This window comes from Coregonus clupeaformis, unplaced genomic scaffold (assembly GCF_020615455.1).
Source record: "Coregonus clupeaformis isolate EN_2021a unplaced genomic scaffold, ASM2061545v1 scaf0061, whole genome shotgun sequence".
Taxonomy (NCBI): Eukaryota; Metazoa; Chordata; class Actinopteri; order Salmoniformes; family Salmonidae; genus Coregonus; species Coregonus clupeaformis.
Window position 1 is genome coordinate 537,436 of NW_025533516.1, and position 72,089 is coordinate 609,524.

The 72,089-nt window shown below is 43.9% G+C and overlaps 1 protein-coding gene across 1 annotated transcript; it reads left to right on the forward strand.

The window, feature by feature from the left end:
• Positions 1 to 24,470: 24,470 nt before the first annotated feature.
• Positions 24,471 to 39,928, forward strand: acod1 (aconitate decarboxylase 1). Its single transcript, XM_041858092.1, has 5 exons — positions 24,471 to 24,500; positions 24,766 to 24,927; positions 28,306 to 28,395; positions 38,227 to 38,426; positions 38,712 to 39,928. The coding sequence occupies exons 1-5, from the start codon at positions 24,489 to 24,491 to the stop codon at positions 39,673 to 39,675; spliced, it is 1,428 nt and encodes a 475-aa protein (XP_041714026.1). The 5' UTR covers positions 24,471 to 24,488; the 3' UTR covers positions 39,676 to 39,928.
• Positions 39,929 to 72,089: the final 32,161 nt, after the last annotated feature.

The window sequence follows — 72,089 nt, forward strand, 5'->3', positions numbered from 1 at the left end:
ATTAGTCTAGTCATGTTACAAGAAATGTACATCGAATACATTAAATAGGCATTTCGGCTTTTAAATGCAATATTCCCACGTTTGCGGAGATCCCATTCACAATATATATCGTCTCAATCTGAAATTTCCATTAAAAGCAACAATGCCTAGGCTATAACCCGCGATTGAATTGAATCCCGGCCTAAGTCACCATAGAAAATGTTTGGATCACAATATTGATTTTAATCCACAGTCTGACATACATTTGCCCCTGTGGAAAATAACCTAATTGTTTAACAATACAAATATTGTTTGAGGTGCCTAGGTCATGTCATTAAAGAGCTATTTAATTTCAAGTACATAACTATAGAGAACATACAAAAATGATATGGTAATAAGTTTACACACTCCCAGGAATGTCATACATTCACACATCTAGATGGCCGGGCAGTGTGGAGCCAGAGACAGCAAAGGTTGAAACTGTAGAACCCAGTTCCTACATTTGAATATAAAAATTGCTTTTATCAAACAAAACTATACTACATTTTATCTCTGGGACCCTCAGAATGACAAATCAGAGCAAGATTACTGAATGTAAGTACATGATTTACCTTCAGTGGTGAATGCATCAAACCAGTTGGCATGCTACGTTTTTTGTTGTTGTGCACTCTCCTCAAACAATAGCATGGTATTTTTTCACTGTAATAGCTACTGTAAATTGGACAGTGCAGTTAGATTAACAAGAATTTAAGCTTTCTGCCCATATAAGACATGTCGATGTCCTGGAAAGTTTGCTGTTAGTTACAACAGTCATGCTAATCACATTAGCGCACGTTAGCTCAACCGTCCCGTATAGGGGACACCGATCCCGTCGAGGTTAAAAGAGCAGGGACACATTGCACAGCCTTTGTTTTTCCCCAAAATAAATATTTGAAAGTATAGAATTCCAAAGCTCTTCAACCACATGACTTAGCAACCTCATTTCAACTCTCATTTTTACATACATAGAGAGCTATGTTGCACAGCCTTTGTTTTTTTCATAAAATGATTCCAACAAAAAATCACTTTAAATTCAATAGCTCTTTGATCATGTGACCTAGATACCTCAAACCAATGTTAGAATGTTCACAGGGTAGGGACATACATTGCACATTATTTGCATTTCTGAATTTATTTTTGAATTTATTTTACTTAGAATTTCAATATCTCCTTGATCACATGACCTAGCACCTCAAACCAATAATGTATTGTTCATAGGGGAGGGTAACACATAGCACAGCCTTTGTTTTTAAGAATAAAAAAAAGTATTAGTTACATTTTTGACTTAGAATGTCAATAGCTCCTTGATCACATGACCTAGGCACCTCAAACCTATTTTTCAAAGGGGTGGGACACACATTGCACAGCCTTTGGTTTTCTCAAAAAGCACTTATGCGATTTTATATAAATATTTGACACTTTACAATTTCAATAGCTATTCAACCACATGACCTAACAACCTTATTTTAACTGTCCATTATTTCTTATATAGAGAGGCATGTTGCACACCCTTTAGTTTTTTACATTAAATGATTTATATATATATATATATATATATATATATATATATATATATATATATATATATATATATATACACACACTACCGGTCAAAAGTTTTAGAACACCTACTCATTCAAAGGTTTTTCTTTATTTTGACAATTTTCTACATTGTAGAATAATAGTGAAGACATCAAAACTATGAAATAACACATATGGAATCATGTAGTAACCCAAAAAGTGTTAAACAAATGCAAATATATTTTATATTTGAGATTCTTCAAATAGCCACCCTTTGCCTTGATGACAGCTTTGCACACTCTTGACATTCTCTCAACCAGCTTCACCTGGAATGCTTGAAGGAGTTCCCACATATGCTGAGCACTAGTTGGCTGCTTTTCCTTCACTCTGCGATCTGACTCATCCCAAACCATCTCAATTTGGTTGAGGTCGGGGGATTGTGGAGGCCAGGTCATCATTGTCCTGTTAAAAAACAAATGATAGTCCCACTAAACCCAAACCAGATGGGATGGCGTATCGCTGCAGAATGCTGTGGTAGCCATGCTGGTTAAGTGTGCCTTGAATTCTAAATAAATCACAGACATGGTCACCAGCAAAGCACCCCCACACCATAACACCTCCTCCTCCATGCTTTACGGTGGAAAAACACATGTGGAGATCATCCGTTCACCCACATTGCGTCTCACAAAAACACGGCGGTTGGAACAAAAAATCTAAAATCTGAACTCCAGACCACTTGTCTAATGTCCATTGCTCGTGTTTCTTGGCCCAAGCAAGTCTCTTCTTATTATTGGTGTCCTTTAGTAGTGGTTTCTTTGCAGCAATTCGACCATGAAGGCCTGATTCATACAATCTCCTCTGAACAGTTGATGTTGAGATGTGTCTGTTACTTGAACTCTGTGAAGCATTTATTTGGGCTGCAATTTCTCTAATGAAATTATACTCTGCAGCAGAGGTACAGTGAGGGGAAAAAATATTTGATCCCCTGCTGATTTTGTACGTTTGCCTACTGACAAAGACATGATCAGTCTATAATTTTAATGGTAGGTTTATTTGAACAGTGAGAGACAGAATACCAACAACAAAAATCCAGAAAAACGCATGTAAAAAATGTTATAAATTGATTTGCATTTTAATTAGGGAAATAAGTATTTGACCCCTCTGCAAAACATGACTTAGTACTTGGTGGCAAAACCCTTGTTGGCAATCACAGAGGTCAGACATTTCTTGTAGTTGGCCACCAGGTTTGCACACATCTCAGGAGGGATTTTGTCCCACTCCTCTTTGCAGATCTTCTCCAAGTCATTAAAGTTTAGAGCCTGACGTTTGGCAACTCGAACATTCAGCTCCCTCCACAGATTTTCTATGGGATTAAGGTCTGGAGACTGGCTAGGCCACTCCAGGACCTTAATGTGCTTCTTCTTGAGACACTCCTTTGTTGCCTTGGCCGTGTGTTTTGGGTCATTGTCATGCTGGAATACCCATCCACGACACATTTTCAATGCCATGGCTGAGGGAAGGAGGTTCTCACCCAAGATTTTATGATACATGGCCCCATCCATGGTCCCTTTGATGCGGTGAAGTTGTCCTGTCCCCTTAGCAGAAAAACACCCCCAAAGCATAATGTTTCTACCTCCATGTTTGACGGTGGGGATAGTGTTCTTGGGGTCATAGGCAGCCTTCCTCCTCCTCCAAACACGGCGAGTTGAGTTGATACCAAAGAGCTCGATTTTGGTCTCATCTGATCCAATTGACATTTTAGTCATTTAGTAGACGCTCTTATCCAGAGCAACTAACAATTAGTGAGTGCATACATTTTTCATACTGGCCCCCCGTGGGAAACAAACCCACAACCCTTGCGTTGCAAGCACCATGCTCTTCCAACTGAGCTACAGGAGGGCCAGGAGGGCCAACACCACAACACTTTCACCCAGTTCTCCTCTGACTCATTCAGATGTTCATTGGCAAACTTCAGACGGGCCTGTATATGTGCTTTCTTGAGCAGGGGGACCTTGCGGGCGCTGCAGGATTTCAGTCCTTCACGGCGTAGTGTGTTACCAATTGTTTTCTTGGTGACTATGGTCCCAGCTGCCTTGAGATCATTGACAAGATCATCCCGTGTAGTTCTGGGCTGATTCCTCACCGTTCTCATGATCATTGCAACTCCACAAGGTGAGATCTTGCATGGAGCCCCAGGCCGAGGGAGATTGACAGTTATTTTGTGTTTCTTCCATTTGCGAATAATCGCACCAACTGTTGTCTCCTTCTCACCAAGCTGCTTGGCGATGGTCTTGTAGCCTATTCCAGCCTTGTGGAGGTCTCCAACCTTGTCCCTGACATCCTTGGAGAGCTCTTTGGTCTTGGCCATGGTGGAGAGTTTGGAATCTAATTGATTGATTGCTTCTGTGGACAGGTGTCTTTTATACAGGTAACAAGCTGAGATTAGGAGCACTCCCTTTAAGAGTGTGCTCCTAATCTCAGCTCGTTACCTGTGTAAAAGACACCTGGGAGCTAGAAATCTTTCTGATTGAGAGGGGGTCAAATACTTATTTCCCTCATTAAAATGCAAATCAATTTACAACATTTTTGAGGATTTTTTTGTTGTTATTCTGTCTCTCACTGTTCAAATAAACCTACCATTAAAATTATAGACTGATCATTTTCATGAGAGCCAGTATCATCATAGCGCTTGATGGTTTTTGCGACTGCACTTGAAGAAACTTTCAAAGTTCTTGATAATTGTTTTTCTCTTTGCTTATTTGAGCTGTTCTTGCCATAATATGGACTAGGTCTTTTACCAAATAGGGCTATTTTCTGTATACCTTGTCACAACACAACTGATTGGTTCAAACGCATTAAGAAGGATAGAAATTCCACAAATTAACTTTTAAGAAGGCACACCTGTTAATTTAAAAGCATTCCAGGTGACTACCTCATGAAGATGGTTGAGAGAATGCCAAGTGTGTATAAAGCTGTGATCAAGGCAAAGGGTGGCTATTTGAATAATCTCAAATATAAAATATATTTTGATTTGTTTAACACTTTTTTGGTTACTACGTGATTCCATATGTGTTATTTAATAGTTTTGATGTAGTTACAATGTAGAAAATAGTAAAAATAAAGAAAACCCCTTGAATGAGTTGGTGTTCTAAAACTTTTGACCGGTATTGTATATTTATACAAAATCACTTATTCAATAGCTCCTTCACAATGTGACCTAGACACCTCAAACCAACTTTGGAATGTTCAGAGGGTAGGGACACGCATTAAAGCCCTAATTCTCTGACTCCCTCAGTTTCACACAACAATAAGACTTTCAATGCAAATTGTCTGGGTAGCGATTTGATTAGCTGTTCAGGAGTCTTATGACCCCATCATAGCACTGAGACTGCACTTGTGAAGGTGGTAAATGACCTTTTAATGGCGTCAGACCGAGGCTCTGCATCTGTCCTCGTGCTACTAGACCTTAGTGCTGCCTTTGACACTATCGATCACCACATTCTTTTGGAGAGACTGGAAACCCAAATTGGTCTACACGGACAAGTTCTGGCCTGGTTTAGATCTTACCTGTCGGAAAGATATCAGTTTGTCTCTGTGAATGGTCTGTCCTCCGACAAATCAACTGTACATTTCGGTGTTCCTCAAGGTTCCGTTTTAGGACCACTATTGTTTTCACTATATATTTTACCTCTTGGGGATGTTATTCGAAAACATAATGTTAACTTTCACTGCTATGCGGATGACACACAGCTGTATATTTCAATGAAACATGGTGAAGCCCCAAAATTGCCCTCGCTAGAAGCCTGTGTTTCAGACATAAGGAAGTGGATGGCTGAAAACTTTCTACTTTTAAACTCGGACAAAACAGAGATGCTTGTTCTAGGTCCCAAGAAACAAAGAGATCTTCTGTTAAATCTGACAATTCATCTTGATGGTTGTAAAGTCGTCTCAAATAAAACTGTGAAGGACCTCGGCGTTACTCTTGACCCTGATCTCTCTTTTTGACTAACATATCAAGACTGTTTCAAGGACAGCTTTTTTCCATCTACGTAACATTGCAAAAATCAGAAATTTTCTGTCCAAAAATGATGCAGAAAAATTAATCCATGCATTTGTTACTTCTAGGTTAGACTACTGCAATGCTCTACTTTCCGGCTACCCGGATAAAGCACTAAATAAACTTCAGTTAGTGCTAAATACGGCTGCTAGAATCCTGACTAGAACCAAGAAATTTGATCATATTACTCCAGTGCTAGCTTCCCTACACTGGCTTCCTGTTAAGGCAAGGGCTGATTTCAAGGTTTTACTGTTAACCTATAAAGCGTTACATGGGCTTGCTCCTACCTATCTTTCCGAGTTGGTCCTGCCGTACATACCAATACGTACGCTACGGTCACAAGACGCAGGCCTCCTAATTGTCCCTAGAATTTCTAAGCAAACAGCGGGAGGCAGGGCTTTCTCCTATAGATCTCCATTTTTATGGAACAGTTTGCCTACCCATGTGAGAGACGCAGACTCGGTCTCAACCTTTAAGTCTTTACTGAAGACTTATCTCTTCAGTAGGTCATATGATTGAGTGTAGTCTGGCCCAGGAGTGTGAAGGTGAACGGAAAGGCTCTGGAGCAACGAACAGCCCTTGCTGTCTCTGCCAGGCCGGTTCCCCTCTCTCCACTGGGGTTCTCTGCCTCTAACCCTGTTACAGGGGCTGAGTCACTGGCTTGCTGGTGCTCTTTCATGCCGTCCCTAGGAGGGGTGCGTCACTTGAGTGGGTTGAGTTACTGACGTGATCTTCCTGTCTGGGTTGGCGCCCCCCTTGGTTTGTGCTGTGGTGGAGACCTCTGTGGGCTATACTCGGCCTTGTCTCAGGATTGTAAGTTGGTGGTTGAGGATATCCCTCTGGTGGTGCGGGGGCTGTGCTTTGGCAGAGTGGGTGGGGTTATATCCTTCCTGTTTGGCCCTGTCCGGGGGTTTCTTCGGATGGGGCCACAGTGTCTCGGACCGCTCCTGTCTCAGCCTCCAGTATTTATGCTGCAGTAGTTTATGTGTCGGGGGCTGGGGTTAGTTGGTTATACCTGGAGTACTTCTCCTGTCTTATCCAGTGTCCTGTGTGAATTTAAGTATGCTCTCTCTAATTCTCTCGTTCTCTCTTTCTCTCTGAGAACCTGAGCCCTAGGACCATACGTCAGGACTACCGGGCATGCTGACACCTTGCTGTCCCCAGTCCGCCTGGCCTTGCTGCTATTCCAGTTTCAACTGTTCTGCCTGCGGTTACGAAACCCCCTACCTGTCCCAGACCTGCTGTTTTCAACTCTTAATGATCGGCTATGAAAAGCCAACTGAGAGACCTGAGCCCTAGGACCATACGTCGGGACTACCGGCCGTGGTGACTCCTTGCTGTCCCCAGTCCGCCTGGCCTTGCTGCTATTCCAGTTTCAACTGTTCTGCCTGCGGTTATGGAACCCCTACCTGTCCCAGACCTGCTGTTTTCAACTCTTAATGATCGGCTATGAAAAGCCAACTGAGATTTATTCCTGATTATTATTTGACCATGCTTGTCACTTATGAACATTTTTGAACATCTTGGCATGGTTCTGTTATAATCTCCACCCGGCACAGCCAGAAGAGGACTGGCCACCCCTCATAGCCTGGTTCCTCTCTAGGTTTCTTCCTAGGTTTTGGCCTTTCTAGGGAGTTTTTCCTAGCCACCGTGCTTCTACACCTGCATTACTAGCTGTTTGGGGTTTTAGGCTGGGTTTCTGTAAAGCACTTCGAGATATTAGCTGATGTAAGAAGGGCTATATAAAATAAAATTGATTGATTGATTGATTGATTATGGCTTGGGGGTAGAAGCTGTTAAGAAGCCTTTTGGACCTAGACTTGGAGCTCCGGTACCGCTTGCCATACGGTAGCAGAGAGAACAATCTATGACTAGGGTGGCTGGAGTCTTTGACAATTTTTAGGGCCTTCTTCTGACGCCGCCTGGTATAGAGGTCCTAGATGGCAGGAACCTTGGCCCCAGTGATGTACTGGGCCGTACGCACTACCCTCTGTAGTGCCTTGCGGTCGGAGGCCAGGCAGTTGCCATACCAGGCGGTGATGCAACCAGTCAGGGTTCTCTCAATGGTGCAGCTGTATAACTTTTTGAGGATCTGAGGACCCATGCCAAATATTTTTAGTCTCCTGAGGGGGAATAGGCTTTGTCGTGCCCTCTTCACGACTGTCTTGGTGTGTTTGGACCCAGTCTCCTATTTCTTGTTAGATGTTTTGATTAGAACCAAAACATTTGATCAAAGGAAACAGCTGGAGGCAGGACTTTTATGGAATGATCTGCCGATCCATGTGAGAGAAGCAGACTCGGTCTCAACCTTTAAGTCTTTACTGAAGACTCATCTCTTCAGTTGGTCCTATGATTGATGTGGCTCAGTGGTGCGAAGGTGAACAGCAAGGCACGGGCGAGAGGAACCACCCTTGCTGTGTCTGCCTGGCCAGCTCCCCACTCTCTCCTGGGATTCTCTGCCTCTGACCTTATTACGGGGGCTGAGTCAATGGCTTGCTTGTGCTCTCCATTGCTGTCCTTAGGAGGGAGCATCACATCATGTGAGGCTTTGTTCACTATACTCTACTTCCTTGTGTGGGTTGTGTCACTGATGTTCTCTTCCTGTCCGGTTTTGCGCCCTCTAGGGCTAGTGCGGTGGGGGAGATCTTCCTGCGCTATACTCGACATTGTCTCATGGTAGTGGGTTAGTGGTCTGTTGATTTCCCTTGAGTGGTGTGGGGGCTGTGCTTTGGCAAAGTGTGTGGTGTTTATACTGCCTGATTGGCCCTGTCCGGGAGTCATTTTGGATGGGGCCACAGTGTTGCCCAATCCCCCGTCTCAGTCCCCAGTATCTATGCCGCAATAGCCTATGTGCCGGGGGGCTAGGGTCAGTCTGTCCTCCTCTATCTCTCTGTTTCTCCACACACACACACACACACACACACACACACACACACACACACACACACACACACACACACACACACACACACACACACAACCTGTACACAGTGATTGATTGATCTTATTGTTGTATTGTATGTTTTTGTACATTTCACGTTCTAGGTAGAACCCTCTGTAAAGGTTTCTATCAACTATGTTGTTCCCCTATGAGGACAAGCAGAATAACATATGTTCTTCTTAGCACCTTTTTTCCAAGGAGTGTACAACAATAATCCACTCTCATTTGCCATTCAGTTCCTGTGATGTATTGTGATGTGTTCAGTGTGTTGCTGGAATTATTCAATTTGTCATAGTTTTGTTAAATTAAATAAAATATTTAAATCCAATTTCAAGTGGAATATTTCTCTTTCAGGTCCCTGCAGGGTAGGATGCAATCCAAGAGTGTGCAGAGCCTGAGACGCCCAGCGCTGAGAGGGTGGAGAGGAGGATCAGCTTTGGCAGTGCGGAGATCCTCCGTGACACACAGGAGAGCAGTCTCGGTTGAGTGACCCATCTTGAAGCCTGACTGGTTAGGGTCAAGAAGATCGTTCTGAGAGAGATAGCGAGAGAGTTGGTCAGAGACAGCATGCTCAAGTGTTTTGGAAAGAAAAGAAAGAAGGGTTACCGGTCTGTAGTTTTTGACGTCAGAGGGGTGGAGTGTTGGTTTCTTGAGGAGGTGACATTTTGGAGTCCGAGCGGACACAGACAGTGGTCAAGGATCAGTTGATGAGGGAAGTGACGAATGGGAGAAGTTCTCTAGAGATGGTCTGAAGAAGGGAGGAGGGGATGTGGTTGAGTGGGCAGGCTGTCGTACGGGTCACAGGATTTGATCTGGAGAGAGAGGGGAGAAAGAGGTCAAAGTGTAGGGTAGTTCTGTGTGAGTGGGACCAGTGGACTCATTAGGCTTTTCAAAGTCATTGACAAAGTCGTCTGCAGAGAGGAAGGGGGAGCGGGTGGTGGATTAGTTAAAAGTTTCAAGTTGTACATGCACAAGTACAGGCTGAATACTTATGTAAATGTGATATTTCAGTTTTTTGTTGTTGTTGTTTTTGCAAACATTTCTATAAACCTGTTTTTGCTTTGTCATTATGGGGTATTGTGTGTAGATTGATGAGGGCATTTTAGAATAAGGCTGTAACGTAACAAAATGTGGAAAAAGTCAAGGGGTCTGAATACTTTCCGAATGCACTACAAATACAAATATTAATCATTTTATAAGAATAACATGCTTCTCTATATAAGGAATATTGGACAGTTGAAATTAGGTTTCTAAGTCACATGGTTGGAAGCTATTGAAATTGTACATTTTCAAATATTTACATAAAATCGTGTAAGCGCTTTATAGGAAAACCAAAGGGTGTGTGATGTATGGCCCTACCCTGTAAACGTTCAAAAATTATTTGGAGGTGCCTAGGTTATGTGATCAAGGCACTATTGAAATTCTAAGTCAAAATATGAACTAATAAATGAAGTTAAAATAATAAATAATAAAAAATAAGAACTCCAAAGCGTGTGCGATGTATGTCTCTAACCACATTCCAAAGTTGGTTTGAGGTGTCTAGGTCACATGGTCAAAGAGCGATTGCATTTTAAATTTTTTAAAATATATACAGTATATACAATGCATTCGGAAAGTATTCAGACCCCCTGACTTTTAACACTTGACTTTTATTTTGTTAGGTTACAGCCTTATTCTAAAATGGATTAAATAGATTTTTCCCCCTCAATCTACACACAATATCCCATTATGACGAAGCAAAAACAGGCTTTTCGAAATTTTTTCAATTTTTTTTACATTCAAACATTTAATATCACATTTGCGTATTCAGACCCTTTACTCAGTACTTTGTTGTAGCACCTTTGGCAGCGATTACAGCCTCGAGTCTTCTTGGGGAAAACCAATTGCATATATGTGTCCCTCCCCTTTGAACAATACAGTTGGTTTGAGGTGCCTAGGTCATGTGATCAAGGAAGGAGCCATTGAAATTAAAAGTCAAAAATGTAACTTATAAATTAAGGTAAAATACTTTTTTTTTTCAAATGTTTGAACCAAAGGCTGTGCAATGTGTGTCCCTCCCTTTTGAACACATACAAAGTTGGTTTGAGGTGCCTAGGTCATGCCATCAAAGAGCTATTGAATTGTAAGTGATTTTTATAATAAATTAATATATATATTAATATTTCACAAATATTAATTTTCACAAAGTCTGCTGCCTCAGTTTTTATGATGGCAATTTGCATATACTCCAGAATGTTATGAAGAGTGATCAGATGAATTGCAATTAATTGCAAAGTCCCTCTTTGCCATGAAAATGAACTTAATCCCCCCAAAACATTTCTACTGCATTTCAGCCCTGCCACAAAAGGACCAGTGATTCTCTCGTTAACACAGGTGAGAGTGTTGACGAGGACAAGGCTGGAGATCACTCTGTCATGCTGATTGAGTTAGAATAACAGACTGGAAGCTTTAAAAAGGAGGGTGATGGTTGAAATCATTGTTCTTCCTCTGTTAACCATGGTTACCTGCAAGGAAACACGTGCTGTCATCATTGCTTTGCACAAAAAGGGCTTCACAGGCAAGGATATTGCTGCTAGTAAGATTGTACCTAAATCAACCATTTATTGGATCATCAAGAACTTCAAGGAGAGAGGTTCAATTGTTGTGAAGAAGGCTTCAGGGCGCCCAAGAAAGTCCAGCAAGGGGTTGCTTCTCAGCCAAGGGAGTGGGCTCACTCACAATTTTGCCCAAGAACACAGCCATGAATAAAGAATGGTACCAACACATCCTACGAGAGCAACTTCTCCCAACCATCCAAGAACAGTTTGATGATTAATAATGCCTTTTCCAGCATGATGGAGCACCTTGCCATAAGGCAAAAGTGATAACTAAGTGGATCAGGGAACAAAACATCGAAATTTTGGGTCCATGGCCAGGAAACTCCCCAGACCTTAATCCCATTGAGAACTTGTGGTCAATCCTCAAGAGGCGAGTGGACAAATAAAAACCCACAAGCATTGATTATGCAAGAATGGGCTGCCATCAGTCAGAATGTGACCCAGAAGTTAATTGACAGCATGCCAGGGCGGATTGCAGAGGTCTTGAAAAATAAGGGTCAACACTGCAAATATTGACTCTTTGCATAAACTTAATGTAATTGTCAATAAAAGCCTTTGACACTTATGGAATGCTTGTAATTATACTTCAGTATACAATAGTAACATCTGACAAACATATCTAAAAACACCGAAGCAGCAAACTTTGTGAAGACCAATACTTGTGTCATTCTCAAAACTTTTGACCACGACTGTACACACACACACACACACACACACACACACAAACACACCCACAACACCAGCTTGATATGTCCCTTGTCACCTGTCTTGTTATCCACAGAGTAACAGCCCTGGTGCTTTCTGTCTCTTGTTCTATTCTTTATTTTTCTATGCTTGTCCTAATTAAGGGTGAGAAGAGCTAACTATCAGAACTGAGGAGGATTGTTACAGATCCCCATGAGGAACACCTGATGCTGCACTGACTTCTTTCTCCTGGATGCTCCCCTGACCAAACTGTCCCGTTGTGTGTATTACCTGGCTCTAAATCGCCTTACCTCAAATAGAGTAGCCCCTAATCATAGATCTAGAATTCTACCCAATCCCACCCAATTTTAACTCCATCTCCCTCTGTCTTTTTTACTCTTCTCCCCCACACCCCCCACACACAGGCACACAACATAGTTTTTAGATTAGTGTTGGAATTATGCTCTTCTTTGGTTGCATTTGGTCAATGATGTTGTTCATTTGTTGTTAATGTTGTTACCAATTTATTTACATTTATTTTATACCCAGCGTCATAACACGATATGACACGGTTATAACCATGTCATAATAGGTCATAATAGCTGACATAATATGTCATAATCTGTCATAAAATGGTCATAACACTGTCATGACATATATTTAGACCTGTTGTGACATATATTGCATTATTTTACAGCTGGTTATGACACCAACAAAAGAGTGTCAAAACCCACAAAACCTACCACGGTAGTTATTTTATGGCTGGTTATGACACCTACACAATAATGTCAAAACCCACAAAACCTACCACACAAGGCAAAACATTCCATTACACCATAGCCTACTTGTCAACATAGCCTACTTGTATGTTTATGTTATATAACATTTTCTGAAATTGACCATGTTAAATTATTATTGTAATTGCGCACACTTATCTACAATACAACATCCATGTGCACGTGTGTGTAGAGTGCATGTCTTATCATGTGTATGTGTGCCTGTGTGTGTGTCTCTTCACAGTCCCCGCTGTTCCAGAAGGTGTATTTTTATCTGTTTTTAAATCTGATTCTGCTTGCATCAGTTATCTGATGTGGAATAGAGTTCCATGTAGCAATGGCTCTATGTAGCACTGTGCGCCTCCCAAAGTCTGTCCTTGACTTGGGGATTGGGAAGAGACCTTTGGTGGCATGTCTTGTGGGGTATGCATGGGTGTCCGAGCTGTATTCTAGTAGTTTAAACAGACACCTCGGTGCATTCTTACAAAAACAAGTAGTGATGAAGTCAATCTCTCCTCCACTTTGAGCCATGAAAGATTTACATGCATATTAATGTTAGCTCTGTGTACTTTTAAGGGCCAGCTGTGCTGCCCTGTTCTGAGCTAATTGTAGTTGTAATAATTGTAAAAAAAGATTGGTCGGCTATTTGAGCCAGTAAAGGGGGCTTTACTATTCTTGGGTAGCGGAATTACTTTTGCTTCCCTCCAGGCCTGAGGGCACACAGTTTCTAGTGGGCTTAGATTGAAGATATGACAAATACTAGTGGCAATAATGTTTTCACTTCTTCCTCACTCACTTCAAGGAATTCAAAATTACAATGCTTGTCTTTCATAATTTGATCAGTTATACTTGGATGTGTAGCGTCAGCGTTTGTTGCTGGCATGTCATGCCTAAGTTTGCTAATCTTGCCAATGAAAAAATGATTAAAGTAGCTGGCAATATCATTGGTTTTTGTGATGAATGAGCCATCTGATTCAATGAAAGTTGGAGTTGAGTTTCCTTAATTTGTCACGTCGACGTTGAGACCGGCGCTCGACGTCACCGGTCTACTAACCACCGATCCTGGCAACCCATCCTTACGCACACCTGGTAACCTTCATTACAAACACCTGCGCCTCATTAGGAATAAATGTGTCAAGTGCAGCGTCCTGTTGCTCCTCATTACACACCACAGACCACCAAATATTCTTTATATCAACAACATAGGAATCACTACAAAACGTATTGTATGACCTCATAGACAGTGGCGACCTGTTATTCACCTGTTTTGATCCCAATCCCCACTTGTTTAGCTAAAAAGAAAATATACAGTGGCTTGCAAAAGTATTCATCCCCCTTGGCATTTTTCCTATTTTGTTGCCTTACAACCTGGAATTAAAATAGATTTTTTGGGGGTTTGTATCATTTGATTTAAACAACATGCCTACCACTTTGAAGATGCAAAATATTTTTTATTGTGAAACAAACAGGAAATAAGACAAAAAAACTGAAAACTTGAGCGTGTATAACTATTCACCCCCCCAAAGTCAATACTTTGTAGAGCCAACTTTTGCAGCAATTACAGTTGCAAGTCTCTTGGGGTATGTCTCTATAAGCTTGGCACATCTAGCCACTGGGATTTTTGCCCATTCTTCAAGGCAAAACTGCTCCAGCTCCTTCAAGTTGGATGGGTTCCGCTGGTGTACAGCAATCTTTAAGTCATACCACTGATTCTCAATTGGATTGAGGTCTGGGCTTTGACTAGGCCATTCCAAGACATTTAAATGTTTCCCCTTAAACCACTCGAGTGTTGCTTTAGCAGTAAGTCATTGTCCTGCTGGAAAGGTGAACCTCCATCCCAGTCAGAAATCTTTGGAAGACTGAAACAGGCTTCCCTCAAGAATTTCCCTGTATTTAGCGCCATCCATCAATCCTTCAATTCTGACCAGTTTCCCAGTCCCTGCCGATGAAAAACATCCCCACAGCATGATGCTGCCAGCAACATGCTTCACTATGGGGATGGTGTTCTCGGGGTGATGAGAGGTGTTCGGTTTGCGCCAGACATAGCATTTTCCTTAATTGCCAAAAAGCTAAATTTTAGTCTCATCTGACCAGAGTACCTTCTTCCATATGTTTGGGGAGTCTCCCACAAGCCTTTTGGCGAACACCAAACGTGTTTGCTAATTTTTTTCTTTAAGCAATGCCTTTTTTCTGGGCACTCTTCCGTAAAGCCCAGCTCTGTGGAGTGTACGGCTTAAAGTGGTCCTATGGACAGATACTCCAATCTCTGCTGTGGAGCTTTGCAGCTCTTTCAGGGTTATCTTTGGTCTCTTTATTGCCTCTGATTAATGCCCTCCTTGCCTGGTCCGTGAGTTTTGGTGGGCGGCCCTCTCTTGGCAGGTTTGTTGTGGTCCCATATTCTTTCCATTTTTTAATAATGGATTTAATGGTGCTCCGTGGGAATTTCAGTTTCGGATATTTTTTATAACCCAACCCTGATCTGTACTTCTCCACAACTTTGTCCCTGACCTGTTTGGAGAGCTCCTTGGTCTTCATGGTGCCGCTTGCTTGGTGGTGCCCCTTGCTTAGTGGTGTTGCAGACTCTGGGCCTTTCAGAACAGGTGTATATATACTGAGATCATGTGACAGATCATGTGACACTTAGATTGCACACAGGTGGACTTTATTTAACTAATTATGTGACTTCTGAAGGTAATTGGTTTCACCAGATCTTATTTAGGGGCTTCATAGCAAAGGGGTGAATGCATGCACCACTTTTCCGTTATTTATTTTGTAGAATTGTTTTTAACAAGTTATTTCTTTCATTTCACTTCACCAATTTTGACTATTTTGTGTATGTCCATTACATGAAATCCAAATAAAAATCCATTTAAATTACAGGTTGTAATACAACAAAATAGGAAAAGCGCCAAGGGGGATGAATACTTTTGCAAGGCACAGTGTATTCGGATAGGATTCAGATCCCTTCACTTTTTCCACATTTTGTTACGATACAGCCTCATTCTAAAATGGATTAAGCTGTTTTTTTCCCTCATCAATCTACACACAGTCTCTTTTCCAAGCTTAAAATTATAAACATTCACATGCAACAGAATGGGCCAGAAAAGGTTGAATACGTTGGCCATGCTGTCAATCCAGAATGACTTCTGCCGCGTTCAAAACAACTGGAAACTCGGAACTGGGAAATCTCAGACTTCAGTGAGTTCAAGACAACTGGGAACTTGGAAAAAAGCGAGCTCCGACTGGGAAAATACGTTTTCAACGGTCATCCACTCTGAATTCCAAGTCGGGAACAAGGGCCTCTTTCTAGAAATCCAACCTGAAAATCACTGACGTCATGATTACTTTTTTTCCGAGTTCCCAGTTGTCTTGAAAGCACCATAAATCCAGAGAATACCAGACTTTGATGACAAAGTTTGATGACAACATTTTCCCACAAGAAGGACTGCCGCGCCACCTTCCTGTTCAAGTGAGCACAGCACAACAAGGTTAGTCCAAAAATGTATTGTATGCTGCTGCATAAATTATGTAATATGCCAGGGAGATACATATACTGTAGCTAAGAAAGTAATACTAAGTGTATGTTGTGTAGTAAGCTGTTAGTCAGAGACAACTCAGTAATGAAACCCCACACAGGGGTTCCAAAGGGATATATGCTCTAATCTGGAGTAAGCCCTATTAAACAACCTTATCTCAAAACCTGAATATGAATACCTTTGCTGCAAATGAGCCATACGTCCATGCCTGTACATTTTGCCAGAATTACACAAACCTAAAACACAACAAGGCAATTATCCAGGCAGACCAGTGGTTGCAGGAATAGGCTCAATGCTAGAGCCATTGTCAAACTTCGTAGACCCTATATTACACTTTAGTCATTTAGCAGACGCTCTTATCCAGAGGGACTTACAGTTAGTGAGTGCATACATTTTTCATACTGGCCCCCCGTGGGAATCGAACCCACAACCCTGGCGTTGCAAGCGCCATGTTCTACCATTGTAAAAATAAAGAAAAACACTTGAATGAGTAGGTGTGTCCAAACTTTTGACTGGTACTGTACATATTGCCTCAATTACCTTGACAAACCTCTGCCCCTGCACATTGACTCTGTACTGGTACCCCCTGTATATAGCCTCGTTACTGTTCTTTTATTGTTGCTCTTTATTTATTTGTTATCTTTCTATTTTCTGCTTTTTTTTCATTTTTATTTCTATTTTATTGTTTACTTCAGTTTATTTAGTAAATACTTTCTTAACACTTATTTTTTCTTAAAGCTGCATTGATTTGAATTAATCTAGGAATATAGTGTATAAGCAGTGGCGATTTTAGCATGCCAATCTTCAAAATTCAAAAGGCACATGGTAACAGTTGAAGAAGATGAGAAAAAGAAGAAACCTGCACACTGCTCTTGATAGTATCACTGCTCTTTAATAAGCTTTACATATCGGCCACAGAGCTTTTGTGAGTTTAAATTGTTTTAGCAACCCTTATGTAGACAGAGCTCCACACACATCCGTTCCATGCATCGAATGGGGTTGGAGTCGAGGGAAAATAAGTCAGTGTTACCAAATTTCATAAATATTCTAATAAAGTGTGTACATAAAACGTATTAAACACGTCTGTAAAACCACAATGAGGACATCGACCCACCAAGCAAGTTTTCATAAATCATTGGGTACAGCGCAAGAAAAACGTCAGAGTAATCGGAAGTGTACAACATTTACAATATAACATACAGAGGCATTTCATCATTAAGACCTTTAGGAAATAATGTTTGGAGGGTGAAAAAAAAAAAAAATCTATTTTGCTCAGAATATTATTTATATCACCTCCCTTGTCTGATATCTTAACTTCCTCTATGCCACAAAATCTAAAGGTAGAAATGTGATGTTTTTGGTCATTAATATGTACTGCGACTGGATAATCCCTGTCGTTTCTCCTGATTGAATTTTTATGTTCGTTAATTCTCTGTTTGAGAGAACGAGAGGTTTTACCTACATTACACAGCCCACATGGACATTTAATCATGTAGATAACATGGGTGGTGGAGCACGTAATAATGTAATTTATTTGGAACTGTATTCCTGTATGTGGGTGGCAGAAATATTCACACTTAATCATATTATTGCACTGTGCGCAACCTCTGCATTTATAGCTACCATTCGGAAGAGGGCGGAAACGAACCTGGCTGATTTTCTTTTGTGGCTGGCAGTTGGTATGGACCAATTTATCGCGTAAATTTCGACCTCTCCTATATACAATAAGTGGTGGATTGTTAAATTCAGCTGGCAAAGCTGGGTCTGATGATAAAACATGTTTGTGTTTCTTGACAGCATCTCCCACTTTGCGCGAGTTCCAAGTATATGTGGTGGTGAACATTATAGAGTGTTCTTTAGCTCTAGTGGGTCATTTTTGTAGCAGTTTATCTCGTGTTTTCCCCAATGCCAAATTAAGAGCTTCATCCACACATTGTGCAGAGTAGCATCTTCTTAGAAACCTATTTTGCATCTCTGCGGCTTTTCCTAGATAGTCCTCTATGGAGCATCATATACGTCGCAGTCTGAAACACTGGCTTCTTGGAAGTCCTCTTTGTCACGACTTCCTCCGAAGCTGCCTCCTCTCCTTGTTCGGGCAGGCTTCGGCGTTCGTCGTCACCGGCCTTCTAGCCACTACCGCTCCTCATCTCATCATTCCATTTGTTTTGTCTTGTTTATTACACACACCTGGTTCATATCCCCCCCTGTATAAGTGTTATCTCTGCCCCCTTGTCATTGTGTGTGATTATTTATTGTGGAGGAGAGAGAAGCTCGGTGGAGCTACGTGTATTTTGTATCGCCGGGAATATTCCCAGTGTGCCTTGTATTTTCCAGTGCGCCTGTTTTGCCCACTGGAGTGTTTTTACACATTACTGCGTAACTATGTGGTTCAGAATACATCCTGTTATTCTGTGATTTACCCTCCTGTGCCTGACTCCTTTCAAATCACCTCATCACACTCTTTTTAATGGCTCAGGGTGGAAGCTGTCCCCCTGTAATAGAATATTTCTGTCTGTTTCCTTTCTATACAGAGATGTAAACAGGGTTCCATTTGATTTCTCAATCCACATATCGAGGTAATGAACACGTTTAGTGCCACATTCAATAGTGCATTTGAGATTGGGGTCAATGACATTGAGTAATGCCATAAAGTCTGACAGCTCTTCCCCGTTCCTTCCCATATGCAAAAAATGTCGTCAATATATTGATACCACTTCAGGACTTCTTTCAAAAATTGATTTTCGTTTTCATTGTTAACAAAACGTTCTTCAAAAAGACCCACATAAAGGTTAGCATAGTTCGGAGCAAATGTGGAGCCCATCAATGTTCCATTCGTTTGGAGGTACTATTCATAATCAAACCTGAAATAGTTATACGTCAAAACCTATTCAGACAGCTCTAGAATAAAGTTTATTGGTGGGTATTTGTTAGTATCTCGGTCTCTCAAATAGTGAGCTAGGGCTGCCAGCCCCCGTATGGGGAATGCTGGTATATAGACTCTCAACATCTAATGTGACCAAAATAGAGTCTTCTGTTAATCCCGTTATTGGTGAGATCTTGTTTATGAAGTCTATAGTATGAAAAAAAAAATATATATATATGTATGCACTCACTAACTGTAAGTCGCTCTGGATAAGAGCGTCTGCTAAATGACTAAAATTTAAATTTAAATATAGGGTCTACAAAGTTCGACAATGGCTCTAGCATTGAGCCTATTCCTGCAACCACTGGTCTGCCTGGATAATTGCCTAGTTGTGTTTAAATTATATTAAATGTCCACGTGGGCAGTGTTATGTAGGTAAAACCTCTTGTTCTCTCAAAACAGAGAATTAGCGAACATAAAAATTCAATCAGGAGAAACGACAGGGATTATCCAGTCGCAGTACATTTTAATGTCCAAAAATATGACATTTCTACCTTTAGATTTTGTGGCATAGAGGAAGTTAAGATATCAGACAAGGGAGGTGATATAAATAATATTCAGAGCAAAAGAGAATATTTTTGTATTTTCACCCTCTAAACATTATCCTAAAGGTCTTAATGATGAAATGCCTATGTATGTTATGTTGTAAATGTTGTACACTTCCGATTACTCTGACATTTTTCTTGCGCTGTACCCAATGATTTATGAAAACTTGCTTGGTGGGTCGATGTCCTCATTGTGGTTTTACAGACGTGTTTAATACGTTGTATGTACACACTTTATTAGAATATTTATGAAATGCACATTTTTGGTAACACTGACTTATTTTCCCTCGACTCCAACCCCATTCGATGCATGGAACGGATGTGTGTGGAGCTCTGTCTACATAAGGGTTGCTAAAAAAATGAAAGAAAGTATTTACTAAATAAACTGAAGTAAACAATAAAGAAATATAAATAAAAATGAAAAAAAGCAGAAAATAGAAACATAACAAATAAATAAAGAGCAACAATAAAAGAACAGTAACGAGGCTATATACAGGGGGTACCAGTACAGAGTCAATGTGCGGGGGCAGAGGTTTGTCAAGGTAATTGAGGCAATATGTACAGTACCAGTCAAAAGTTTGGACACACCTACTCATTCAAGTGTTTATCTTTATTTTGAAAATGTTTGACATTGTAGAACTGGGCCTCCTGTAGCTCAGTTGGTAGAGCATGGCACTTGCAATGCCAGGGTTGTGGGTTCGATTCCCACGGGGGGCCAGTATGAAAAATGTATGCACTCACTAACTGTGAGTCGCTCTGGATAAGAGCGTCTGCTAAAAGACTAAAAATGTTGTTGTTTTTTAAACTATGAAAGAACACATATGGAATCATGTAGTAACCAAAAAAGTAATAAACAAATCAACATATATTTTATATGTGCGATTCTTCAAATAGCCACCCTTTGCCTTGATGACAGCTTTGCACACTCTTGGCATAGTGTATATGTAAAAAGAGGTAAAGTGACTATGCATAGATAATAGTAGCAGCAGCGTAAAAATAATCAATCTGGCCCTGCGGCCTTGTGAATGTTGACCTGTTTAAAGGTCTTACTCACATCGGCTATGGAGAGCGTGATCACACAGCTGGTGCTCTCATGCATGCTTCAGTGTTGCTTGCCTCGAAGCGCTCATAGAAGTAATTTAGCTCGTCTGGTAGGCTCGCGTCACTGGACAGCTCACAGCTGTGCTTCCCTTTGTAGTCCGTAATAGTTTGCAAGCCTTGCCACATCCGACGAGCATCGGAGCCGGTGTAGTAGGATTCAATCTTAGTCCTTTATTGACGCTTTGCCTGTTTGATGGTTCGTCGGAGGGCATAGCGGGATTTCTTATAAGCGTCCGGGTTAAAGTCCCACTCCTTGAAAGTGGCAGCTCTACCCTTTAAATCAATGCGGATGTTGCCTGTACATACGCTGGGGTATGTATGTACGGTCACTGTGGGGACGACGTCATCGATACACTTATTGATGAAGCCAGTGACTGATGTGGTTTACTCCTCAATGCCATCGGAAGAATCCCAGAACATTTTCCAGTCTGTGCTAGCAAAGCAGTCCTGTAGCTTAGCATCTACGTCATCTGACCACTTCCGTATTGAGCGAGTCACAGGTACTTCCTGCTTTAGTTTTTGCTTGTAAGCAGGAATCAGGAGGATAGAGTTAGGGTCAGATTTGCCAAATGGAGGGCGAGGGAGAGCTTTGTACTCGTCTCTGAGTGTGGAGTAAAGGTGGTCTAGATTAAATTTTCCTCTGGTTGCACATGTAACATACTGGTAGAAATCAGGTAAAACGGATTTAAGTTTGCCTGTATTAAAGTCCCCGGCCACTAGGAGCGCCACGTCTGGATGAGCATTTTCATGTTTGCCTATGGCCTTATACAGCTCGTTGAGTGCGGTCTTAGTGCCAGCATCGGTTTGTGGTGGTAAATAGACAGCTACGAAAATTATAGATGAAAACTCTCTTGGTAAATAGTGTGGACTACAGCCTATCATGAGATACGCTACCTCTTGTGAGCAAGACCTCGAGACTTTATTAGATTTCGTGCAGTATTAGATTTCATGCACAATATATGGCTACTATATTGTGATCACTACATCCGATGGATTTGGATACTGCTTTAAATCAAATTTCTGCAGCATTAGTAAAGATGTGATCATTACATGTTGATGATTTCATACCCTGGTAGGTTGACTGAGGTGCTAGTTACAGTTTGAAGCTTTTTCTTGAGTGGGCAGCTTGATGAATGCCAGTCAATATTTAAATCACCCAGAAAATATACCTCTCTGTTGATATCACATACATTATCAAGCATTTCACACATGTTATCCAGATACTGAATGTTAGCACTTGGTGGTCTATAGCAGCTTCCCACAAGAATGGGCTTTAGGTGAGGCAGATGAACCTGTAGCCATATTACTTCAACAGTATTTAACATGAGATCCTCTCTAAGCTTTACAGGAATGTGGTTCTGAATATAAATGGAAACACCTCCACCTTTGGCATTTCTGTCTTTTCTGTAGATGTTATAACCATGTATTGCTACCACTGTATCATAAAGGTATTATCTAAGTGAGTTTCAGAGATGGTCAGAATATGAATGTCATCTATAACTAGCAAATTATTGATTTTATTAACTTTGTTTCTTAAGCTACATATGTTAACGTGGGCTATTTTCTGGAATGCTTGATTGTTTTCATTGCTTTACTGGGAAGTTTAGCAGAAGTAGACATGCTAATTTAATTTTTATTAGTGCAGGGTGAGCTGCACACAGTGGACTTCCTACTAGGGCACACCGCCTCAGTGCTAACAGTATAACTCTGGTTCATAGGCATATGATTACTGCATACAATAGCTGTTGGATCAGCAGACGCATTTAGGGCAGTTAGAGGGACATTTAGGTTACTTACATTGTGTCTTCCAACGCCCCTGGGATAATATACATTTGCTGAAACATTATGACAATTTAGCGACACAATGGTAGGGATTAACTGAGCTGGAATTGGGTCATTGTCTCAACACAGCCTTATAATGCTATGAAAGGATCCAGGAACCCAAATGATAAAACAAGCTTTGTTTCCAGAAGGTATCAGAATTGTCAATAAATGTTACACCCACAGAGCTGCATTAGTCTCGTAGCCAGTTATGGAGGGCTAAAAGTCTGCTGAAATGTTCAATGCCATGATTTAGGGAGGGCACAGGGCCAGATATTATGGGCCGTTTGTTGGTGTCAAGCAGAGAACCATTCAGTTCTTTAAAATCCATCTTCAGCTGTTCTGAGCTGCCCTTAATAACGTCATTGACTCCCACATGAACTATGATAGACTCAATTTCCTGATGCAGGTTTAAAATGTTTGGGGGCAGCTTATTAGTCCTGTATTCGTGCTCCTGGATAGCACAACATTTCTTACCATTGAACTGTCCAATACAACGGCCGAAGAAGGGGATGTAGAAATCCACTCATTCTTACCCCTCACACAATTTGTGGAACCTTTCACAGGCCCACGAGAAGCAGGATAGCTAGCATACGCCCGCAGCTATCTACAATCTATATGCAATGTTAAAGTGATCTACCCCCTTAAAAAGTCTTAAGTCTTAAGTTAAGGTTAGGTTTCAAATCAGACCGTCCAAATTGTAATTACAAGTGGGAAACTTTTTGTTACATGAGTTGCCAAGTTGTGATTTTTTATCACTGACCTTTCACCTTTTTTGACAATTACACATCAATGTGGATATTGTAGCTAGTTTGGCCAGATTTTCAATGTTAACCAAGCTAGCTTACTTTATTAGAATTTCAATTGAGCGTTTCAATTATAGAAAGCTGTCCAACAGTGAACTCTGGTGGTCCCAAGGTGGAAACACAGTGTTTCTCCTTTGCGCCTCATTGTCTGTCGTTTCTTCAGACAACACATGTGAAAGCAGGGCAGCCGCAGGACAGGGGTAAGAAAGGGGAAATAAGACACTGGCATCAAAAAACACATATCATGTAGCCTATATCAAGTATGTGTTATTTGAAGTGGTATCTTTTTAGGCATTCCGAGGGGGAATCTGAACACACACACGCAAACTGTTGTGTCTGGGATTCTGCAGTGGTTTTACTCAATGTGCTTTTAGCTCACATTGTAGCTTTGTTTCATTTCCCAAGCCATTAAACAAAATGGGGAAATTCCTGGATTTACAAGTTACAGAGTCAGAGTCAAATTTCCAGTGTGTGGTGTCTCAAAAAAACTGACATTGCGAAACGCAGTCGCATGCTTGAGTTCCTCAAGTCTGTTTATTAGAATCATTGTGAACTCTGGTCTTTTCCTCATGACCCTAGTAGTAGTCATGTGAAATGGCTGGAATAAAATTGATTAAAGCTTTCCTAGAATACTATATTATTAAACAATAATGCATTAGTATTCTTTTCTGCATGGATAGCCTAATCCTTGTCTTCAAATCCTCTGGTTCAGTCACTACACCCAGGCCTGAGCATTACGCTCTGCCACATCTAGTTGCTTGGCACTTCCACCCCTATGATGGAGGGGCCAACTCCCGCACATCCCAGTCAAAGCTCTTCTCTGTCCTGGTACCCCAAAGGTGGAACAAGCTCCCCGATGACAACCATCAGAGACCCTCCCCATCTTCCGAAAACGTCTGAAAATAGACCATCCAACACATTAGGACAAGACTATACTGTATAGGGAATGCAATGTGGTACTAGCAATCAAAAAAAGAAACTGGAAGTTAAACTATTTTTGGTTTAGTCATGAAAGTTCCCACTCCTCAGTGAGCATGCCTTGGTTCCGCCATTCTGGAAAGTTTGTAAACCAGCATTGAGAAAGGCCTTCCCTTATGGTATAAAAGGGATCCCTTGTCATGTACACAGCCAAAAGGCGACAAGGGACAGTAGAGGCAGCACAATGCTACGCAAGGTATCCCATCATGTCAGTGTTACACTAACAACTTTTCTTTCAGTGTACTTTGTTTGGCACAAGATTCTGCAAGACAAAGGCTTATTTGCAAAGTGGATCTCATGCTAGTAGTTAGGCAAAATTGATGTGACTTCTCTTGGGTTCTTTGCCTACAGTGAGAATAACTACTACTACTATAAGGGCTCCATGCTATCCCCATTGATTTAAGTTGGAATTGACTGATGTCGGGGTAGCAATACAATGTGAACTCCTCTGTCTCTTCCAGAGTGTCACAGAGAGTTTTGGCGCGGCCATCTCCAGCCTCAACGCAGCTCACCTGACAGATACTGTGGTCCACAGGAGTAAGAGGATGATGCTGGACACATTGGGAGTGGGGCTCTTGGGGACCAGTACAGCTGTCTTCAGCAAGGCTCTCCAGTACAGCCAGGTAAACTATACTACTGTATAAGTAAACTACAGTACTGTACTTCACAACAGAAAGGAAACAGGCAAGCAGCAGTGTACATGGCTCTGCTTGTGGCATTTCTGGGTGTAAAAAGCTATTTAAAATGTCCGGGCAACCAACTTGCCGGATGGGCACGTGCCTTTAATATTTGATATCAATCTCAGCATATACTGTACAGTATGGTCATATTTTTACAGTACTATTTAAAGTGTGTTTCTGATTGTATATACTTTTTATTTTCTATTGTTTGCATGTTTATAGTTATGTATGCCATATGCTATACAGTGGCTTGTGAAAGTATTCACCCCCATTGGCATTTTTCCTAATTTGTTGCCTTACAACCTGGAATTAAAATTGATTTTTGGGGGGTTTGTATCATTTGATTTACCCAACATGCCTACCACTTTGAAGATGCACATTGTCTTTGGGGTGAAACAAACAAGAAATAAGAAAGAAAACAGAAAACTTGAGCGTGAATGGCAGCAGGCAGGTGTGACTGCATTTGCACGCACAGTGAGGCGAATACTTTTGGAGGATGGCCTGGTGTCAAGAAGGGCAGCAAAGAAGCCACTTATCTCCAGGAAAAACATCAGGGACTGATATTCTGCAAAAAGTACAGAGATTGGACTGCTGAGGACTGGGGTAAAGTCATTATCTCTGATGAATCCCCTTTCTGATTGTTTGGGGCATCCGGAAAACACCTTGTCCGGAAAAGACAAGGTGAGCGCTACCATCAGTCCTGTGTCATGCCAACAGTAAAGCATTATGAGACCATTTATGTGTGGGGTTGCTTCTCAGCCAAGGGAGTGGGCTCATTCACAATTTTGCCCAAGAACACAGCTATGAATAATTCCTCCGAGAACAACTTCTCCCAACCATCCAAGAACAGTTTGGTGACGACCAATGCCTTTTCCAGCATGATGGAGCACCTTGCCATAAGGCAAAAGTGATAACTAAGTGGCTCGGGGAACAAAATATCAACATTTTGGGTCCATGGCCAGGAAACTCCCCAGACCTTAATCCCATTGAGAACTTGTGGTCGATCCTCAAGAGGCGGGTGGACAAACAAAACCCCACAAATTCTGACAAACTCCAAGCATTGATTATGCAAGAATGGGCTGCCTTCAGTCAGGATGTGGCCTATAAGTTAATTGACAGCATGCCAGGGCGGATTGCAGAGGTCTTGAAAAAGAAGGATCAACACTGCAAATATTGACTCTTTGCATAAACTTAATGTAATTGTCAATAAAAGCCTTTGACACTTATGGAATGCTTGTAATTATACTTCAGTATACCATAGTAACATCTGACTAAAAATATCTAAAAACACTGAAGCAGCAAACTTTGTGAAGACCAATACTTGTGTCATTCACCAATTTTGACTATTTTGTGTATGTCCATTACATGAAATCCAAATAAAAATCTGTTTAAATTACAGGTTGTAATGCAACAAAATAGGAAAAACGCCAAGGGGCACTGTATACCATGAATGCCATATATGCCATGGAGCATTGCACCTCCAGTTATTTTTCAACATTTCTTGTTGAAATACGATATCCTGAGTATAACAATGATAATGTAGGATATATTTTTAGCACAATTGTGATATTTAGATTTTAAAAAATGAAACATAAAATGGGGACGTTCAGTTGAAGTCGGAAGTTTACATACACTTAGGTTGGAGTCATTAAAACTCGTTGTTCAACGACTCCACAAATGTATTGTTAACAAACTATAGTTTTGCCAAGTCGGTTAGGACATCTACTTTGTGCATGACACAAGTCATTTTTCCAACAATTGTTTACAGACAGATTATTTAACTTAAAATTCACTGTATCACAATTCCAGTGGGACAGAGGTTTACATACACTAAGTTGACTGTGCCTTTAAACAGCTTTGAAAATTCCAGAAAATGATGTCATGGCTTTAGAAGCTTCTGATAGGCTAATTGACATAATTTGAGTCAATTGGAGGTGTACCTGTGGATGTATTTCAAGGCCTACCTTTAAACTCAGTGCCTCTTTGCTTGACATCATGGGAAAATCAAAATAAATCAGCCAAGACCTCAGAAAAAAGTTTGTAGACCTCCACAAGTCTGGTTCATCCTTGGGAGCAATTTCCAAAAGCCTGAAGGTACCATGTTCATCTGTACAAACAATAGTACGCAAGTATAAACTCCCTGGGACCACGCAGCCATCATACAGCTCAGGAAGGAGACACGTTCTGTCTCCTAGAGATGAACTTTACTTTGAAAAGGGCAAATCAATCCCAGAGCAACAGCATAGGACCTTGTGAAGATGCTGGAGGAAACAGGTACAAAACTATCTATATCCACAGTAAAACAAGTCCTATATCGACATAACCTGAAAGGCCGCTCAGCAAGGAAGAAGCCACTGCTCCAAAACCGCCATAAAAAAGCTTAGACTATGGTTTGCAACTGCACATGGGGACAAAGATCGTACTTTTTGGAGAAATGTCCTCTGGTCTGATGAAACAAAATTAGAACTGTTTGGCCATAATGACCATCGTTATGTTTGGAGGAAAAAGAGGGAGCTTGCAAGCCAAAGAACACCATCCCAACTGTGAAGCACGGGGGTGGCAGCATCATAGTGTGGGGGTGCTTTGCTGCAGGAGGGACTGGTGCACTTCACAAAATAGATGGCATCATGAAGAAGGAAAATTATGTGGATATATTGAAGCAACATCTCAAGACATTAGTCAGGAAGTTAAAGCTTGGTCGCAAATGGGTCTTCCAAATGGACAATGACCCCAAGCAAACTTCCAAAGTTGTGGCAAAATGGCTTAAGGACAACAAAGTCAAGGTATTGGAGTGGCCATCACAAAGCCCTGACCTCAATCCTATAGAAAATGTGTGGGCAGAACTGAAAAAGCGTATGCGAGCAAGGAGGCCTACAAAACTGACTCAGTTACACCAGCTCTGTCAGGAGGAATGGGCCAAAATTCACCCAACTTATTGTGGGAAGCTTGTGGAAGGCTACCCGAAACGTTTGACCCAAGTTAAACAATTTAAAGGCAATGCTACCAAATAATAATTGAGTGTATGTAAACTTCTGACTCACTGGGAATGTGATGAAAGAAAGAAAAAGCTGAAATAAATAATTCTCTCTACTATTATTCTGACATTTCACATTCTTAAAATGAAGTGGTGATCCTAACTGATCTAAGACAGGGAATTTTTACTAGGATTAAATGTCAGAAATTGTGAAAAACTGAGTTTAAATGTATTTGGCTAAGGTGTTTGTAAATTTCCGACTTCAGCTGTATATGGTTGACTAGAGGCAGGTTACTAGTCAGTCCACCCTTAGAGTTTCTGATGCTGTTGATGTTGTATGATCCTAGTTGTACAAATCAGTGGAGAGGAGCAGTGTGTGGGGAGGATCAGGGATGACACTGCCACCCCAGTATGCTGCCTTCGTCAATGGCATAGCGGTAAGACATCTTACATACCGTACACCCCCATTTACTTATCAAGTGATTTATCTTTCAATGTTCCTCTTAATCACATTATAATCCTATTCAAATCCCCTCCCTTTGTCCTTATTTTTCTCTGTGGTAAATGTAACCTGTTTTTGAAAAACCAATTCAAATGTTGACATTTTGTTGACATTTTAATTGAGATTTGATTGATGCATTATACACTGAAATGTTGATATTTATAAGATGTTAATATTAATAAGAGAATGCATTTTATTCAGTATTCAGTTTTATCACAATTCCCCCTGTATGCTTCACTTCCTCAAGTTGTTAGTGACCTAATACTGGGTCAGGGTTGGGTTGGTTACTTTCTAAATTGTCACGCTCGTTGATGAACGGATCAGACCAAGGCGCAGCGTGATATGCATACATGTTTATTTACACGAATAAACACACGACAAAACAATAAACTAAGGACACGTGACGTCCTAAGGTAACACAACAAACCTTATTATTAGGCTTGGGTGGGGGACTCAGGTGCAGAGACGGACACGCGGACAAAGAGGGTGAATTATGATGTAGTTTATTCAGCGTGTTATGGTAGAGAGAAGCAGTACAGGGTGGAGTAGCTTCAGGCCGGGGTAGGAGCTGAGTAGGGTGGAGAGCCAGTAGTCCTGAGGGCTGGATGACGAGGATATCAGACAACAGAGCAGGTTGCGGCGTGGGAATGGCAGGCAGGCAGGCAGCAGGAACAGACGAGATCTAATCGAAGGAGAGACAGGTTACAAACGTGGCAGAAACAACTATAATACTGAGAGAGTACAACTAAACTGAGATTTCTGTACGGGGCCAAGTTACCACAGGTAGTGTAGGAACGAACTGGCGCTGGAGAGGTGTCCAGCCCGGGTAGATAACTGCTGGTTGATTGTTGACAATTAGCTGCAGCTGGGTGTAACTGATCTTGTGAGAGAATGGCCACGCCCCTGACCTAGATCCTCTGACTGGACTGCACAGCAGGGGGAGACAGACACAAACAACACACACAGGGAAAAAGGGAAAGGAAAACCAGCAGGAACAGGACCAACAGTGCCGGACCGTAACAGTACCCCCCCCTCAACGGGCGCCACCCGGCGACCCACCCGGCTTGTCAGGGTGGTCCCTATGGAAGTCAGCCACCAGCTGCGGATCCAGTATAAATCGTCGGGGAATCCAGGACCTCTCCTCGGGACCGTATCCCTCCCAGTCCACCAGGTACTGAAACCCTCTACCACGCCTCCGGACGTCCAGCAGTCTCCGCACCGTGTAGGCTGGATGGTCGTCAATCACTGCGGTGGCGGAGGGGGATCCACAGGCGGACACAAAGGGCTGGAGGAGACCAGCTTCAGCTGGGACACGTGAAATGTAGGATGGACTCTCATGGCCTGGGAAGCTTCAACCGAACAGCCGAAGGGGTTGATGATGGAGTCGATCTCGAAAGGACCCAAATACCGGGCGACAGCTTACGGGAGTCAGTGCGCAGGGGGATGTTGCTGGAGGAGAGCCAGACTCGCTGACCAGGCTGGAACTGGGGAGCGACTACCCTGTGCCTGTCCGCCACCCTCTTGTTACGCTCTGCTGTCCGTAGAAGAGCCTCACGGGTGTCCACCCACACCTTGCGGCAGCGGCGAAGGTTATCCTGAACTGACGGGACGGCTAACTCCCTTTCCTGAGACGGGAACAATGGCGGTTGGTACCCCACAGCCGCCTCAAATGGTGAGAGGCCGGTGGCAGATGAGGTGAGGGAATTGTGGGCATATTCGACCCACGGGAGATGTTTGGCCCAGGTGGACGGGTTCTGGGATGTCACACAGCGTAGAGCAGCCTCCAGGTCCTGATTGGTCCTCTCAGTCTGGCCATTGGACTGGGGATGGAAACCTGATGAGAGACTGACAGTGGCACCCAGAGCCGAACAAAACTCCTTCCATACCCGAGAAATGAACTGTGGGCCTCTATCGGACACTATGTCCACAGGTATTCCATGGGGACGGAATACATGTAGGACAAAGAGGTCGGCTGTCTCACTGGCAGATGGTAATTTTGGTAATGCAACAAAATGGGCAGATTTAGAGAATCTGTCCACGATGGTGAGTATGGTGTCATTACCCTCAGACATAGGAAGTCCAGTGACGAAGTCCAAGCCCACGTGAGACCAAGGACGACTCGGGACTGGGAGAGGCCGCAGCAGGCCCGAAGGAGCCCTGTGGGAAGCCTTATTTTGGGCACAGATGGAACAGGCCGCCACGTACTCCCGGACGTCAGCCTCGGCGGATGGCCACCAAAAGTGCCTCTTCAGTAGCGACAGTGTACGGTTCATACCAGGGTGGCAGGAGAAGCGTGAGGTGTGGATCCAGTTGAGCACTTGCGGCCGCACGGCTGCGGGAACATAGAGAAGGTCGGGGGGCCATCGGCCGGTCCAGGTTCCAACTCTTGTGCCGATCGGACGAGGGACTCGATTTCCCAGTGAACCGCCGCCACCAAACAGGAAGCGGGCAGAACAGATTCAGGATTGCTGGAGTCTTCATTGTCTGTAAACTGGCGAGAGAGAGCATCAGGCTTGACATTACGTGTGCCAGGACGATATGTTAAAATAAACTTGAACCTGCTGAAGAACAGAGCCCATCTGGCCTGACGGGAGTTCAGCCTCTTGGACGACTGGATGTAAGCCAGGTTCTTGTGGTCTGTCCAGACTATGAAGGGTTGCTCAGCTCCGTCTAGCCAGTGCCTCCACTCCTCCAACGCCAACTTGACAGCAAGCAACTCCCGGTTACCCACGTCGTAGTTCTTCTCAGCAGGGGTCAATCTCCTGGAGAAGAAGGCCACAGGATGGAGCTTCTGGTCCGTGGGGGAACGTTGTGACAGGACAGCCCCCCACCCCCGAATCAGAGGCGTCCACTTCCACAATAAACTGCAAACTAGTGTCTGGATGAATAAGAACAGGTGAGGTGGTGAACAGTTCCTTCAATGTACTCACGGCTGACTCGGCCTCAGGCGTCCACAGGAATGGCACCTTAGGGGAGGTGAGCTTGGTCAGGGGGGCAACCACTCGGCTGAAACCCCTGATGAAGCGGCGGTAGAAGTTGGCGAAGCCCAGGAAGGCGTTGTAGCTGCTTCCGAGACGTGGGTGTGGGCCACTCCACAACCGCTCTGATCTTGTCAGGGTCTGGTGACACTTGTCCCCGCTCGATAATAAAGCCCAAAAAGGGGACGGACTGCCGGTGGAACTCACATTTTTCTGCTTTCACATACAGTTTGTTTTCCATGAGGCGTTGGAGAACCAGACGGACGTGGGAGACGTGTTCATCCTGTGACTTAGAAAATATTAGAATGTCATCCAAATAGACAAACACAAAACGGTGTAGAAAATCCCTCAACACATCGTTAACCATGGCCTGAAACACTGCTGGGGCGTTAGTGAGACCGAATGGCATGACTAGGTATTCAAAGTGTCCGAGAGGGGTATTGAACCCAGTTTTCCATTCATCTCCCCGCCTGATCCTAACGAGGTGGTAAGCGTTACGTAGGTCGAGTTTGGTAAACACAGTGGCACCATGAAGGGGGTTCAAATGCTGAGTTGATGAGAGGCAGGGGGTATGTATTTCTGACTGTGATGTTATTTAGTCCTCTGTAGTCAATGCAGGGGCGTAATGTTTTGTCCTTCTTCTCTACAAAAAAGAACCCAGCTCCAACAGCGGAAGATGAGGGACGAATGATGCCAGAGGTTAGGGAGTCGCCTATGTAGGTTTCCATAGCTTCTCTCTCAGGACGGGACAGGTTGAAAAGCCGACTGGACGGCAAAGGGGCTCCAGGCAGTAACTCAATAGCGCAATCGTATGGCCTATGAGGTGGTAATGAAAGTGCCTTGGACTTACTGAATACCTCGGCCAGGTCCAGGTACTCCTCAGGGACTGAAGAGAGGTCTGGGGGTTTTGACAGGGGAAGCAGGGGAGCCGACCGAGGGCGGAATAGCCGACCCAAGGCAAACAGAATGGCAGTGAGTGCTCCAACTGTGTATCTTGTGGTTTTGCCAGTCAATATGGGGGTTGTGAAGGCTAAGCCAAGGGAAACCGAGGATAAGGGGGGAGGCCGAGGAGGAGACTACTTTAAACTGGATGGTTTCTTTGTGATTGCCGGACAGCATGAGAGAAACGGGGACAGTTTGGTGGGTGATGTTGGCAAACTGATGGCCGTCAATAGCGGTTACTGTTATAGGCTTAGGCAGGGGCTTAACAGGGATCTCAGCCTGAGTGACCAGGTTGACGTCAAGGAAACTATCCTCAGCACCAGAGTCGATTAGAGCAGCTAGTGGGAGAGATAGATTCCTGAACTGGACTGTAGCTGGGATAACTAGACGGGGTGCTGTGGGCATTGAGTCAGGTGTAGCACTCGCAAGTATGCCCACTTTTACCTGCGAGCTTGGTCTTTTGGGCGAACCGGACAGTTAACCAGGAAATGAGTGCGGTCCCCACAGTACATGCACTCACCAGCCCGCATGCGCCGTTCCTTTTCGGCAGGGGACAGACGAGCACGGCCCAGCTGCATGGGCTCGTCTAGTTCCGTGGAGGGATCCGCTGAGGTGTGTGGGCGGTGTCCGAGTGGTGGTGTAGCTCGGGCTGCCGAAAGCGAGGGGGCCCCGCCTGTGGTGTGGACCCGACCGCCCCTCTCCTGTCTCCTCTCCCGTAGCCTGTTGTCTATTCGTGTAGCAAGGGAAACGAGAACATGAAGGTTAGCAGGCTCATCACGAACAGCTAGTTCATTCTTAATCGGGTCACTTAGACCGTTAACAAACGCTCCCTGAAGAGCTTCGTCATTCCACTTGGAATCGGCTGCCAAGGTCCAAAAGTCAATGGCGTATTCAGCCACGCTACCCGTGCCCTGTCGTAGCTTCAATAGTCTCTTTGTGGCGGTCCCGGCATGGTCCGGTGATCAAACACAACTTTCAATTGAGAGGAAAAATCGTCAAACGACAGGCTGGCAATCTGCTGAGTAGAACAAGCCGCTTCTGCCCAAATCAAAGCTTTGCCCCTCATTAACCCCAGTGCGTAATGTACCTTTGAGGATTCCGTGGAGAAAGACAGGGGCTTCTGTTGGAACACCAAGCGGCACTGAAGCAGGAAACCACGGCATTTGTTCAGGTCCCCGGTGAAAGGTTCGGGTGAGGTTGTAGGGGGGTTCCCGAAGGGCAGGAGCGGAAGCCGAACCTGGAGCCACTGTAGGAGGAACAGGCGGAGGAGAAACAGAGGGAGGAAGGGTAGTGAGTGTTACCAGGTTAGCTACCTGAGAGGAGAGATGAGATACTTGATCCAACAACTGCTGGTTGTTATCCAATAGAGTCCGGATGAGTTGGTCGTGTTGTCCCAATAGCATTCCCTGTGAATGGAGGGCGCGTTGTATGCCATCACCCGTTGTTTCATGTGGCATCTCTGCTGAGTCCATGTTTGGCCAGTTCGTTCTATTAGGCTTGGGTGGGGGACTCAGGTGCAGAGACGGACACGCGGACAAAGAGGGTGAATTATGATGTAGTTTATTCAGCGTGTTATGGTAGAGAGAAGCAGTACAGGGTGGAGTAGCTTCAGGCCGGGGTAGGAGCTGAGTAGGGTGGAGAGCCAGTAGTCCTGAGGGCTGGATGACGAGGATATCAGACAACAGAGCAGGTTGCGGCGTGGGAATGGCAGGCAGGCAGGCAGCAGGAACAGACGAGATCTAATCGAAGGAGAGACAGGTTACAAACGTGGCAGAAACAACTATAATACTGAGAGAGTACAACTAAACTGAGATTTCTGTACGGGGCCAAGTTACCACAGGTAGTGTAGGAACGAACTGGCGCTGGAGAGGTGTCCAGCCCGGGTAGATAACTGCTGGTTGATTGTTGACAATTAGCTGCAGCTGGGTGTAACTGATCTTGTGAGAGAATGGCCACGCCCCCTGACCTAGATCCTCTGACTGGACTGCACAGCAGGGGGAGACAGACACAAACAACACACACAGGGAAAAAGGGAAAGGAAAACCAGCAGGAACAGGACCAACAGTGCCGGACCGTAACACTTATACAGAACAAGATCCCACAACTCAATAGTGCCAATAGGCTGCCTAAGTATGGTCCCAAATCAGAGACAACGAGCGACAGCTGCCTCTGATTGAGAACCACACCGGCCAACATAGAAATACCCATACTAGATAGAAAACATAGAACTACACAACATAGAATATACACACCCTGACTCAACATATAAGCGTCCCCTGAGTCAGGGCGTGACAGTATCCCCCCCAAAGGTGCGGACTCCGACCGCACAACATAAACATAACAGGGTAGGGGCCGGGTGGGCATTCCGCCTCGGAGGCGGATCCGGCTCAGGGCGTGACGACCTCTCACTCTTCGCCTCCCTGTTGTGCCCCTGGTCTGGTCTAGACCTCAGGCCGTTGCTTCCCCTCTCCTTCCTCCCACTATACTCCAAGCCCTGTCTGGACCCTGGTGTGGGAGACCCCGAACCTGGAGAGGGGCTGACGTCTGGGTCTGGACTGGAGCCGCTGACCGGAGCTGGACCGGACACCGGTGGAGCGGACTGCTCAGGCTCCGGACTGGAGCCGCTGACCGGATCTGGACTGGACCCCGGTGGAGCGGACTGCTCTGGCTCCGGAATGGAGATGCTGACCGGAGCTGGATCAGGCACCGGTGGAGCGGACTGCTCTGGCTCCGGAGTGGAGCCACTGACCGGAGCTGGACTGGACCCCGGTGGAGTGGACTGCTCTGGCTCCGGAGTGGAGCAGCTGACCGGAGCTAGATCAGGCACCGGTGGAGCGGACTGCTCTGGCTCCGGACTGGAGCAGCTGACCGGAGCTGGATCAGGCACTGGTGGGGCGGACTGCTCTGGCTCCGGACTGGAGCTGCTGACTGGTGCCGGACCAGGCACCGGTGGAACGGGCACGGGCCGTGCCGGACTGGACACACTCACCACTGGTCTGGTGCGAGGAGCAGGCACGGGCCGAACCGGACTAGGAACATCCACCACTGTCTTAGTGCGAGGAGCAGGAACAGGCCGGGCCGGACTGGCGACACGCACCACTGGCTTGGTGCGAGAAGCAGGAACAGGCCGGGCAGGGCTGGTGACGCGCACCACTGGCTTGGTGCGAGGAGCAGGAACAGGCCGGGCCGGGCTGGCGACGCGCACCACTGGCTTGGTGCAAGGAGCAGGAACGGGCCGGGCCTTGCTGGCGACGCGCACCACTGGCTTGGTGCGAGGAGCTGGAACGGGCCAGACCGGACTGCGAAGGCGGACTGGAGGTCTGGAGCGGAGAGCTGGCACAACCCGTCCTGGCTGGCTGCCCACTTTCGCACTACACGTGCGGGGCGCTGGCACAGGACGCACTGGGCTGTGCACGCGTACTGGCGATACAGCTCGTAGAACTGGCGCAGGATATGCGGGACCGAGGAGGCGTACTGGAGACCAGGAGCGTTGAGCCGGCACACCCCGTCCTGGCTGGATGTCCATCTTCGCACGGCACGTGCTTGGTGCTAGCAAAAGACGTACAGGGCTGTGCACGCGCACTGGCGATATAGTACGTAGCTCCGCATAACATGGAGCCTGCCCAGTCACACGCCTCCTCATGTGAATACGGGGAGTTGGCTCTGCTCTAACACTAGGCTCCGCCAACCACCCTTTTAGCCCCCAATGTCCAGGCTGTCTGCTCCTGGACACGCTGCTTGGTCCTCGTTTGGTGGGATCTTCTGTCACGTTCGTTCATAGACAGGTCAGACCAAGGCGCAGCGTGATATGCATACATGTTTATTTGAACCGAATAAACACAACGACAAAACAACAAACTAAACGAAACGTGAAGTCCAAGGTAGACACAAACAACATACCTTTCACGGAACAAGATCCCACAACTAACTAGTGCCAATAGGCTGCCTAAGTATGGTCCCCAATCAGAGACAACGAGCGACAGCTGCCTCTGATTGGGAACCACACCGGCCAACATAGATCTAGACATACTAGAATATACAACATGGACAAACACATTTACATTACATTACATTTACATCATTTAGCAGACGCTCTTATCCAGAGCGACTTACAAATTGGTGCATTCACCTTATAGCCAGTGGGATAACCACTTTACAATGTGTTATTTATTTATTTATTTATTTATTTTTTGGGGGGGGGTGGGTTGGGGTAAGGGAGGGGTAGAAGGATTACTTTATCCTATCCCAGGTATTCCTTAAAGAGGTGGGGTTTCAAATGTCTCCGGAAGGTGGTGAATGACTCCGCTGTCCTGGCGTCGTGAGGGAGCTTGTTCCACCATTGGGGTGCCAGAGCAGCGAACAGTTTTTACTGGGCTGAGCGGGAACTATGCTTCCGCAGAGGAAGGGGAGCCAGCAGGCCAGAGGTGGATGAACACAATGCCCTCGTTTGGGTGTAGGGACTGATCAGAGCCTGAAGGTACGGAGGTGCCGTTCCCCTCACAGCTCCATAGGCAAGCACCATGGTCTTGTAACAAATGCGAGCTTCAACTGGAAGCCAGTGGAGTGTGTGGAGGAGGGGGGTGACGTGAGAGAACTTGGGAAGGTTGAACACCAGACGGGCTGCGGCATTCTGGATGAGTTGTAGGGGTTTAATGGCACAGGCAGGGAGCCCAGCCAACAGCGAGTTGCAGTAATCCAGACGGGAGATGACAAGTGCCTGGATTAGGACCTGTGCCGCTTCCTGTGTAAGGTAGGGTCGTACTCTCCGAATGTTGTAGAGCATGAACCTACAGGATCGGGTCACCGCCTTGATGTTAGCGGAGAACGACAGGGTGTTGTTCAGGGTCACGCCAAGGCTCTTCGCACTCTGGGAGGAGGACACAACGGAGTTGTCAACCGTGATGGAGAGATCATGGAACAGGCAGTCCTTCCCCGGGAGGAAGAGCAGCTCCGTCTTGCCAAGGTTCAGCTTGAGGTGGTGAACCGTCATCCATACTGATATGTCTGCCAGACATGCAGAGATGCGATTCACAACAAGGAATATACACACCCTGACTCAACATATAAGCGTCCTCTGAGTCAGGGCGTGACATAAATGTAATCCGTTTACAGAACCTGTCCAAAATTATAATCAGTAATGTAACTTTTGGATTACCCAAACTCAGCAATGTAATCTGATTACTTTCAGTTACTTTGGATTACTTTCCCCTTAAGAGGCATTAGAAGAAGACAAAGACGATCAGTCAAACACACTTAGTGTGTCATCATAGTGGTCTCTGATTTGTGGTCACACCAGCTCAGGTGGAACAAACTTAAACTTGCGCCTTTTTAAAGGCTGAATTAAACGTCATTGAGAAAACAGAAATGTGTCATAATGTATTTTCTCGCAAACATCCTATCTGAATTTAAAAGTAATCCAAGAAATATTAATCTAGTTTCTCAAAAGTATCTGTAATCGGATTACATTCACATGTACGATTACATTTTTGTTGTTGCTGGTTACGTAACTGATTACCGTAATTTTTTTGTAATCAGATTACATGTGACTGATTACATGTAATCAGTATCTCCCCAACCCTGAACTGGGTTGTGTTCAATAGAGCAAACCGTAGTAACACATTTTGTATGGACAAATTTGAACATTTTGTTCACTTAAATCTGGGGCCTGTTCAGGAGGGCGCAATGCCACAGAACATTCAGACAGAAATGCATTTAGTATCAGATATGCTTGTCTGTCATGTAGAATAGGTAATCGTATCAGCTCTATTCATTCCATTTCTATCTTCTTACGTTTCACCTCTCTGAATGCACCCATTATATAATGTTGCCCTTTCACCTTGCCACAGGTGCACTCTATGGACTTTGATGATACGTGGCACCCTGCAACCCACCCCTCTGGGGCAGTGCTCCCTGCCCTCCTGGCCCTGGCAGAGACTCTGCCCACCCAGCCCTCCGGCCTGGACCTGCTGCTGGCCTTCAACGCAGGCATCGAGGTGCAGGGGCGACTCATGAGGTTCTCCAAGGAGGCCCACAATATACCTAGAAGGTATAAATGAGACTGCCAGTAAATTTGCATGCATGCATTTTGTTTTTATTGTTTGTACTAATTATGTTGGCAGTTTGTTTTCTTTTGTACTGCCAATATAATTACTGTATATCTGTAGTCACAAGTGCTTGTTCAAATCATATTTGTGACTAGAGTACAGTACATGCATTGTACAGGTATTTTACACACATTAGCTATTGCACTCAAATCTAAAATACCACATTTCTGGTGAGCTTCTAATCCCAATCTTCTCCCAATCATAAACGTTTTATTTCTCTCTCTCAGGTTCCACCCTCCTGCTGTAGTGGGAGTAATGGGCAGTGCAGCAGCCTCAGCTAAGCTCCTAGCCCTCTCCCCAGCCCAGTGTGTCCACTCCCTGGCTATCGCCGCCTCCTCCGCTGGGGCCCCCATGGCCAATGCAGCTACCCAGACAAAACCCCTCCACATTGGCAATGCCGCCCGCAGAGGCCTGGAGGCCGCCAAGCTCGCCCTGCTGGGGCTGGAGGGATGTCAGGCCATCCTGGATCTCGAGTCCGGCTTCGGGGTCTTCTACTCAGACTATAGTCCCTCGGAGCTCCCCGGGACTGATGGTGGTTGTGGTGGTGGGTTTCGATGGGTTTTGGAGGAGCAGGATGTGGCCATCAAGCGCTTCCCAGCCCACCTGGGAATGCACTGGGTGGTGGATGCCGCCTTGGCGGCCCGGGCCAAGCTTGGAGCCTCTGGCGAACCTGACCTCTCTCAGGTCCAGAAGGTGGTGCTCAGAGTGCCTCCTTCCAGGTACATCGACTGCCCCTTCCCAGCCATGGAGCACCAGGCCAGGCATTCATTCCAGTTCAATGCCTGCTCGGCCCTGCTGGACAACCAGGTGTCCGTGAACTCCTTCAGCAGGCCCCAGATAGATAGGCCAGCCTTGAGGGAGCTCCTGGCCAAGGTCAGAGTCGAGAACCCCCAAGACAACCACCCCAGCTTCGACAAGATGTACTGCGAGGTGACAGTTGAGATGGAGCATGGGGAGAGTGCCACAGCCAGGTGTAATACCTTCTACGGCCACTGGAGGAAGCCATTGAGTCAGGAGGATTTAGTTGGGAAATTCGAGGCGAACGCTTCAACTGTGCTGAGCCAAGAAGGTGTGGAGAGGGTTGTGGACGTTATAGGGAATATAGAGAAGTGCCCGGACTGTACGGTGCTGAGGTCATATCTACAGATGAGCAGGCCGACAACCCATCTTTTCAGAGAACACCTTGTCTAACCAAAATCCCAGCACTCTCTCAGACCCCATTTACACCTTGCATTATCCCTATCCGAACAGCCGTGATAGGATTACATTCCGAACACAGACCTTGCATTTATTGCAATTATACCTGGTATTAAAACGCATGCACTCTGGCTGCATTGTGTCTGCATTGTGTTCGGATCTCACCTTTTCCTCCCAACTTAGTGTCACGACTTCCGCAGAGGCTGCCTCCCCTCCTTGTTCGGGCAGGTTTCGGCGTTCAGCATCACCGGCTTACTAGCTACTGCCGATCCATTTATCATCACTCCATTTTTCTTGTCTTCAATCACACACACCTGGTCCTTGTTCCCTCATTAGTCATTGTATAAGTGTTCCCTCTGCTTCCTTGTCTGTGTGAGTGATTGTTTATTGTGGAGGTTAGTGAAGCTCGGTGGAGCTCGTGTATTTTGTTTCGACAGGAGTATTTCTTGTGTGCCTTGTATTTTCCAGTGCGCCTGTTTTGTGCCCTGGAGTGTGTTTGACGCATTTCTGCGTAAACCTGTATTTTGCGGATTAAAGCCTGTTATTCTGTGATTTACCCTCCTGCGCCTGACTCCTTCAACACCACCTCATCACACTTAGTTTGTGGTCACAATTCAAGTAGTAGGCCTAAATGAAATATAGCCTATACATCACATGGTATTGTGGCGCTTTCATTGTTTTTTTACAGGTCCATTATTTTCCCAATTCCATCGTATAATGCTTGGCATGACTGTATTTGCACAGCAGACCATCGCATACAGTGTATTTACCTCCCTTAGATTTTTTCACATTTTGTTGCATTACAAAGTAGGATATAATTGTCATTTTCTTTGTAACTGTTCTACACAAAATACCTCAAATGTCAAAGTGAAAAGAAAATTGTATACATTTGTAAAAATTAATAAAAATAAATCATAATAATGTATTTGTAATGGCAAGCCAAAATAAGTTCAGGAGTCCTAATTTGCTTAACAACTGCAATACAGTGCTTGACTTGGGAAGGAGCTCAACAGAGCGGAGTACCAGCACCTCACATTTTTGACTGCTTGAGCTACTGTTCCTCTTATAGAATATTAGCGCAAAAATATTGTGGAGCTGTTATTTTAAAGGATTTTCTTTAGCAATTTAGTACAAAACAAAAGCACACAAAAATAACCCAAAAACACAGCTGCCAGACATATGAAATTACTTATTGCTTAAGCAAGACATGGGACAAGAATAGAGCTACAATGACAGTTACAACAACAATAAGAGTTCCTAGTCAGTGTTCACAGTCAGTCTCTGTCCAGACGGTCCAGAAACGGACCCCAAATCTTGAGAAATCTGCTGGAGGAGTTTGTCCTGAAAAAAACTAATATTTTCCAAGTTAATGGTGTTAATCATTTCTGCTAGCCATCTACGGAAGCAAGGGGTGACTTCCATTCTGTGAGTTTAATTGTTTTTGCAGCCACCATTCCAAACATCAGAGCCTGTTGTTCCTCATAGGACGATCTTAGAACAGACTCTGAGCAGCCAAAGAGAGCAAGTTCTACGTCAAGTTCAATGGCCTTCTCATATACCTTTGAATACCAATCAAAGATTTTCCTCCAAAAAGTATTAAGTAGGGGGCAGAGCCAAAAAATATGAGTTAATGAACCCTCTGAGGCTTTACTTTTTTCACACAGTGGGGGAGACCTGGGTGTAAATTATATGTAATTTGGTTTTGGAGTAATGAAGTCTATGCATGACTGTATTGTATCAATTGATATCTGGCATTGATGGAACAGGAGTGAATTCTAGACAGGGCTTCTTCCCATAGATCATCTGAGATCTCAATATTTAACTCTTTACCCCAGGTTTCCTTGAGATGACTAGTAGAGGCCTCTGTGTAGTTGGAGAAAAAGGAGACAAACTGTGAGATGAGGTGTTCTGAGTTGGGAGGGGGCGCTGTAGCAAATCATAAAACGAATGTTGTACAGGGAGGGTGTAAACATTTTGAATTTTCCCTTTGATATAGTTAGTGTCTGACTTGTAAATAACTGAGACATTTTAATGGGAGAGTTTGAATTTATTATTTATTTGGATGAATGATGCTAATTGCTTATCTATGTATAAGTCTTCAATTGTGGCCAGTCCCTTCTCCCTCCATTCAACAAACACCTTATCAGACCGAGATGGAACAAAAAAATGATTAAAGCATATCGGGGTGTATACAGAGGTATCAGGTACCTTATAAACATGCTTAATCTGGTTTAAAATTCTTAAAGAATTTCTCAAAACAAAGTTGTTGCTTGACAGTTTGTTTGGGGGGGCAATGCAAACTATCTGGCTATTTTATCTTGCCAGTACGTTAACGCCCTGGCATTTGCAGCCCAGTAGTAATGCTTAAAGATGGGTAGGCCTAAGCCGCCAATTACCTTGGGCTTTTGCAAATGGGCTTTACAAATATGATGGTTTTTGTAACCCCAGACAAATTACAAGATTGTCAAGTCCAGTCTTAAAAAATGAAGAGGTAAGAAAAATTGGAAGATTCTGGCAAAGATAAAGGAACCTGGGAAGAGAAACTATTTTTATGGCATTAATGCACCCCATCATAGAAAGAGGCAATATTCTCCAGCTCTCTATGTTTTGTTTTAGCTTTACAATCAGCTCACTGTAGTTAAGCTTGAAGATGAGCTTTAGATTTCTAGGTATTTTTTGTCCCAGGTAAGTTAAGTGGTCATGCACCACTTTAAATGGTATCCTCTCTAGCTCACTTGCTGTAATATTATCTGAGATAAACATGAGATCACTTTTTCCCCAATTTATTGAATAGCCAGATAGTTTGCCAAATGAATTGATTAAGTCTAGTAGGTTAGGGACAGAGGCTACTGGGTCTGAGAGGTATAAAAGCACATTGTCTGCATATAACGAAATGCGGCTTTCTATGTTTCCTACTTTAAGACCTTGGATATTAGGATGATCCCTTATTTGTATCGCCAGGGATTCAAGGGTGACAGCGAAGCGCAGAGGACTGAGTGGGCAACCCTGCTGGACAGATCTATGTAGTTCAAAGGACTGGATTTGTCGCTGTTGGTCAGAATAGAGGATGTTGGGCAGGCATAGAGCATTTTCACCCAGGTGATAAATGAGTCGCCAAATCCAAATCTAGTGTGTGCTTCGAACATGTATGACCATTCTATTTGGTAAAACGCTTTTTGAGCATATAGCGATATAATAGCCGCCCAGGAGTCTTTCCCATGATTTGCATATATAATGTTAAGCAGCCTGCGCACATTAGAAAAAGAGAACCTGCCGGGGATAAACCCTGTCTCATCCGGATGAATAATGGTTGTTACACCTATTAGCAAGCACTTTGGTGATACTTTTTTTATCGAAATTAAGCAATGCTATCAAGTACCAGAAACTATTTCAGTCCAAGTCAAGCCCTGGTGCAATTATAGGGATTAAAATTACTTTTAAATGACTACCCTATCTATATACCCCACACATACAATTATCTGTAAGGTCCCTCAGTCGAGTAGTGTATTTCAATCACAGATACAACCACAAAGACAAGGGGGCTTTTCCAATGGCTCGCAAAGATCCCTTTGAGCATGGTAAAGTTATTAATTAGGCTTTAGATGGTTTATCAATACACCCAGTCACTACCAAGATACAGGCGTCCTTCCTAACTGAGTTGCCAGCAGAGGAAGGAAACCGCTCAGGGATTTCACCATGAGCCCAATGGTTATTTTAAAAACAGTAACAGAGTTTAATGGCTGTGATGGGAGAAAACTCAGAATGGATCAACAACATTGTAGTTGCTCCACAATACTAACCTAAATTACAGAGTGAAAAGAAGGAAGCCTGTACAGAATAAAAATATTCCAAAACATTTATCCTGTTTGCAACAAGGCACTAAACAAGTAATACTGCAAAACAATGTACCAAAGGAATTCACTTTTTGTTTTGAATACAAAGTGTTATGTTTGGACCAAATCCAACAAAACACATCACTGAGTACTACTCTCCATATTTTCAAGCATGTTGGTGGATGCATCATGTTATGGATATGCTTTTCATAGGCAAGGACTAGAGAGTTTTTCAGGATAAAAAGAAACAGAATGGAGCTAACCACAGGCAAAATCCTAGAGAAAAACCTGGATCAGTCTGCTTTCCACCAGACACTGGGAGAGGAATTCAACTTTCAACAATAACCTAAAACACAAGGCCAAATCTACACTGCAGTGAAGACAGTGAATGTTCCTGAATGGTCAAAAAATAAGTGAAAATGTATGTTGGCAACTACTACTACTAGTTGTGGTTTTACCTGGAAAAGGTAATACCACAACTACTTGGCCAGGAGAACTTCACACGGGCTCCCACAATCGAACAAGCACTTTGAACAGGCGGCTGTAGAGGGGACAGGAGCAGCAAACCGAGGGGCATCATCGCAAGGTTCCTTAACTATAGGGCCAAGATAAAGTTCTAAGACTGGCCATCCAAGCCAAAAAGTTAGGAGTTAGACCTTTGATGTATGAGGGCCTTCGGATATACATCAACGCCAACATGAGCAGAGACCTCTACATGAAAAGCAGAGAATTTGACCCCTTAAAGAAAAAGCTATGGGAAAAATTAATGCCATTCTCTCTGGTGTACCCCGCACACCTACAGGTCAAATGGAAGGAAAGAGAGATCAGACATTGTATCATTTCACTTCACAGTGAGAACCACAAGTTCTTCAAGTTTAGCACCATATCCACACATTTTTCTGATGTTCCTAAATTTTGTCCGATACTCGAGATTTAGGTTTCACAGGGAGCACCAGTGCTAAAAATTATTTCATAAATTAGCTGTATTTTCTGAAGGTTTATATAAAAATGAAGTGCTGGCCTACATTACATGTCATTGGAGTGCTATGTATTTTTTTCACTTCAGGCTGTGTTCCATTTTCCATCATCCCTATGACCATCATGATTAAAATAGGCTACGTTGATTCAAATACATTTCATTCAATTAATAATCTTATTTCGCAATGAAACATGCCATTGTTTACTACCATTGTCACGACTTCCTCCGAAGCTGCCTCCTCTCCTTGTTTGGGCAGGCTTCGGCGTTCGTCGTCACCGGCCTTCTATCCACTGCCGCTCCTCATCTCATCATTCCATTTGTCAAGTAATTGTTAAGTCTTGTTTATTAAACACACCTGGTTCATATCCCCTCATAAGTACCTGTATAAGTATTCCCTCTGCCCCCCTTGTCTTTGTGTGTGATTGTTTATTGTGGAGGTTACATTAGCTTGGTGGAGCTACAGTGAGGTAAAAAAGTATTTGATCCCCTGCTGATTTTGTACGTTTGCCCACTGACAAAGACATAATCAGTCTATAATTTTAATGGTAGGTTTATTTGAACAGTGAGAGACAGAATAACAACAAAATGCATGTCAAAAAAGTTATATTGATTTGCATTTTAGTGAGGGAAATAAGTATTTGACCCCTCTGCAAAACATGACTTAGTACTTGGTGGAAAAACCTTTGTTGGCAATCACAGAGGTCAGACGTTTCTTGTAGTTGGCCACCAGGTTTGCACACATCTCAGGAGGGATTTTGTCCCACTCCTCTTTGCAGATCTTCTCCAAGTCATTAAAGTTTAGAGCCTGACGTTTGGCAACTCGAACCTTCAGCTCCCTCCACAGATTTTCTATGGGATTAAGGTCTGGAGACTGGCTAGGCCACTCCAGGACCTTAATGTGCTTCTTCTTGAGCCACTCCTTTGTTGCCTTGGCCGTGTGTTTTGGGTCATTGTCATGCTGGAATACCCGTCCACGACCCATTTTCAATGCCCTGGCTGAGGGAAGGAGGTTCTCACCCAAGATTTGACGTTACATGGCCCCGTCCATCGTCCCTTTGATGCGGTGAAGTTGTCCTGTCCCCTTAGCAGAAAAACACCCCCAAAGCATAATGTTTCCACCTCCTCCAATTGTTTTCTTGGTGACTATGGTCCCAGCTGCCTTGAGATCATTGACACTATCCTCCCGTGTAGTTATGGGCTGATTCTGGGCTGATGATCATTGCAACTCCACGAGGTGAGATCTTGCATGGAGCCCCAGGCCGAGGGAGATTGACAGTTATTTTGTGCTTCTTCCATTTGCGAATAATCGCACCAACTGTTGTCACCTTCTCACCAAGCTGCTTGGCGATGGTCTTGTAGCCCATTCCAGCCTTGTGTAGGTCTACAATCTTGTCCCTGACATCCTTGGAGAGCTCTTTGGTCTTGGCCATGGTGGAGAGTTTGGAATCTGATTGATTGATTGCTTCTGTGGACAGGTGTCTTTTATACAGGTAACAAACTGAGATTAGGAGCACTCCCTTTAAGAGTGTGCTCCTAATCTCAGCTCGTTACCTGTGTAAAAGACACCTGGGAGCCAGAAATCTTTCTGATTGACAGGGGGTCAAATACTTATTTCCCTCATTAAAATGCAAATCAATTTATAACATTTATGCGTTTTTCTGGATTTTTTGTTTGTTCAAATAAACCTACCATTAAAATTATAGACTGATCATTTCTTTGTCAGTGGGCAAACGTACAAAATCAGCAGGGGATCAGATACTTTTTGTGTATCGCCGGGATATTCACTCATGTGCCTTTTTTTCCCCAGTGCGCCGTTTTCCCCAGTTTTACCGCACTGGAGAATTTTACGCATTGCTGCGTACCGCTGTATTGCCGAGTTAACCATTTATTCTGTGATTTACCCTCCTGCGCCTGACTCTGTCCAAAATCATCTGCTACAACCATCTTCGAAGCAAGATTGAGATAACTATTTACTTATATGTAGGCATATATTCAGTACAGGTTTATTCTTAGTTGCATATTGTGATGAGTGTGATTGTGCTCGTTGAGTGCATTGCGGTTGTATTTCTCATTAATCTATTGTAATCTTGCTACTTTGGAAACATTTTAGTGAGGACTTTATTACAAATTGAGCAAACCGGTGGTGAAATGAACTTGAATGATTTGACCAAGCTGTGTAGGTCATGTAGCCTAACTGTTTGTTACATGCAATATATGATTTGTGGACTGTACCAGACAGATGTTGCTCTCCGGTTTAAACTGTGATGAAACACAAATGGCTATGTGGTTGAATTTATTCCGCCACTGTGTAGGCCTATCTGTTGTCTTCTAGGACTGTCTGTTGTTGTGATGAGGTGGTGACGAAGGAGTCAGGCGCAGGAAGGTAAATCACAGAATAACAGGCTTTAATCCACAAAATACAGGTTTACGCAGAAATGCGTCAAACACACTCCAGGGCACAAAACTGGCGCACTGGAAAATACAAGGCACACAGGAAAAATATTCCCGTCGATACACAACACAACGAGCTCCACCGAGCTTCACTAACCTCCACAATAAACAATCACCCACACAGACAAGGAAGCAGAGGAACACTTATACCATGACTAATGAGGGAATAAGGACCAGGTGTGTGTGATTGAAGACAAGACAAATGGAGTGATGATAAATGGATCGGCAGTAGCTAGTAAGCCGGTGACGCCGAACGCCGAAACCTGCACAAACAAGGAGGGGAGGCAGCCTCGGCGGAAGTCGTGACAGTACCCCCCCCTTGACGTGCGGCTCCAGCAGCGCGCTGACCCCGGCCTCGGGGACGGCCAGGAGGACGCGGAGCAGGGCGAGCCAGATGGCGATGGTGGAAATCCCGTAACATGGAGGGATCGAGGATATCCCTCACCGGGACCCAGCACCGTTCCTCTGGACCGTACCCCCCCCCCCACTCCACGAGGTACTGAAGGCCCCCCACCCGTCGCCTCGAATCCAGGATGGAATGGACAGAATACGCCGGGGCCCCCTCGATGTCCAGAGGAGGTGGAGGGACCTCCCGCACCTCAGCCTCCTGGAGCGGACCAGCTACCACCGCCCTGAGGAGACACACATGAAATGAGGGGTTAATACGGTAATCAGGGGGGAGTAATAACCTATAAGTGACCTCGTTGACGCTCCTCAGGACTTTGAACGGCCCCACAAACCGCGGTCTCAGCTTCCGGCAGGGCAGGTGGAGGGGCAGTTTCCGGGTCGAGAGCCAGACCCGATCCCCCGGTACAAAGACGGGGGCCTCACTGCGGTGGCGGTCAACGTTGGCCTTCTGACATCGCACGGCGCGTTGGAGGTGAATGTGGGAAGCATCCCATGTCTCCTCCGTGCGCCGAAACCAGTCATCCACCGCAGGAGCCTCGGTCTGGCTCTGGTGCCACAGTGCCAGAACCGGTTGGTAACCTAGAATACACTGGAAAGGCGTTAGGTTAGTGGAGGAGTGGCAGAGAGAGTTCTGGGCATATTCTGCCCATGGCAAGAACACCGACTACTCCCCCGGCCGGTCCTGGCAGTAGGACCGCAGGAACCTACCCACGTCCTGATTTACCCGTTCCACCTCCCCATTACTCTCGGGGTGGAACCCATAGGTCAGGCTGACCGAGACCCCCAGACGTTCCATGAACGCCTTCCAGACCTTGGACGTGAACTGGGGACCTCGGTCAGACTCTATATCCTTTGGTACCCCGTAGTGCCGGAAGACGTGTGTAAACAGGGCCTCCACAGTTTGCAGAGCCGTGGGGAGACCGGGCAGAGGAAGGAGGCGGCAGGCTTTAGAAAAGCGGTCCACAATGACCAGGATGGTGGTGTTACCTTGGGAGAGGGGAAGATCAGTTCGAAAATCAACACTTAAGTGAGACCATGGTCGTTGTGGAACTGGTAAAAGTTGTAACTTACCAGCTGGGAGGTGCCTAGGTGTCTTACTCTGGGCGCACACTGAACAGGAGGAGACATAAACCCTCACATCCTTAGCCAAGGTAGGCCACCAGTATTTTCCGGTCAGGCAGCGCACTGTACGGCCGATACCTGGGTGACCAGAGGAGGGTGACGTGTGTGCCCAGTAGTCAGAAGATCACGGATAAGAGCAGGAACTTACTGTAGCCTATCTGGACACTGAGGTGGCGAGGGATCCGTGCGAAATGCCTGCTCTATATCCGCGTCCATCACCCATACTACTGGCGCCACAATGCAGGAGGCCGGCAGTATGGGAGTGTTGTCGCTGGGCCTCTCCTCTGTGTCATACAGCCGGGACAGCGCGTCTGCCTTAACGTTCTGCGTACCCGGGATGTATGATAGAGTGAAATCAAACCGGGTGAAGAATAGGGCCCACCTAGCCTGGCGAGGATTCAGCCTCCTTGCTGCCCGGATGTACTCCAGATTATGGTAGTCCGTCCAGATGAGGAAAGGGTGTTTTGCCCCCTCGAGCCATTGCCTCCACACGGTCAAGGATTGGACAACAGCCAACAGCTCCCGATCACCAACGCTGTAGTTCTGCTCCGCCGGGCTGAGCTTCTTCGAGAAGAACGCACAGGGGCGGAGCTTAGGTGGCGTACCCGAGCGTTGAGACAGGACAGCCCTTATCCCAACCTCGGACGCCACCTAAGCATAAAGGTAATTTTCCAACAGTCGGGCCAGCACCTTGCGAACCAGGGACACATGCTCGGCGCGCGTAGCGGAATACACCAGGATGTCATCGATGTAGACCACTCACACCGCGACCAAGCATGTCCCGAAACACCTTGTTCACAAAGGACTGGAAACTGAGGGAGCATTCATCAAACCATAGGGCATCACCAGGTATTCATAATGCCCCGTGGTTGTGCTGAAAGCTGTCTTCCACTCATCTCCCTTTCGGATACGCACCAGGTTGTACGCACTCCTGAGATCTAATTTGGTGAAGAAGCGAGCCCCATGCATTGATTCAATCACTGAAGGAATGAGGGGGAGAGGATAACTAAATCATCATCAGAATTAAAAAGGTATTGCCGGATATTATTCATTCTAATCAGACAGGTTTTTTACATGGAAGATACATTGGAGATAATATAAGGCAAGTATTGGAAACATTAGAACACTATGGAAAATATGGGAAACCAGGCCTGCTATTCATAGCAGACTTTGAAAAGGCATTTGATAAAGTTCGACTGGGGTTTATATATAAATGCCTGGAGCATTTCAATTTTGGAGAATCTCTTATAAAATGGGTCAAAATCATGTATAGTAACCCTAGGTGTAAAATAGTAAATAATGGCTATTTCTCTGAAAGTTTTAAACTGTCAAGAGGAGTGAAACAAGGTTGTCCACTATCGGCATATCTATTTATTGTGGCCATCGAGATGTTAGCGATTAAAATCAGATCTAATAATAATATCAGAGGATTAGAAATAAAGACCTTAAAAACAAAGGTGTCATTGTACGCTGATGATTCATGTTTTTTTTTAAATCCACAACTAGAATCCCTCCACAGCCTCATAGAGGATCTAGATACATTTTCTAACCTCTCTGGATTACAACCAAATTATGACAAATGTACTATATTACGTATTGGATCACTAAAAAATACAATTTTTACATTACCATGTAGTTTACCAATAAAATGGTCTGATGGTGATGTGGATATACTCGGAATACATATCCCAAAGGAAATAAATGATCTCACTTCAATAAATTTTAATAGAAAATTAGCAAAAATAGATAAGATCTTACTACCATGGAAAGGAAAATACCTGTCAATTTGTGGAAAAATCACCCTGATTAACTCATTAGTATTATCACAGTTTACCTATTTGCTTATGGTCTTGCCTACGCCTAGCGAACAGTTTTTTAAATTATATGAGAAAAAAATATTCAATTTTATTTGGAACGGCAAGCCAGACAAAATTAAAAGAGCATATTTATATAATGAATATGAATTCGGAGGACAGAAATTATTAAATATTAAAGCATTAGACCTATCACTAAAAGCTTCAGTCTTACAAAAGTTATACTTAAATCCGAACTGGTTCTCAAGCAAATTAGTAAGATTGTCTCACCCAATGTTCAAGAAAGGCCTTTTTCCCTTTATTCAGATTACAACCTCACACTTTCAGTTATTTGAAAAGGAAATAATCTCCCAAATGTCACTATTTCTAAAACAAGCCATAGAAAGTTGGTTGCAATTTCAATTTAATCCTCCAGAAACGACAGAACAAATAATGCAACAAATATTGTGGTTAAATTCAAATATACTAATTGACAAAAAACCTTTATTTTTTGACAGAATGTTTAAAAAAGGTATAATCTTTGTAAATGATATCATCGGTAGGACTGGTGGAGTTATGACGCACATGCAGCTAACAAAAACATATGGAAATGTCTGCTCTACCCAAAATTACAACCAAATAATGGCAGCTTTACCGCAAAAATGGAAGAGGAAAGTGGAAGGGGGAGAAAGTAAGGAACTTGTCTGTCGGCCTTGCATTAAAGAACATAATTGGTTAAGGAAAACTGTGATAAATAAAAAAATATATCAGTTTCACTTAAGGACCAAAGGATTGACAGCCGTCCCATATAGATTGCAAAATAGTTGGGAAGAGATCTTTGATGTACCGATCCCATGGCATAGTGTTTATGAACTGACACGCAAAAGCGACACCGGATTCAAAAATTAGAATCTTTCAATTTAAATTATTATATAAAATCCTTGCTACCAATAGAATGTTATTTATATGGGGGATACAATCTTCCCAGCTCTGCAGATTTTGCTGTGAAGAGACGGAATCATTGGACCATTTGTTTTGGTTCTGTCCATTTGTAGCTTGTTTTTGGACACTGGTCCAGGAATGGCTAAAGGATTGCAATATTTACCTGGAACTAACCTTGCAGATAGCATTACTGGGTGATCTGAAAAGCCATAGTCAATCAATCAATAATATAATAATACTTTTAGCAAAGCTGTTTATTTTTAACTCTCAATCTGTAGAAGCAATGAGAATAGAAAGGTTCAGAACTTTTGTAAAACATCACAGTACGGTTGAAATATATATGGCAAATAGAAATCCGATATGGATGGTGTTAAGAGATAGATGGGAGGTATTGAATAGAGTTGAAGGATGGGACTAATAACAAATAACAACAAATAATAACAAAGATAGCTAATAATGTAAAGCATACTGTGTCCATAATAAGTATATAGGCTGTATGTTGGGAGCTTTTGGGAAAGAGCACAGTTAGAAAGATATGGCATATAGAAGCAAACCGGATGGACATCATGAAAACGATCGGAGAGGTTGAGAGTAGAAGTAGTTCAGGAGCAAAAAATAAATAAATAATAATAATAATAATAATAATGATATGTATGTATGTATGTATGTATGTATATGTATATATATATGTATATATATAATAGAATTATTGTAAAATTAACTGTGTCCATAAGGTGTAGATAGTAAGTATAGACCGGAAGTAGAGGCCTGGGAATTGTTGTTCACTAATTTACTCCAAGTAGGGAAAGGATGGTGGGGTTGAAAAGTAATAAAGGGGAGTATATATATAAAAAAATATATATATATAAAAAATAAAAATAAAAATAAAAAAAACATGGGGGATTGGAAGTGATGCAGACAATTACATTGATAGAAGATACAATCTATCTGCAATATTAAGCTGATCCATTCCCCCCCCCAAAAAAAAAAATAAATAAATAAAAAATAAATAAATAAATAAATAAAAAAATCTTATCATCTCCCTGTTTAGTGGTCGATAATCAATGCACGGGCGCAGACCTCCGTCTTTCTTCTTCACAAAGAAGAAACTCGAGGAAGCGGGTGAAGTGGAGGGACGTATATACCCCTGGCGCAGGGACTCAGTGACATATGTTTCCATAACCACCGTTTCAGCCTGTGACAGGGGGTATATATGACTCCTGGGATGTACAGCGTCTACCCGGAGGTTCATTGCGCAATCTCCCGCACGATGAGGTGGTAATTTAGTCGCCTGCGTTTTAGAGAACGCTTGCGCCAGATCTAGGTATTCAGGGGGAATGCGCACGGTGGAGGTACTGTCTGGACTTTCCACCATGGTTGCACCAACGGAAACACCTAGACACCTATCCTGACACTCTCGTGACCACTCCGTGAGAACCGTCTGTGGCCATGAGAAGGTGGGGTTATGGAGTGCTAGCCAAGGGATACCTAATACCACAGGGAAAGCAGGAGACTCAATAATGGAAAAAGTAACCTGCTCACAATGAGTCTCCTGGGTAATCATGGTGACTGGTCCAGCAACTTCCTTAAGCAACCCGGACCCTAATGGTCGACTATCAAGTGCTCTGATGGGGCGTGGAATGGATAGGAGAATCAATGGAATGCCTATACGGTGTGCGAATGCCCTGTCCATAAAGTTCCCAGCTGCGCCTGAATCGACTAGCGCCTTACACTGGGGAACTACCATGTGCTCAGGAAAGGAGATTTTACAGTGCGCAGCAGAGGGCTCTGAACGAGTGTGGGTGTTCAATACCTGGGGTGATGCGAGAGTGCCCTGCCTGCCGCCTCCCGGCCCAAAAGAACATTGACTACGACATGTGGTGTATTGTCCCTTCGTGCCACCAGAGTGGCACTGTCGCTGTCCTCCTCCACTCTCTCGGTCGGCGGCTCCACCCAGCTCCATCGGCTCGGGATCCGAGTCGTCCGGGGTAGAAATGGGCAGACCCCTACCAGGACGTCCTCTGGCTGCCAGCAGGTTGTCCAAACAAATGGCCATGTCCACCAGTATACTGTTTCAAAAAGATGTAGAAAAATATCAGAAATAACATTGCATGTACCCTACCGGATAATGCGAAAACGCAATGTATGAAATTAATTGATGGGGAAAGTATGACGGGGTGAGAGAGATGGTTATAGTGCGATAGTGATGATGAAGGCGAAATTGAAAACCATTAAACAAAAATGATATGCCACCTGTCCTGCATCCTAAATAATGATCAGCCATTGATACATTTGAGTAAAGCAGTTAGTTAAATGCTGACACCACATTTATTTCAAGTGTGCGATGTGTAGACCTAACCACTTGACATGGGTAAACTATGGACACTGGCAGAGATTTGTTCTCTGTTTTGTATAGCACAGATAAAAAACTGACTGCGGTATTACATGCTGACCAAACCGGCTGAGTTGCATGCCCGAGCGTTGCAAAATAAATGTACACATACATGTTATTCAATAATTTCACTCAAACTGCTCAGGCGTCTGCATAACCAGGTGCTAAAATCGAACTTGGTTCAAATTTAGATGCTTAAAGCATTGCAAGTCCCACCTCTCCAATCTACTAATTGGTTTTTACCAGCATATACCCATGTGGGTGATTGAAAGATGAAAAAGGTCCACACCTTAAAGTTGGTTGCCAACCGTCATATTTGTATTTGTATTTGTATTTATTATGGATCCCCATTAGCTGCTGCCAAGGCAGCACACTAAGTGTGTGCCCATCAGGCCCATACTCCACTACCACATATCTTATAACACAAAATCCATGTGTACGTGTGTGTATAGAGCGTATGTTATCATGTGTGTATGCATGTGTCTGTGCCTATGTTTGTGTTGCTTCACAGTCCCCGCTGTTCTATAAGGTGTATTTTAATCTGTTTTTAAAAATCTGATTCTACTGCTTGCATCAGTTACCTGATGTGGAATAGGGTTCCAGGTAGTCATGGCTCTATGTAGCACTGTGCGCCTCCCATAGTCTGTTATGGACTTGGGGACTGTGAAGAGACCTCTGGTGGCATGTCTTGTGGGGTATAAATGGGTGTCTGAGCTGTGTGCCAGACGTTCAAACAGACAGCTCGGTGCTTTCAACATGTCAACACCTCTCACAAACACAAGCAGTGATGAAGTCAATCTCTCCTCCACTTTGAACCAGGAGAGATTGTATTAATGTTTGCTCTCTGTGTACATCCAAGTGCCTGCCGTGCTGCCCTGTTTGGAGCCAATTGCAATTTTCCTAAGTCCCTCTTTGTGGCACCTGACCACACGACTGAACAGTAGTCCAGGTGCGACAAAACTAGAGCCTGTAGGACATGCCTTGTTGATAGTGCTGTTAAGAATTTATTATGGACAGACTTCTCCCCATCTTAGCTACTGTTGTATCAATATGTTTTGACCATGACAGTTTACAATCCAGGGTTACTCCAAGCAGTTTAGTGACCTCAACTTGCTCAATTTCCACATTATTTATTACAAGATTTAATTGAGGTTTGGAGTTTAGTGAATGATTTGTTCCAAATACAATTTATAAATATTTAGGACTAACTTATTCCTTGCCACCCACTCTGAAACTAACTGCAACTCGGTATTGCAGTCATTTCAGTCGCTGTAGTAGCTGACATGTACAGTGTTGAGTCATCGGCATACATAGACACTCTGGCTTTACTCAAAGCCAGTGGCATGTCAGTAGTAAAGATTGAAAAAAAGTAATGGGGCTAGACAGCTGCCCTGGGGAATTCCTGATTCTACCTGGATTATGTTGGAGAGGCTTCCATTAAAGAACACCCTCTAGGTTCTCTTAGACAGGTAACGCAGCATCCACAATATAGCAGGTGGAGTAAAGTCATAACACATACGTTTTTCCAGCAGCAGACTATGATCTATAATGTCAAAAGCCGCACTGAAGTCTAACAAAACAGCCCCCACAATATTTTTATCATCAATATCTCTCAGCTAATCATCAGTAATTTGTGTAAGTGCTGTGCTTGTTGAATGTCCTTCTCTACAAGCATGCTGAAAGTTTGTTGTCAATTTGTTTACTGTAAAATACCATTGTATCTGGTCAAACACCATTTTTTCCAATAGTTTACTAAGGGTTGGTAACAGGCTAATTGGTCGGCTATTTGAGCCAGTAAAGGGGGCTTTACTATTCTTAGGTAACGGAATGACTTTTGCTTCCCTCCAAGTCTGGGGGCACACACATTCTAGCAGGCTTAGATTAAAGATATGGCAAATAGGAGTGGCAATACCGTCCGCTATTATCCTTAATAATTTTCCATCCAAGTTGTCAGACCCCGGTGGCTTGTCATTGTTGATAGACAACAATAATTGTTTCACCTCTTCCACACTCACTTTACAGAATTCTAATTACAATGTTAGTCTTTCATAATTTGGTCAGATATACCTGTATACCAGCAATTGTTGCTGGCATGTAATGCCTAAGTTTTCAAATCATGCCAATGAAGAAATCATTAAAGTAGTTGGCAATATCAGTTGGTTTTGTGATGAATGAGCCCTCTGATTCAATGAATGATGGAGCTGAGTTTGCCTTTTTGCCCAAAATTTCATTTAAGGTGCTCCAAAGCTTTTTACTCTCATTCTTTATGTCATTTATCTTTGTTTCATAATGTAGTTTCTTCTTATTTTTATTCAGTTTAGTCACATGACTTCTCAATTTGCAGTACTTTTGCCAATCGGTTCTGCAGCCAGACCTATTTGCCATTCCTTTTACCTCATCCCGCTCAACCATACAATTTTTCAATTCCTCATCAATCCACTGGGATTTAACCGTTTTTACAGTCATTTTCTTAATGGGTGCATGCTCATTAGTAACTGGAATAAGCAATTTCATAAATGTGTCAAGTGCAGTGTCTGTTTGTTCTTCATTACACACCATGGACCAACATATATTCTTTACATCAACAACATAGGAATCACTACAAAACTTATTGTATGACCTCTTATACAAAATATTACGCCCAGCCTTTGGAACTTTGGTTTTCCTAGATATGGCTACAATATTGTGATCACTACATCCAATGGATTAGGATACTGATTTCAAACACGTCTGCAGCATTAGTAAAGATATGATCAATACATGTTGATGATTTAATTCCTTTACTGTTTGTAACTACCCTGGTAGGTTGCAGGCACTGGTTAGAGTTTGAAGCTTTCTTTTGAGTGGGCAGCCTGATGAAAGCCAGTCAATATTTAAATCACCCAGAAAGTATACCTCTCTATTGATATCACATACATTATCAAGCATTTCACACATGTTATCCAGATACTGACTGTTAGCACTTGGTGTTCTATAGCAGCTTCCCACCAGAATGGGCTTTAGGTGAGGCAGATGAACCTGTAGCCATATTACTTCAACAGTATTTAAAATGAGATCCTCTCTAATTTTCACGGGAATGTGGTTCTGAATATAAACAGCAACACCTCCACCATTGGCATTTCTATATTTTCTGTAAATGTTATAACCTTGTATTGCTACCAATGTATCCTAAAATGTATTATCTAAGTGAGTTTCAGAGAGTCAGAATATGAATGTCATCTGTTACTAGCTAATTAATGATTTAATGAACCTTGTTTCTTAAGCTACATATGGTAACGTGGGCTATTTTGAGCACTTTTCTTCTGGGATGCTTACTTGTTTTTATTGCTTTACTGGGAAGCTTAGCAGCAGTAGATTTGCTCATGTTATTTATGTTAGTGCAGGGAGAGCTGCTCACAGTGGACTTCCTCCTCGGGAAACCGGCTCAGTGCTAACAGTATAAATCTGGTTCTTAGGCACATGATTACTGCATACACTAGCTGTAGGATCAGCAGAGGCATTCAGGGCAGTTAGAGGGACATAAATTAGGTTACTTATATTGTGTCTACCGACGCCCCTGGTGTAATGTACATTTGCTGAAGCGTTTTGACAACTCTGCGTCACAATGGTAGGGATTAGCTGAGCTGGGCTTGGGTCATTGTTAAGTCATAGTCTCAACGCAGCCTTATAATGCTGTGAAAGGATCCAGGAACCCAAATGTTTTGGGTGGATCCCATCCTCCTTATAAACGTGTTTTGTTTCAAAAAGTTATCGAAATTGTCAACAGATGTTACACCCGTTGAGCTGCAATAATCACGTTGCCAGCTGTGAAGAGCAAGAAACCTGCTAAAGCATTCAACGCCACGATTCAGAGAGGGCACATGGCCAGATAGTATGGGTTTTTTGTTAGTGTCTTGCTGAGAGTCAATCAGTTCTTTAAAATCCAGTTTCAACTGTTCAGAGCTGCCCTTCATAATGTTATTAAAACCCATATGGACTACGATAGATTCGATTTCAGTGTCCTGGCGTAGTACATTCGGGAGAATCTTAGTAATGTCATTTACTCAAGCTCCGGGATAGGACATTGTTTTTTTCTTACCATGGAGCTGCCCAAAATCACGGCTGGCGAGAAGGACGAGGAAATCCGCCCACTCCTATGCTTCACAGGATGCAGGCCTCTGACAGATGGAGAAGCCTCGCTCGATCCAGAGCAGGGACGGAAGGTTGCCGACGCCGACTTCGAAATCGTAGCAGTCGGCACTGCGGCCGCAGACACAGGCACCCTCAGCGACGAAGGTACAGGAAGATCAGGCTCCAGGACGGCGAAACTATTCGTTGTTTGTATCCGCTCCGGGCCTCTCGTTGGAAGCGTAGACTGTTTCGCGGGAGGTCGCTGTCTTCGGCTTCCACGGCTCGTGACATGCGACCATCATTGATTGCCTTTTTCCTCATGCTGTGCTCCTTCGACGGCGCTATGAGATGGGGGAGCTCTGGGCAACACCGGCCAGTCGGATAACGACAAACTACAAGGCGGAGATGCATCCAACAAGCGCGAACACCGTCCAGCCACCGGCGTAGAAAATGTAAACATTCTACTCTGAATTTTCCCCTAGTTTCTTACATAGGCTGGCGACCTGCATGATCAAGGAAGCCACTTCAAGCCTATAATCCTCGGCAAGTAAACAATTGCCGCATTGGAACTCGAAGTGATCTGGTTAGTCACGAAAACAAAGTGTAGTAGATACAGCTCCTACAGCGCTGGAACCATTCATTTAGTTCTCCAGACAAAGAGGGCTCCATTGTAAAACTCATCTGGTAACAACTTTTTAGCTTGATGGCTAGCAGCTTAGCGTCTCTGATAAGCAGGCTTCAACCTGTCTTGTGGAATCCACGCAAAAACAAGTTCTGTATTCTTATTTATGAATTGCCTTTTTGTTTTATAAAATCGACAAGCAAGGAGAGATTAATCAAAGAAAACTAACTAGGTTTCACCTTTTTATCTGTGGATTAATTGTAGGAGTAGAGAACACACAATTTTGGGTCAAAATTCTACAAAGATCCAGCTAAAAAAAGGATCATATGCATTTCAGGAAGGAGACGCATTCTGTCTCCTAGAGATGAACGTACTTTGGTGCGAAAAGTGCAAATCAAACGCAGAACAACAGCAAAGGACCTTGTGAATATGCTGGAGGAAACAGGTACAAAAGTATCTATATCCACAGTAAAACGAGTCCTATATCGACTTAACCTGAAAGGCTCAGCAAGGAAGAAGCCACTGCTCCAAAACCGCCATAAAAAAGCCAGACTACGGTTTGCAACTGCACATGGGGACAAAGATTGTACTTTTTAGAGAAATGTCCTCTGGTCTGATGAAACAAAAATAGAACTGTTTGGCCATAATGACCATTGTTTGTTTGGAGGAAAAAGTGGGTTGCTTGCAAGCCGAAGAACACCGTGAAGCACGGGGGTGGCAGCATCATGCTGTGGGGGTGCTTTGCTGCAGGAGGGACTGGTGCACTTCACAAAATAGATTGCATCATGAGGAAGGGAAATTATGTGGATATATTGAAGCAACATCTCAAGACATCAGTCAGTCAGGAAGTTAAAGCTTGGTCGCAAATGGGTCTTCCAAATGGACAATGACCCCAAGCATACTTCCAAAGTTGTGGCAAAATGGCTTAAGGAGAACAAAGTCACGGTATTGGAGTGGCCATCACAATGCCCTGACCTCAATCCTATAGAAAAATGTGTGGGCAGAACTGAAAAAGCGTGTGCGAGCAAGGAGGCCTACAAACCTGACTCAGTTACACCAGCTCTGTCAGGAGGAATGGGCCAAAATTCACCCAACTTATTGTGGGAAGCTTGTGGAAGGTTAAACAATTTAAAGGCAATGCTACCAAATACTGATTGAGTGTATGTAAACTTCTGACCCACTGGGAATGTGATGAAAGAAATAAAAGCTGAATTAAATAATTATCTCTACTATTATTCTGACATTTCACATTCTTAAAATAAAGTGGGGATCCTAACTGACCTAAAACAGGGAATATTTACTAGGATTAAATGTCAGGAATTGTGAAAAACTGAGTTTAAATGTATTTGGCTAAGGTGTATGTAAACTTCCGACTTCAGGCATAATATTTAGCTAATGAATGATTGGTTGATATTTTTTTTTTAAATCTTTATTTTAACAGGGAAAAACAGACTGAGACCTGGATCTCTTTTACGGCTGTGCCCTGTGTAAACATGTTGACATGTACAGTTTTAGACATACAGACAAGAACATTTCAAACATACAAAACAAAAACACAATTCAACAGAAACAATCACAGACAACATCATATTGATCCTCCATAACATTTTTTAAATGGGCAAGGGACACCAGAGTGTCTAACTTAAGTTGGATCTGCAGTTTGTTCCATAAATAAGGTGCAAAGGAACTGAAGGCAGTCCTACCCAACTCTGTGGAGACCACAGAAGTCTCTAATGTAATCCACATCTGTGATCTGGTTTTAAAATTAGTATATCTAGTGGAAATTAATGATGATATATATATGGAGGTAGTTTTAAAAGAAGTGCTTTATAAATAAACAAGAGAGCATGTTGCTCTCGCCTCACAGATAGAGAGGCCCAACCCACATGTTGATACAGTGGGGAAAAAAAGTATTTAGTCAGCCACCAATTGTGCAAGTTCTCCCATTTCAAAAGATGAGAGAGGCCTGTAATTTTCATCATAGGTACACGTCAACTATGACAGACAAATTGAGAAAAAAAAATCCTGAAAATCACATTGTAGGATTTTTAATGAATTTATATGCAAATTATGGTGGAAAATAAGTATTTGGTCACCTACAAACAAGCAAGATTTCTGGCTCTCACAGACCTGTAACTTCTTCTTTAAGAGGCTACTCTGTCCTCCACTCGTTACCTGTATTAATGGCACCTGTTTGAACTTGTTATCAGTATAAAAGACACCTGTCCACAACCTCAAACAGTCACACTCAAAACTCCACTATGGCCAAGACCAAAGAGCTGTCAAAGGACACCAGAAACAAAATTGTAGACCTGCACCAGGCTGGGAAGACTGAATCTCCAATAGGTAAGCAGCTTGGTTTGAAGAAATCAACTGTGGGAGCAATTATTAGGAAATGGAAGACATACAAGACCACTGATAATCTCCCTCGATCTGGGGCTCCACGCAAGATCTCACCCCGTGGGGTCAAAATGATCACAAGAACGGTGAGCAAAAATCCCAGAACCACACGGGGGGACCTAGTGAATGACCTGCAGAGAGCTGGGACCAAAGCAACAAAGCCTACCATCAGTAACACACTACGCCGCCAGGGACTCAAATGCCAGACGTGTCCCCCTGCTTAAGCCAGTACATGTCCAGGCCCGTCTGAAGTTTGCTAGAGTGCATTTGGATGATCCAGAAGAGGATTGGGAGAATGTCATATGGTCAGATGAAACCAAAATAGAACTTTTTGGTAAAAACTCAACTCGTCGTGTTTGGAGGACAAAGAATGCTGAGTTGCATCCAAAGAACACCATACCTACTGTGAAGCATGGGGGTGGAAACATCATGCTTTGGGGCTGTTTTTCTGCAAAGGGACCAGGACGACTGATCTGTGTAAAGGAAAGGATGAATGGGGCCATGTATCGTGAGATTTTTAGTGAAAACCTCCTTCCATCAGCAAGGGCATTGAAGATGAAACGTGGCTGGGTCTTTCAGCATGACAATGATCCCAAACACACCGCCCGGGCAATGAAGGAGTGGCTTCGTAAGAAGCATTTCAAGGTCCTGGAGTGGCCTAGCCAGTCTCCAGATCTCAACCCCATAGAAAATCTTTGGAGGGAGTTGAAAGTCTGTGTTGCCCAGCGACAGCCCCAAAACATCACTGCTCTAGAGGAGATCTGCATGGAGGAATGGGCCAAAATACCAGCAACAGTGTGTGAAAACTTTGTGAAGACTTACAGAAAACATTTGACCTGTGTCATTGTCAACAAAGGGTATATAACAAAGTATTGAGAAACTTTTGTTATTGACCAAATACTTATTTTCCACCATAATTTGCAAATAAATTCATAAAAAATCCTACAATGTGATTTTCTGGAGAAAAAAAATCTCATTTTGTCTGTCATAGTTGACGTGTACCTATGATGAAAATTACAGGCCTCTCTCATCTTTTTAAGTGGGAGAACTTGCACAATTGGTGGCTGACTAAATACTTTTTTCCCCCACTGTATAGGAAACAGTGATGAGTTTTGTAACTATCACCCGTGATAAACCTGAGTGCACAATGGTAAATAGCATCCAGTGGTTTTAATGTGTTTGCCGATGCATGCATATAGATAATATCACCATAATCTAAAACGGACATAAAAGTAGCCTGCACAATTTGTTTTCTATTTACGGAGGACAGACAAGCCGGCAGGTAGCTTAGTGGGCGGCAGGTAGCTTAGTGGGTAAGAGCGTTGTGCCAGTAACCGAAAGGTCGCTGGTTCTAATCCCCGAGCCGACTAGGTGAACAATCTGTCGATGTGCCCTTAAGCAAGGCACTTAACCCTAATTGCTCCTGTAAGTCGCTCTGGATAAGAGCGTCTGCTAAATGACTAAAATGTAAATGTAAAAATGTAAGCCCTATTTCTGTAAAGGAACCCTATCTTGAATTTGAGCTTTTTTCCCAATTCAGTAACATGTTTTTTAAAAGAAAGCCTATCATCTAACCATACCCCTAAGTATTTATATGCAGAGACCTGTTTGATTTGAGTACCATCCAAGCTAGTGATTACAAAAGTGTTTCTAATTGAGAGTTTAGACCTAGAAAAAAACATGACATTTGTTTTCTTAGCGTTTAAAACAAGTTTAAGCTGTAAAAGAGACCCCTGTAGTATCCTAAAATCAGACTCCAACTGCATTAAAGCTTGGTCCGCTGTTGGAGCAATAGAGTACATCACTGTGTCATCTGCATATAAATGGAATTTACAATATCTGACATCATCACTAATGTTGTTTATATAAAGTGAGAACAATAGTGGGCCAATTATTGAACCCTGAGGGACCCCTTTAAGTAACTGTAAGGGGTCAGACTTGACCCCGTCGACCATGACGGCCTGAGTCCTATCTTTAAAATAGTCATAAAACCATCGACAGGCATCAGTGCCCAGTCCTATAGATGACAGCTTACTCAAAAGGATAGCATGGTCTACAGCAGGGTTCTTCAATTCCGGTCCTTGAGGGCCGAAACACTTCTGTTTTTTATTTCTACCTGGTAATTAATTGCACTCACCTGGTGTCCCAGGTCTGAATTAGCCCCTGATTAGAAGGAGAGGATGAAAAACAGAGGTGTTTCGGCCCTCCAGGACCGGAATTGAAGAACCCTGGTCTACAGTGTCAAAAGCTTTTGACAAATCTACAAACAACCCAGCACAGTGCTTTCTATCATCTAAGGCATTTGCAATATCATTTACAACAAGCATAGTGGCCGATGTGGTACTGTGTTTAGATCTAAAACCAGATTGATTGGGGCTAAAAATACTGTTAACAGAAAGAAAAGATTGTAACTGTTTGTTGACTATAGATTCTAGGATCTTTGCCAGACAAGGGAGCCTAGAGATGGGTCGATAGTTATCCAAATCACTACCGTCACCTCCCTTATGTAATGGCAGAACGAAAGCTGCTTTCCACACCTTAGAGATATTTCCTGTGCTTAATGTTAGATTAAAAATGTGTGTCACTGAACCAGCAATGATAGGTGCAGCACACTTAAGTAAGTACGGGTCTAAATTGTCAGCGCCTAAGGATTACTTAGTATCAATGGCACACAGGGCAGCTAGAACATCTGCTTCAGTTATTTTCTGGAAACTAAAAACAGGGTTACCATTTTTCAGAGTAACGGTTGAAAAGCAAGACGAAAAATCAACTAACTGGCCAGTACCACAATGGCCACTTTTCTTTTCAAATAAAAAACCAGCAGAGATTAAATGCTTATTAAAAGCATCACGAATATCATTTTTTTCACTTAGAATACAGGAGTCTGAGATAATTTGCTTAGGAAGAGAAACAGCAGAATTCCCCCGTTTCAGTGAATTAACGGTTTTCCAGAATTTTGCAGGATCTCCTGCAGAATCTGTCATAGCATTAAGGAAGTAATTTGATTTTGCCTATTTGACAGCTGCGGTACATTTATTTCTGAATTGCCTAAAAAACTGCCAATCAGCTGGAGTACCTGTTTTCCTCGCCAAGGCCCAGGCCCGATTCTTTTGCAGAAAAAGACCTGACAATTCAGGAGAGAACCAAGAACTGGTTCGGTTTCTTACTCTGTGATTCTTAAGCGGGGCATGTTTATCAGACATAGAGGTAACAATAGAAGAGAAAAAAGCAAGGGCTAAAACTGGGTCCAGAAAGCAGCAAGTGGATAAAAGCTCAGAGTGATATAAGTCAAGGATAAAAGCTTGCTGTGAGAAATGTTTATAATTTCTCTTAGAGATTATACAGGGATCAGAGTGTTTCAGCCTGGTATCTCTAATACAAGCAATAGAGCAGTGGTCACTGATATCATTTGAGAAAAAAAAACACTGGCTGTGTATTTATGGGGGTATTTGTTAGAATAATGTCTAGTAGAGTAGATTTTACTGGATTCTTAAAGTTGGGACGGGTTGGTTTAGTTATCAGCTGAGTTAGATTTAGCTCAGTACAAATATATTTTAATTTATCGGATACTGGTGAAAGCCAATCCAGGTTAAAATCTCCCAAAATCAGTAATTCAGAGTTTGCATAATTAGATAATTTGCATAGAGTACAAGGAGGAGCTGAGGGGGGGAGATATACCCCTGCTAGAGTTAAATGAGCATTATTACCAAGTTCCACATTTAAAACTAGACATTCATATTGCTTTGGGACAGAGGTTGATATGGACACAGAAACATTTAAGCAGCATTTTACATAAATCACGATACCACCTCTACCAACTCTATCAGCTCTATAAATATTGTACCCAATCAACTGAACATCTGAATCAAGCACAGAATCACACAGCCACGATTCAGATACAATCAGTACGTCAACATTTGATTGTGAGACCAACATTTCAATAAAGTCCAACTTTTGGATCAGGCTTCTAGCATTCAAATGAATTATTCCAATGCCATTGCTACGGGAATTCATATCAGATGGAGTATCCAGGGTAGCACCTGAAGCTGCACTGAATGAGCAATAAACCATTTTCGAGCTATTGACAGAGCTCAATTTTATGGGGACAAGATTACTACTAACAATACCTCTCTGCATGTAAGTAGTATTCGCAATACGGTGATTGGACAATAATCTAGGAATTGCAGAAAGGTTGTTAGCTGAAGTTTGTTACATATTTGCAATTGAGGGACTAATGAATGAAACTGGGAGAGGAGCATTGAACATAGTCTGATAGGGGAGCGTACAATCCCAAAAGTCAACCCCCGAAAATACACAACATCAGGTATCAAAGGCTCTACATGAGGCAAGAGTAAGAGACATGTTGGTAGAGAGGATGCTGGAGCCATACCTGTTAAGATGTAAATTGTCCCGAAGAAATAGACCTGGTCGGTCTGTAAAAGCTGCAAAGTTATCCACAAAAGGAATTCCCATCGTGCAGCAGTATCCCTTAAGCCAGGTGTGTAATTGGCGTATACGACTAAAAACCATATCCGTGTAGCATGGGGATGGAAAAGGACCGGAAACAACACACTGCTTCCCAGATTCCATCAGCGTATTTATCAATGTTTTAAAATCGTCTCTCAATTTCTCTGACTGCTGGAGTTTAATGTCATTTGAAGCGGCGGAGTGCTTGCTAATAAGTAGCGGTAGCATGGAATTTAGATCAGGGATCCTAGCGCCAGGGTAGCAGAAAGTCTCAGCTTTCCGGATTGAAACGTTTCGGACCATGGATGAACCCACCACGAGAACGGAAGGACTACAGATGGGTTTATTGGGTAAATGATGGGGCCTCTCCCGGGTGATCTGCCTCCTAGCAGGTTGAGGGGGGCTAGCAGCTGAGACTGACGACCTAGCGGTAGGCAAGGAGCGCAGATGAGTGTGCTTGGGCACTTCCACCTGAGAGTGAGATGGCAGCAGTAGAGATGTAGCGGAGGGACCCTGTACAGTATGATTGGAATCCACTTCCAGGTCTTCCAGGACCTTGAATCTCCTCCCCAATTGTAGCACTTCCGAAACATTTGATGGATTCCGTTTCCTGGAGTGCTTTACTCCCCGGACAGCAATCCAGGCATCCTGAGGCGGAGCAGAAGGGGTGGAAGAGACCGGGCCCTTCGGTTTAGCTCCTAGTCTGGGCCGTGGCTCATTTAAGGGAACCGAATGGAGTTTCTCCGTTACAGGCTCCCCAGAAGTGGAGGTGCCGAGCCAGGGGCAGGTGACGTCGTCGATTTTGGAGGTGGTTTGTGCAACCATGGAGTCCAGGAGTTCCTCGTCCTCCTTGATCTGGCGCAAGACAGATACTCTACCCTCCAGCTCAGCGACTCTCTGGCTCAGGTACTGGCAGGTGGTACATCCAGGGGTGAGCGAAGCCATGAGAGACATCCAACTTTCAGCTTGCTCCTCTCTGTAGGTCGTCTCGTCGTTGTTGGTAACCAGGAATCTGGGACACAAACTTGCGGTCCCAGCCGTAAAGGCTGACCGCGTCGCGGAATCAGTAGCAATGCAAACTTCAGCTATGATTTAAAAACGATTTCATAAAAACAACAAACAGAGTGTAGGCAGTACACGGTTCTGTTGCGCGCTCTGATGACGTCTGTTGCGTGATGACTTTAAGGCATCTACTGTTCTCTTGCTAAATTACGCACCTGGCCTCTGCTGCCTCTCAACCATTCCTCTTAGCTCTCTAGGAGTCCCAAAGCTAGACACTTATTTTGTTTTTATACTAATAGCCAACAGCATATTCGAGGAGAGATGCTTGCTCTTGTTTGCTGAATGTAGGGCTAAAATACAGCAGCCAAAATAACTGGCAAGGTGTTTAAAAGGAAAGAGAGCGAGCGTGCAATGGTGTGATCACATTGGCTGGTGATGATATCTTGAAAAGCTAACTAGGCTGTAGATCATGTACGCCCTGATTAAGAAACAGCGATAGGACTAAATGTAACAACATTGCTAAATATATTTTTTCCCCCTCCAAAAGCACTGGTACTCTTACATTTTAATTCCAGGTCGCAGTATTTAAAGGCATATCTAATACAGTCTGCTCTGCCCTTGCTCTCTTTCTTTTTACATTCAACAGGTGGAACACTGAGGCAGTTTGAATAATGCGGGAATATTTTTAGGCGGAGTGGTGTGGAGGAAATTAATATTCATTACATACTATACTTTTTAATTAGACATACTATGCTGTTTTTTACTTAAAGGTTGTCCATTGTTATATACTTGTATTTTTTTTACTGATACAAACTGGTCTTGTGTGACTTAATAATAAATCTAATGGTACAGATTTATGAGCCACTTGGGTGCGACCGCAGTATGTGACCTCCTGTGTTTACGATCGGCAGGAACTGTGTTTACGATCTGCAAGAATTTAGCTATGTGGGAATTGCCAGGACGAACAGAGAATGGTGGCAATATCAGCAATCTTGATCTGCACAGATTAGCTAAATTGCTTTTTACAACTCTGTTCCCTGGCCCTGTTTCTGCACATCTGCTAACTGTCACATAGATAAGATGATGTACTTTCTATAAAAGGAGAGAGCCAACTGTGTTCGTTGGGCTTTTCAACTCTGAACTATTTGAGTGATTGTTGAAATTGCTCAATTTTTGCTAATCTTATAATAAAGTTGTTGTTTGAAAGAATCTGCAGTCTCTCTTCCTATAGAATTTCTACCACAGTGGTTAGGCTGGCCTGATTGAATTTACACTGAGCTGAGATAGGAAAGAAATTCAAGCTAGTCCACCTACAGAGGTGGTCATGTCAATCTGCTTACATTACAAACACTATGCGCATTGTGCACATTTAGACCTGGGATTAACATGTGTTTCTTGTTATGCAAGTACAAATGTGCATACAGTTCACATCTTTTATGCAATGAAAAACACTATTTGACCAAGTCTCTTTCACTATTTGACCAAGTCATTTCCACCATTATAAGCAATAGGAAATCTTCCTACTTTGAGAGAACTTCTCATAACCATAGACATCTACAATACATCTTCGCTTATTGGCACGTAACACAAAAGAGAGGCTCTGGCCATGTTTGAAAATTACCTTATTAAGGTAATCACTGATCTGACATGACTTGTTTTCTGAAAGCAAACATTCCCCTATCCAGACATGTTACATCAGCGATTATGAACACAAGGAAGGGCAGAAAATCACAACACAGCCTCGATTTTGACGCTGCAGCATCTGAATCAGGTGAGTTTGAGCACATCCTACTGCACCATGGCTCAGATGCTGTCGAAGATCTCCTGGAGCGGGGCCTTGCACATGAAGGCGCAGGTGGTGACAAGCTTTTTCTTCTTGTCCACATGGGTCTATGGAGTGATTTCAGTGCCAACATAATTTTTATTTTTATTTTATAAGTTTGAATTTGTGTTAGTATATTGAATTTTATCATTTTGAATTTGTGTTAGGATATTGAATTTGAATTCAATATTTTTTTATTTGTAATGCACAAATTGAATCATCATTATGATTTGAAAATCAATTGAATGAATATTGCATTCAGTTTTAAAATTCCATTTTAATTTAATTCAATATTCAAATTCAATATGTATATCTTCAGTTTCGATATGGTTGATATTGCATTCATTTTCTGTGTATCAAGTTTACCAACGCTTCATATATTGCATTTCTCAGATGCATTCAGATTCAGTTTCTAAATTCAGTTTTTAAATTCTGTCAAGATCGTTGACTGAAGACACGGACCAAGGCGCAGCGTGATAAGCGTACATACTTTTATTTAACGTACTTAACGACAAAAACAACAAACAAACGATACGTGAAGTCCTGAGGTTATAACACAACAAACCTTTACGGATCAAGATCCCACAAAGACTAGTGCAAAACAGGCTGCCTAAGTATGGTCCCCAATCAGAGACAACGAGCTACAGCTGCCTCTAATTGGGAACCACCCTGGCCAACATAGATCAAACGATCTAGAACAAAAACATAGAAAAACTAAACATAGCAAATCCACACCCTGGCTCAACATTTAAGAGTCCCCAGAGCCAGGGCGTGACAGTACCCCCCCCCCCCAAAGGCGCGGACTGCGACCGCGCCACACAAACACAAGAGGGTAGGGGCCGGGTGGGCATTCCGCCTCGGAGACCGATCCGGCTCTCTCTCCACCCCCCCGTTGCGCCCCTGATCTGGTCGGCCCCGCTGGCCGGAGCTGGACTGGACACCGGTGGAGCGGATTGCTCTGGCTCCGGAGTGGATCCGCTGACTGGAGTTGGACCGGACCCCGGTGGAGCGGATTGCTCTGGCTCCGGAGTGGAGCAGCTGACCGGTGCCGGACCAGACACCGGTGGAACAGGCACGGGCCGTGCCGGACTGGACACACGCACCACTGGCTTGGTGCGGGGAGCAGGAACAGGCCGGACCGGGCTGACGACGCGCACCACTGGCTTGGTGCGGGGAGCAGGAACGGGCCAGACCGGGCTGACGACGCGCACCACTGGCTTGGTGCGAGGGACAGGAACAGGCCGGACCAGGCTGGCGACACGCACCACTGGCTTGGTGCGAGGGACAGGAACAGGCCGGACCGGGCTGGCGACGCGCACCACTGGCTTGGTGCGGGGAGCCGGAACGGGCCGGGCCGGACTTTGGAGGCGGACTGGAGGTCTGGAGCGGAGAGCTGACACAACCCGTCCTGGCTGAATGCCTATTTCCACACAATATGTGTGAGGCATCAGCACAGGACGTACAGGGCTGTGCACTCGTACTGGCGCTACAGCACGTGGCACTGGCGCAGGATATACGGGACCGAGGAGGGATACTGGAGGCCACGAGCGTTGAGCCGGCACACCCCGTCCTGGCTGCATGCCCACCTTAGCACGACACGTGCGTGGTGCTAGCACAGGACGTACAGGACTGTGCCGGAACACTCGCGGCACAGTACGTGGCTCTGCCAACCACCCTTTTAGCCCCCCCCCCACATTTTCTTGGGGCTGTCTCTCGGGCTTCCTCCCTGGCCGGTACCCTCTGCGTTGCCGCTGCTCCTCTCTGTAGCGCGCCTCCACAGTCTCCGCTCCTGCCTGGGCATTCACCTTTGCCCATGGCCCTTTCCCCGCGAATATCTCCTCCCAAGACCACCATTTGCCCACCTGCGACATCGCCATCTTCTCCTCCTGGGCACGCTGCTTGGTCCTCTTATGTTGGGATCTTCTGTCACGATCGTTGACTGAAGACACGGACCAAGGCGCAGCGTGATAAGCGTACATACTTTTATTTAATGTACTTAACGACAAAAACAACAAACAAACGATACGTGAAGTCCTGAGGTTATAACACAACAAACCTTTATGGATCAAGATCCCACAAAGACTAGTGCAAAACAGGCTGCCTAAGTATGGTCCCCAATCAGAGACAACGAGCTACAGCTGCCTCTGATTGGGAACCACCCTGGCCAACATAGATCAAACGATCTAGAACAAAAACATAGAAAAACTAAACATAGCAAATCCACACCCTGGCTCAACATTTAAGAGTCCCCAGAGCCAGGGCGTGACAAATTCAGATTCAAAACTGCTCTAAACAGCATCCTGGTATTTGCCAGCCAGGAAAAGTAGAAGGACAACGATAACTCTAACTCCCTTCCAGCCAATCGGAAAGTAAAACAGGCTACCACCTGACCTCATTAATGGCTGTTGCGTCAACTGTCTTTCCAGGCAGAAGAAGCAAGAGACAGTAGTGATCACTGAGCAGTCATATTAACTAACTCTACTAAGAAAGGAGTCATAGCCAGGGGAAAATAGCGTCCCTTGAGAGGGCAAGAACAAGATGTATGTCAGGAGAAGTGCAGTATTATTATAAGGATACTGCACTTCTATACTTGGAATACAGAGGAGGAATGGAGGGAAAAAGAGAGGCCGAGGAGGTCGAAGAGAGAGAGGGAGGAAGAGGGTGAGCTTGAATCGGTTAAAAATTGTGGGAAAAAGGGAGATGGTTTGTTAAAGAAGAATGGTAGAAAGTGTAAGCAGAGTGAGCTGTATGCCGTATTGAAGACAGGAGGAGAAATGGAAGTGAGTGAGAGCGAAGTTTCGGAGGTCGTATGTGTGGTGATGGTCTCGGAGCCCGAGGGTCAGGATAAAGATGAGTCTGTGACAGTAGGAGTGACATTTTTGAAAAAAGTGGACCCTTGCCTTTTAGCTTATCCATGTGTGGTTTCAGAGTGGGTGACAAAGGATTTGGGTGCTGTAGAATCGGTGAAGGTAACCCAAAGTGGTCTTGTGATAATTGTTTGTGTTTCTGCTAGTCAGAGGGAGCAGGCACTCCGTGTTAAATGAATGGGGACAAGAGATGTGAATTGTTTTGCTCTCAAGAAAAGGGCGCCATTGAAAGGAGTGATTATTGGGGTAGCGGTAAATGTGAAAGTTGACCAACTGAACGGGAAGATTCCTGGTGATTGTGATGCTCGTCGTTTGGTGTGACGCAGACAGGGTGGCGTGAGTGGTGAAACAGAAGAGTCATTGTCTGTTCTTTTGAGTTTTGATCTTGTCTTTGCCCGACAAAGTGATGTTAGGGTATATACTGTAAGTTATCCCGTACGAGCTTTTGTACATTACGTTGTTACAAGTGTCAAGCTTATGGGCATGTGGCAGCAGTGTGTGGGAGGGAGGTCCTAGGTGTGAGAAGTGTGCATAAGGGCATGAGACAAAGGAATGTGTAGCATTGGGGAAAGTAGTGGTATGTGTTAATTGTAGGGATGCCCATGGGTCCGGGGATCAGAAATGTCCGGTGCGAGAGAGGCAGGTTGAGGTTTCCAGGGTTAGAGTAGTGCAGAAGTTGTCGTATGCTGATGCAGTGAAGAAAGTGAAGGAAAATGGGTCAAGGGGAGGGATCCTGAGGGGAGTGGTGTGAGTAGTAGATCTGTACCAACAAGTGATATACTGTGTGTTTCAGTAATGCTTCAGTGGAATGTAAGTCGCAGAAAATTGAGGTTGTGGTGGCAGCTGCAGAGAGGTCTTTGGTTGCATGAGACTTGACGTCAGAAGAGTTACAGGGTTTGTTGAGTGGTGGTGTCCCGTCCTTTCAGGCTGTTGGCCTGAGGTAGGACTAGATCGATTTCAATAGTGGAGTAGGGTGGTGGGTTTTTAGTGAGTGTCGGGTTAGATTGTAGGGTATTTGTTTATTTAATTTTTTCAAGCAAAGGAAGGTATATTCCAGTCTAGTTGGTGGCGGTAATGCAACATTTATCGGATGCCAACCGCTGTTAAACATCATTGAAGAAGAAGAAAGGAGTCTGATATTACACCTGTCAAGCGATGCCACACTACCACATTTTACATTTTAGTCATTTAGCAGACA

Bases quoted from the DNA above. Each gene is read 5' to 3' on its own strand.
- acod1 (XM_041858092.1), top strand. The intron at 24,928-28,305 runs GTAAACTATACT...GTATGATCCTAG, and splicing joins AGGCTCTCCAGTACAGCCAG to TTGTACAAATCAGTGGAGAG. The intron at 38,427-38,711 runs GTATAAATGAGA...TCTCTCTCTCAG, and splicing joins GCCCACAATATACCTAGAAG to GTTCCACCCTCCTGCTGTAG.